A 72,089-nucleotide genomic window follows, 5' to 3' on the forward strand; every position below is an offset into this window, starting at 1 on the left:
ACAATTTTGTGGTGACCATCTATGCTGAAGCGCATTCAGTCTTAGCTCCACAAGGCCATCTGGAAACAGTGAGGAACCAGCCCCTGCCACGTTGGCCCTACCCCCTGGGTGCATGCTGGGGAGGTGTCATCCTTTATGAGGAATGAAGAAATGCACCATCGCCTGGAAGTGGCCAGCAAATGGTCCTCGCCTACTTCACATATCTGGCTTGATGGGCTCTGGGGGAGGGGTTTTAGCAGCAGCGGGACACTATCCTCACAGCACCGAGAGGCTGAGCCTGGCAGCGCAAATCCAAAAAGAAACAGAAGGCCACCCAGCTCCCAGCCTGCCCAGTTTCAGCAGGCAGCAGGGCGCTCTCCTCACAGCGCCAAGAGCTGAGCTGGGTGGCGTGAATCTGATGAGAAGTGCAATGCTGTCTAGCCCCCAGCCTGCCCAGTTTCAGCAGGCAGCAAGATGCAAAGTTGGCGAGCTTCACACCGCCCAGCTCAACCTCTCGGCGCTGTGAGGAGAGTGCCCCGCTGCCTGCCAAAACAATGCCCACCCAGTAGGCTACACCCATTCCATCCACACCCACCCAGTAGGCCACACCCACCCTGGCCACACACCCTGCTCCCCCCTGAGGGCAACCGCAATGCTGATGTGGCCTTCAGTGAAATTGAGTTTGACACCCCTGTACTATGGGGTTTAAAGAAAAAGAAGAAACAGAATACTATCAGACTTGGGACTTGTTTTATCAATGGCTGGAGAAAAGAATAAAGGATTAGGAATTAAATTTGTATTAATGAATGATAAACTCAGACAACATGTTGTTAAATAAGCACTATTGAATTATATGGAAAAAAATAATAAAAAATTTACAAAAAAAAAGAAAATAATCCAACCAGTGTCTTAAACTTTAAAAGAGCTGATTTTAATAAACTCAGAGAGAGCCTAGGAAAAATTCTATGGATGAAAATTGTAAAGTGGAAAAAAATTCAAGAAGTGTGGGAAACTGACAAATGCGATCATAAAAGCCCAGACCAGCATAGCACCACTGAAAAAAAAACCTGAGAAACCCAAGAAGAAATCGCATGGCTGCACAAAGATCTCTCTGACAAACTGAAAGACAAAAAGGACAAGGAGAAAAAATGGAAAGAGGGACACATAACTAAAGTTGATTATCAGCAGGCAGCCAGAACATGCAAAGATGAAATCAGGAAAGCAAAGGCTCAGAACTTGCAATAGAAATCAAGGATAATAAAAAAAACTTTTTTCAACATATCAATAACAAGAAAAAAATCAAGGAAACTATAGGTCCACTAAAGAGAGAAGATGGCAAGGAAGTAACAGGCAGTAGGGAGAAAGCAGAGCTACTTAACTCATTGTTTGCATCAGTTTTCACACAAAAAGTAATTATAACCAACATATCAAGAAACCTACTCTAAAAGACAAATTAGAAACAAAAATTAAAATAGGCAAGAAAATGGTAAGAGAACACCTATCTGACCTTGATGAATGTAAATCACTGGGACCCGACAGATTACATCCCAGAATTCTGAAGAAGCTGGCAGATATTATCTCAGAACCATTGCACCATATTTTTCAAAAATTCTGGAGCACCAGGGGAGTTCTTGAGGATTGGAAAAGAGCTGATGTGATTCCCATCTTCAAGAAAGGGAGGGGGAACCAGACCCAGGAAACTACAGATCAATCAGCCTAACATCAATACCTGGGAAGATCCTGGAAAAAAATAATCAAAAAACAGATCTGCAAACAACTAGAAGCAAACAAAGTTATAACTAGTAGCCAGTTTGTTTAAAACAGTCAAACTATGTCACCAATCTTATTTCATTCTTTGAGGAAGTGACTAAATTAGTAGACCAGCAAAATGTAGTGGACATAGTATACTTAGATTTCAGTAAAGCATTTGACAAAGTAGACCACAACTTACTGCTTGGTAAGCTAGAATAAAGTGGAATAGACAACATCAACACCAGATGGATCTGTACCTGGCTGACAAACCATACTCAGGGAGTAGTCCTCAATGGCACTACATCCACATGGAGAGAAGTAAGCAGTGGGGTACCACAAGGCTCCATCTTAGGCCCAGTACTCTTCAATATCTTCATTGTTGACTTAGATGAGGGAATAGAAGGGGAACTCATCAAATTTGCAGATGACACTAAACTGGCAGGAATAGCCAACACCCCAGAAGACAAGCTCAGGATCCAAAAAGATTTTGACAAACTTGAACAATGGGCCCTGTCCAACAAAACGAGTTTTAATGTGGAGAAAAGCAAAGTTTTACATTTAGGCAGGAAAAATCAAAGGTATAAGTATAGAGTAGGCAAGACCTGGCTCAAAAACAGTAACTGTGACAGCGACCTTGGAGTCCTAGTGAATGATCACTTGAATATGAACCAGCACTGTGCAGCAGCAGCCAAAAAAGCTAATATAATCCTGGGTTGTATAAACAGAGGCATAGAATCAAAATCATGCAAAGTATTAGTACCACTTTATAAAACCCTAGTAAGACCACACCTGGAATACTGCAACCAATTTTGGTCACCATACTATAAAAAAGATGTTGAGACTTTGGAAAAAGTTCAGAGAAAGCAACTAAAGTGATCAAAGGCCTGGAAACTAAAACACATGAAGAAGGGTTGCAGGACTTGGGTTTGGCTAGTCTAAAGAAAAGAAGAAATAGGGGTGATATGATAGCAGTATTCCAGTATTTGAGGGGCTGCCATAAAGAAGAGTGGGTCAAATTATTCTCCAAAGCACCAGAGGGAAGGACAAGAAACAATTATTGGAAACTGATCAAAGAGAAAAGCAACCTGGAATTAAGGAGAAACTTCCTAACACTGAGGACAATTACAGCTTACCTTCAGAAATCATGGGCATTCCATCCCTGGTGGTTTTTAAGAAGAGACAAAACAGTCACTTGTCTGAAATGGTATTTATTTATTTATGAGACTTATATACCGCTTTAAGTGCAAGCACTCTCTAAGCGGTGTACATCAGTAAGCAATGTATATATATATTTACATTGCCCCCAACAATCTGGGTCCTCATTTTACCTACCCCGGAAGGATGGAAGGCTGAGTCAACCTTGAGCCGGTGAGATTTGAACCGCTGACCTGCTGAACACAGTCAGCTAAAGTGGCCTGCAGTACTGCACTCTAACTGCTGCGCCACCTCGATATAGATTCTTGAGCAGGGAATTCTATTCTATTCTATTCCTATTCTGTTCTATTCTATTCTATTCTACTGTACTCTACTCTACTCTACTCTACTCTAAACAATTTTATATTTGCTCCCTCCCCCCTTCCCATATGTTAAGTTACATTACTGAAAAATCTATGTCCTATACATGCAATAGTTAAAGATGAAAAACCATCTATCATTCATTATATCTAATCATTCTTTCTAGTTTTTTCATTATTTATTAAACCCTGCAGTCCTTCACAGTGAAGACAAATTAGAAATAAAGCTGATTTCTGAAGAGCTCCACAAACTATAGGATTGTGAAACATTCTTACAGGCTGTTAATTCCCTCTAATATGTTAATGTAGGCTTTAAATGATTCAAATGATTTGTGTTTTCTGCTTGATTTAAAAGATCATCTGAAGATTCTGATTCAGGTTCTGTTCAAGAAGTGCTTTACTTTAATCAAACCATAGACAAAACACCCTTTAATCTAGTTTTTCAAAAGACAGTTGTGCCCAATTTTAGGAAAATCAAAACAGCTGTTATGCTGGCTTTTCATGGCATTTTCATCAAAGTAAGGCAGAGCAAAGTGGCTGACCTTGATTCTTTTGATTGGAGGCACCAAGGCATCAATCAAAGCACTTTTCTATGCTTCATTATCATTTACCAACAAAAACAAGAACCAGTGGTGGGATTCAAATATGTGAACAACCAGTTCTCTGTGTGGATGCTGCTTCTAGAAGTCCATTCTGGGCTTGAGCAACAAAAAATTAGCTACCAGTTCTGCTGAAGTGGTGCAAACCGGCTAAATCCCACCACTGACAAGAACACTTTCTTTATAAGTTAAGGGTTGTGTGCAAATTGGTATAAATTTGTTTAAAAAATAATAAAATACCCTACCTCATTTTGATTTGAATTTTTTTAATTATTGGGATTTTGACTTGCCTTTTTTGCTTAGTCTTACACTTTTGCAGAAATACTTCTTGCAGCAAAACAGACAACCCTTCAGTGAGATAAACAGAAAAAGGAATGTTGCAGCCGAAAGGACGGCAATGACATCAATGGAATAGTACTGGATCCAGTTGAGGTCATGAGCTGCTGGACGCAAATGGGGAGCTCCGTTGTGCTTCATGACAAACTCCACCCAATGAACTGCCAGATCAAGAGGTTCAATAGGTCTGTCTAAATGAAGAGCTGAAAGACGCTGAATGTTCTCTTTATACCTAAAAGCATTGGTAAACAGTAAGATTTTAATTAAAATCCTCTTGAATAAAAAGATACCTAGGAAAATATAATACAAAAAATCATGGTTGATTGCTAAGTCTTCTTTATATAGAAGATAGGGGATATGGAAGGAGAAATTCTGTACCATAGTTTTTTATGCTAGGTAAGGCCTAGACCAGTAATGGCGAATCTTTTAGAGAGTGAGTGCCCCAAAACTGGCCCCGCTCCTGCCCTGCCCTGCCCACCCCCACTCCACCCCCACTCTGCCACCGCCCCACCCACCCACCACCTCCATGGCCTACCGCAGATCGCCCAGGCAGCCCAATAGCGTCATGGCAGCCACGCCCTCCGTCCGCACCCCACAGCCTCATCTGCATGCGATGGGGCATGAGGGCGGGATCATGTCCCCACTGCCTGGCCGCCATGTCCTTGACTGCACTGCTCTGTGCTGGCCACACTTGGGGGAGAATCTCCTCTGGGGGGGCTGCTGGTGAGGAGGGGGCCATGGGGGGAGGTGGGGCTGGGGCAATGGCACATGTACCCATAGAGAGGGCTCTGAGTGCCACCTCTGGCACGCATGCCATAGGTTCACCACCACTGGCCTAGACAAATCAAACCAGGCCTCATGGACCGATAGTGAAGTTTGTGCTATAGCCAGTTTCACAATTCAAAAGAAATATTTGTAATCTAAACTGTAACTGTGCCTTGCTCAAAAGAATTTTGCAAAGTTGCCTGTTTTATATGTATATTTAGAACATAATGGTTGGAACGCTGGGAAATAAGGAACTGAAACTAGCAGATGGATGCGAGTTTCATATGTACACATGTAAGAACAGTTATGTGGAAAATTGTGGTCAGAAGAAAGTACAAGGAACTGATTCCTTGTTATTGCGAGTCCAAGTGGCCATCTGTATGTGGTTTAGGGGACAATTAAGGTATGAAAGATTGATGGTGGACCTCGTTCAAGGCCACTTGGCCACTAACTGTCACTGCTATGACTGCTAGTCCAAAACTGGTCCTCATTGTAATGGGTTGTTGAATGTAAGAATTTAATGTGTGTTCTAAATTTCAATAAAGTAAACTTCTGAATTCTAAAGTGAGATGCTTTTGATGTGTTGTCTCTTTTCTTCATTGGATTTTCCCCCAACAGTTTGGTGCGCTGGCTGGGAAGAGAGAGAAGCTGAAACAGACCTAATGTCCAGTTGGGGCTTCTGACCATCCCCAGGTTTGGACCATAGGCAATCAGCCCACTCTTTCTCCATGTACCCACATTTCCATTTTGGATCAGAGGTAAGGAGGTGCCCCTTTTTGGGACCCCTGTTTGTCTCATCCCATTTTGGTGACACGAGAAGGGTCACAACCAGATGTGCTGTGGGGTTGATGTAAGCGTGTGATAGTTGTGCCCTGGACGCAAAATTGTCAGGATCATCAAGTCTCTGGCAGGGACCCGAAGACGAACTGATGTTCCTGGGGGCTGATCCCCCCCTTGTATTGGTTGGGGTCATACCCCAGGTGAGTGTCATGCCCTCGTGTTGTGTCTTGTGGCCTCATTTTTGATGGTGTGATTCACCCTCTGTAACGATACTCAACAAGGAAGGTAGTTATGCTATTTCATGAGGTTGTTCTGTTAACATTGATAGTTGATAGATAATTCTGTTGTGAAGTTGCTATGTTCTTGATACTGTTTTTTTGAATTTTGTATGTTGCTATTGGTTGCCTTTTTGCTTTGAACTAATGTTCTTCACCCTTTCATCGACAAATGGTAAGATATTATTTAAATTGTCTTTTTGTTATTAAAGGTTATTGTCTTTGCCTTTTCCTACCCACCATAGTATGTGTCTTCTTTGTGGCTGTGTTTTCATGGTTGTTGTTGCTGTTGTCATTGCATATATTGTACTATTGTTTGCAGAAGATGTGTTTGCCTTAATGGATCTTGTGCAGTATATTTTGATTCACTTCTAATGCTGATTTTGCTTGGAGAGTTTTAAGCATTGCTATTATCCTGAATTTTTGTATTTAGAAGTGCTGGCCATGCTTGAACCTACTCTGTGCATTTACCATTTACACTTCCCTTCCTCAGTCTAATCCTTTTTACCTCTTCCTCCAGAATTTGGGGGGAGAATTGAATACTGAGTATTCCCTGCTACAACCATTTGAGCTGGGACTGCTTGTTGTTTGCCTTGCCCCTTGACCATATCTGTTTGATAAGCCATATGTGTAAGTTTTGTGATTGCAAATGTTGGGTTGTTGCTATCATTGCATTAATTGTCATATAGACCATGCTGAATGTGCTTATTTTAATTGGTCTTGTGATAAAACTTCTTATTATGATTCTGAATTTGTTGCATTAGCTGATGCTGTACTTGCCTCGATTCTTTCTCCTGATGAGGGCTATGAGTCTCAGTGATGAGACTATATGAGCATTTCAGAGTCTCTTTTTCTGGCATTAATAGTTTATAGCAAGCGGCTTCCAGTTCCGGTGCCAGCGGACAGACGGGGACAGTCTCATCTCCACCATCCGGTTTTCCCTCGTTGAAAGACCCTGGAAAGGGTTGAAAGTCACCCTAGAGGGGCAACCACTGCTGAGGAGGACCCCTGCTTGAGCATGGAAGGGTGGCAGCCCTCCCACTCAGGCTGAGGCAGCTCCTTTGGATCGACGAGGAAAAGACCAGCCCTCAACATGGCCGATCATTTAGCTGCACCAGCCAAAAGCCAAAAGCACTATTAAGCACAACGAAGCACCGTGGAAGATCTGGGTGAGACCCTTCCTTTCCTCTCTTCTACCTTCACTACCTTCCTGTAAAAGCCTCTGAAATTTTTTCCCCACTCTTAATACAGCAGCTTTTATACACCTTGGGAATTTAAGCATGGAAACTAAAAAAAAAGAATGACTACTTTTTTTAACCAAATAAGTGTATTTTTACTTTTTGGATGCTTTGGGGTCCTAAATGTTTTTATTATAGAGACTGAGCATTTTATCTATCTTAACTCTGAAAAATACCCTCTTTTTTTTTTAACTGTATAAAAGCATAATTGCTGTTTTGGAAAAAACTTTATAGCCTACTGGGGACATCTTGTGGTGAAACTTGGCACAGCAACAGAATTTATCTGATTGTTAAGCTTGTTGGCTTTCTTGATTTGTCCTTCATACTATCAAAAAAGATAAGAATTGGAAACAGCTGGGCAGTGAGAACAACTTCTAGAAACTGCGGAGGCAGAAATTGACTGATTTTTTCTAAACATAGCTTCCACTGGATTGGACTGGCTGGAGCAGCAGCAGCAGGCAAGTAGGCTCTCTGCTTTTAACCTAGATTAAACCAACTTACTGTTTTAATTTTCTTAATTTTAAATCTCTTACATTTTTGAAACTTTATGCAGTGTGGCCACTAATCCACTTAATCCACACTCAGCTATATTTCAGCTACAGGTTAGCTATATTTTAGCTGTATTTTTGATATCCCAAGCTGGGCCTCAGCTATGGGAATGCCTTGCTGCTGCTTTTTGTTGTTGCTATATAGGTTTTTCTGCTTTGTCAGGAAACCTAGTATTCTCTAGTTTTGAGTGATTTTTATTTGATCTATTTATTTACCTACTACTTTTCACCATTTTTCTTTTTACTATTTTCTTTTTATTATTTTACTATTTTGTGATTTTTATTCACTCCCTACTCCCTGCTTTGGCAGAGGGTAGGATTCTTGCCTTACTTGTGAGGAGCCTTGTTATTGTTTGCATCGGGACTTGCTTTTTCTTGACTCTTGGCCCTTGGCTTCTTTTTTTTTGGGATCCAGGACTTGTCTTGGGGATTAGTCTCTTGTTATATTACACTGCTCCTCCTTTATTGTGTTATTTAACACAATGAAGTCAAAGAAAAGGTGCAGATCCCTTACTGACCTGGTTCCTCAACCTTCTTTGAAGCAATCCAAGACGGAAGACTTTGTTTTGGCTCGGCCTCTTTGTTTGAAAACCCCAGCTCTGTCAGAATCCAATTATATTTCATCTCTAGTTATCGACTATGGAAAACCCCATTTCTGCCCTCTCTGGATTCTGTCATACAATGAAGGGGAAGGGGGGTGAACAAAGGGGTTTTATGGCCCTCACTTCCTTCGATTGAATGTGGATACCACCAAAAGGACTAAATCATAACAATGGGGCCATCAGCTTTCATCTACTCTCTGAAGTCTCCCTTCCATCGGAAGTGAGGAAAAAGGGGGTGGAAATGTAACGCCTAGGATTGTTGCTGGAAAGATGGTGGGGTGGGGTGGGGCTGCTGGGGACCCCTTAAAACCTTGAACCATAGGGCTTGGGCCCCAGGTCCTGTCTAGAACGCCTGCAACCATTTTCTCTTAATAAAGGATGCCTGTTGGAAGAAATATTCCAAGAGTTCTGTCTTCTTAAGATGCAAAGTGGGGTGGGTCCTTACAAGCTCCTTTTTTCTGGCTCCTGCCAGTCATGGCGATCCTTCGATGGCTGAGGGTGTCACCCCTTGAGTTGAGAACAAAGGCTCCTCTAAAGCTACGGTCCCCAATTGATCTTTAAACGAGCTCACTCTTACAGAACTTCTGGCTCAGCAATGTTTCCTGGTTGCAGAAACAACAGCAAGCATACAGCTCCAGCTTGATAATATAATAAGTACCCTAAATTATTTAGTTTCTTGGGTTGCCAGTGGTAGTGCTGGGCCAGCCACTCGGAATCCTGATGCGGTAGCAGGGCTTCCCTTGTCAAGCCTCAGCAAAAGATCTGCTCAATGTAACCCTATCAACAGTTCGAACTCCATTTCCCTAGATGCAAACAGTCACCTGGTTTTACAGCCAAAACAGGTGGCCCTAAATATCAATCCTATTAACAGCTACTTGCTGTGCTGGAGCTCAATATGGCTGGCAAGAGGTCATATACTACAACTATTGGGGTTGGAAGCTGATGATTTGAAGAAGGTTGAATTTTTACCCTCCTCTATATACTGCACTCGAGTGTTACTTAGTTTTGACAATTCTAACACCCCCAAACCATTCTTCAGGAGAAAATCTCTACTAAGGTCTTTTGGCATTTTGCCAAGAAGAGTCTTCAAAGATATGTCCACTAAGCCTCTTTTAAGTAATCGACCACCTGTGAGTGTAAGGACATTTACTGCCTCTAAAAGATCTTCAGTAGCACATGTTAATGTGCCAATCTTGAACATCATCTCTGATGTTAGTCCATCTACTAAATATACATCTATGCTTGTAAAATCTCCTGATGGTGCCCTCTCTGATGGGGTTTTGATTGATCTTCCTACTGTCAATCAAACCAACCCCCCTCAGTGAGTAACATCTCATCAGGATTCTTGCCTTGACTTGATCAGCTGGGAAGAAATGGCCTCAAAGGAAGCGACATCAGCCCAGGGTATTCAAGGCTTCTTAGCGAATAAGCCCCAGGCCAGTGACTCTGAGATTCCATCTATTCATATGACTGACTTATCTCAAGAACCAGGAGGAGATACAGCTCTTCGACTCCTTTTGTGCGCTCCCACATTCAGAAAGGGCCCAAATTATTAAGCGTCTGGCTGCAGTTAAAGCCAAGCTTTGGAGTCTCTCACTACCTGATAAGGATTTCCCTGGATTTCAGGGAGCCCATACTGATTCATCAGTGGAAGTTCCCCTGGCCCTTTTTCCAGAATGTCTAACTCGTCAATATGAAGATCTTGGACTCCCTCAGACCTTGTCTGCTGATGCCACTGAATGCTTGCCAGCCAAGATCCAACTAATGCTACAAGTACAAACTGGAGTGTGTTTAGAGTTCTACAGCCCCATGAACAAGGTTCACCTCCCTTCCCCCCTTCCCTGCCTTTATCTCCCATGAGGGTGACACTGCCTTTTTAATAACGGGTGTATCTTCTTGGACCAGAAGGGCTCCCTTGAAAAAATTAATTATACAGAACATAGCAGGTTGGGGGACAAGGTGTGGTACTATAGAATTTACCAACTATATTCAGGCATTTGAGTGGTTCTGCTTCAGGAGACTTGGGCATGTAATAAGATATCCCTTACAGGGTTTACAGCCATTTCCTTGGCCGCCATCAAACAATCGGCGATGGGAAGACCCAAGGGTGGCTTGGCTTGTTTGGTCTCTACCTCTTTAAAGGTGGAGATAGTGGAGCTATCCCCCTGTGGCTCTTTAGCTATGGCATTCCTAATTAAGAGAGGATGCAGCAAATTGCTAGTGTTTAACATCTATCTTCCTCCGACGGTGAGGCAAGCCAACATTAAGGCTCAATGGGATGAACTGGAGAACTATATTACTTGTATTGAAACTAAATTTCCAGGGCTATACACCCTTATAGGGGGCGACTTTAATGCCCAACTGGGAGTCCAAGTTCCTCCATCAATTGAGGCACTTTACTCCCAAGAAATCCTTCAGGCAATAGGTCATCAGATTTCAGCTAGACATTCTAAGGATGAACTAACAAATTTTGCTGGTATTCAGTTAGCACTTTTAGCATCCCAACATGACAAGATAATCCTTAACAGGAGTACCCCAGGCGATCTAGTCGGTGAGTTTACTTTTAGTTCCTCACATGGGAGTAGCATTATTGATTTTGTGCTGGTTTCTCAGTCATTAAGAAAGGCAGTCCATGCTTTCTATGTGGACTGCCGCAAGGAGAGCAATCATTACCCCCTGGTTACAATTATTGGGCTTTCCTCAAATATACACTTATCTAAAGGCCCCCAGATATTGGATCCCCATGCAGCCTTCTATATAAAGAGGATCAAATGGTCTTCTAATACCGAAAGAAAGTTCCACTCCTTTTTATCATCTCCAGAATGTCTCAGCCTCTATAATCAGATTCTAACAAGTAGTGACTCAGAGACAATCTTGGCCTTTGAATCACTAATTAATAGTGTTCAAAGGGAGCTAGAAGCTGATTGTAGGCCAAGGGGTCCATATCACTTAAGAAGCAATTCCTGGTTTGATAAAGAATGTCTGATGCTTAGGAACCAGATTAACCGGGTTTACTTGCTTTACCGTAACCGAGGGGACAAATGCCCACCTTTATACTCCCACCTGAAGTGGGAGTATAAAGGGCTAATTTGTTGGAATATTCATGAGCAGGAAGAGTCATGTGGTAAATCAGTCAGCCAATGTGAAGAAAGTGCTACTGAGTCTGTACAAAAAGGTACTGAGTTAGAAGCTGAATTTTCAGTCTTAAGTTTGTCTCAGTATCTCTCTGTAAGAAGTCTTCAATTGAGCTATGTTGCTGTAAAGAAGAATGTATGGTATTGTAAATATTTTGATATGAATATAAAGAAGTTATTTTGAATCAGCTAAATGCAGTCAACTGTGAGAGCTTCTGATTTATTTTTCACCAACAGAGAAATTAAAATTCTCTAACAGGTTATGGGCCCAGAGCTTACTAAGGACTGCATTGCAATTTAAAGCTGGAAGAAATTGCCTGTGTTTAGAAAGTATAAGAACAAGGCAGAATTAGCAGAATGGCTACAATGGAATTTAAGCAAAGCTCTGTGCCTCATTTAGGCCAGAAGAATTACATTATATGGGCTGCTAAAATGGAATATTTGCTCAAGGCTAAAGAGCTGTGGTATATCATAGAAAATCCACCACAAGTGTTTGCAGGTGCTGATCAGAAAAATCATGATCAAGCAATGGCTTATCTCATCTTGAATTTAGATGATGAACAATTTCTAAATGTTGCAAATTTAAAGACTGCAAAGGAGATTTGGTTGAAGTTGAGAGCTGTGCACATGAATGTTTCTGCATGCAATATAGTACAATTGTCAATAAAACTTTACAGGGTCTGTTTGCAACAAGGTGAATCTGTGGAACAGCATTTGAATAAAATGCAAAGTTTATTTTTGGACTTAGAACAATGTGGGATTAAATTCCCTGAGTCCCAGAAGGTTTTATTGGTGTTGAACAGTTTAGATAAAACCTGGGACACAGTTTCTGTGATATTTGGATGTAAAGAAGAGCAAGACTTAAATTTTGAGGCTTGTTTGCTAAATGGAGAAGAAAAGCAACATATTAGAAGCAGCCATGAGGAGGTGAAATTCCTGAGGAGGGGGTCCAGACTGCAAGTCTCCGAAGAAGAAACATTTTGCAAGCAGAGGGCTCAACAAGAAAAGAATTGCTACCTTTGTGGAGCAAAGACAAATCTGAAAAGGAACTGTTTGCAGAGGAACAATTTGCAGTGAAGGACATTTGTACAAGCAAAAAGGACTGATTTGCAAAAGGAACATTTTGGTGTTGCAAAAATTTGCTATAGCAACAACAGAGACAAGTGACTAATAGATAGTGGGGCAAGTCAAACAATTGTTAATGACTCTGAATTATTTTGCAGGTTTGTTCCAGTAGCACAAGAAGCTATGGCTTTGGCAAATGGCCAGAAAGCAAAAGTCATCGGAAGAGGTGATGTAAAAATTCCATATTTGGAATCAAAGTTTACCAATGTGCTTTGTGTACCTGAGATGGAACATAATTTGTTAAGTGTGTCTAATTTAGACAAACAAGGTTTTGAGATTATTTTTGTAAATGGGAAGTGTCTCATCAAAAGGAATGGGAATATTTGTGCCGAAGGCATAAAGGAAGATAATCTGTATGTATTGCAGGGACAAAAGGTACAATGTTCCCATATATTTAAGAATGTTGCAGAGCATGATTCATGTGTTCATCTTCCATAGAAGACTTGGCCATGCAAGCTTTAAAGTTTTGCAGCAAATGCAAGATTTTGCAGAAGGGCTAAATTTGAAAGGATGCAAAACATATTTGGACTGTGCAGTATGCAAAGCATCGAAGTCAAAGGCATTCCCAGTTAGTAAATGTAGCACAAGACAAACAAAAAGAGCTCTAGAGCTGGTCCATGCAGATCTGGTGGGACTTATGCAAGCCAGTTTGGGAGAAGCAAAATATGCACTGGTAATTGTTGATGATTATAGCAGGTATTCGTTTTGCTATTTGCTTAGAGGAAAGACAGAGGTGCTACAACAATTCAAACAGTGGGTAGGTTTTGTAGAGAGAAGGTACAGGCAACAAGTGTGTCAGTTGCAAACTGACAGAGGTACTGAATTTATGTCAACTAAATTCCAACAATGGTTGGGGCAGTTGGGGATAAGACACAGATGTACAAATCCTTACACAGCAGCAGAAAACGGTGTAGCTGAAGGAAGGAATGGTGTTTTGCAAACAATGAAAGATTCATTATTAGAGGATTCTGGTATGAGCAGGTCATATTGGGGAGAAGCCATATTGACTGCCAATTATATAGTTAACAGGCTGTGGAGTTCCTCCATTAATAATACTCCATATGCCATTCTATATGGGAGAAAGCCATCACTGGCACATTTGAGAATTTTTGGAAGTACTGCATGGGTACATATTCTGAAAGCAATCAGAAGAAAGAGACAGCAAAAGGCAAGAAAGCTCAGGTTTGTGGGCTACGAGCCAGGGTCAAAAGGATATCGCTTTAGCAATGGAAGTAAAAGAATTGTAATTTCAAGGTCTGCTAATTTTGCAGAACAAAATTGGAACAGAATTAATGCAAATTCTGGGTATGTCTCACTTAATGATGGTGATCTATTTAATGACAATAACTCATCTAATGATGGAAAAATGATTATTGAAGATATCAATGTTCAGGGAGGAGAGGCTGAACAAGACATGAAACCAGAAAGAATTGAGACACAGGAGCAGTTAATACCATGTAGGTCAGAGCGATGTAACAAAGGAATTCCGCCTGACAGGTATTCTGCCAGCAAGGTAAAGGTTTGCAATGTGTGGTATGAGCCAAGAAGTTATAAAGAGGTGTTGGCATGACCAAAAGCTGAACAAGAAAGATGGAAGGAGGCCATGGATAAAGAGATGAAATCCATGGGAGACCATGACGTATTTAAATCAGTGACTTTGCCACAGGGAACCAAAGCTGTGGGTTGTAAGTGGTATATAAGAAAAAGGTATTGCCAAATAAGTATGTACAGTTGTTGCAAGATTTAAATATTAATGTAAAAGATTCTGTAAAGGTATTTGAAGACAATGCTGCCTGTATAAAAATGGCAACTGGTGACAGGGTGAAGAACAGAAGTAGACATGTAGACATTAAGTATTGTAATGTCAGGGAAGCTGTAAAAGGAAAATTGATTAGTTTGCATCATTGTTCTTCTGAGGATAATTTGGCAGACATGATGACTAAACCATTGGGTAGTGTTCACTATGGAGAATGTATTAAGTCAATAGGTCTGATGTCTCTTCCTGTCATGAAGGGAGGAGTGTTGGAATATTCATGAGCAGGAAGAGTCATGTGGTAACTCAGTCAGCCAATGTGAAGAAAGTGCTACTGAGTCTGTGCAAAAAGGTATTGAGTTAGAAGCTGAATTTTCAGTCTCAGGTTTGTCTCTGTATCTCTCTGTAAGAAGTCTTCAATTGATCTATGTTGCTGTAAAGAAGAATTTATGGTATTGTAAATATTTTGATATGAATATAAAGAAGCTATTTTGAATCAGCTAAATGCAGTCGACTGTGAGAGCTTCTGATTTATTTTTCACCAACAGAGAAATTAAAATTCTCTAACATAATTGTTAAGAAAAATAGTGCTAAAGTGAGAGAGAAGTGGGAGTTACTTCTCTTTTCTATCCAGCTCTCTGTTGCCAGCTCTCTCCCTGGTTATCAAGAACTCCCTCTCCGCTGTATTTCTAACAGAGATTGGGAAAATCATTTTTTGTCAATTTTTCAGGCTTCAATAATTTTGACCGAGCTTGGATCACAACTGCCTCTTGCAATTCCTATATGGCAACCCATGACTCATGCTGAAATGGCTGAGCTTATGTCAGAACTTAAGTCAGGCAAAGCCCCTGGCCCCGATGCTATACCCCCCATTTTGCTAAAATCTAATCCCGAGTGGTGGATTCCTCTTTTGGCTACACTTTTCACCCATATTAATTCCTCTGGTACGATTCCTATCTCTTGGAGTCTAGCAATTATTATTCCAGTTTTTAAACGAGGAAACAGGAACAACCCTGCCTATTATTGCCCTATAAACCTGCTTTCCATCATTGGGAAATTGTATGCTAAATATCTTCAACATAGACTCCTCATTTGGGTTGAGGAGTCTAACATTATTGGTTCAGAGCAGATTGGGTTTAAAGCAGGCTGTGCCACATTGGGCCACTGTTTTGTCTTAGCACACCTGGTTGACAAATACGCTATTACACCAGGTGGCAAACTCTTTACTGCTTTTATCGATTTAAAGGCAGCGTTTGACTCAGTCCCTAGGGAACTGTTGTGGTCAAAATTGCATAAAAGTTCTATTGACAGACATCTTTTGTTCTTAATCAGATCTTTGTATAATCAGACCTCTAGCCAGGTTAGGTGCGGCTTGCAGGGAGAACTTTCAAATCCTATCCCGATTGAGAGCGGAGTTAGGCAGGGTTGTGTCCTGGCCCCTCTTCTGTTTAATTTATTCTTATCCGACCTGGCCTTTTATATTGTACGCATTGAGTCTCATGCCCCAAAGTTGTTAAATACGAAGATTCCGCTTCTTCTTTATGCTGACGATGCGGTCCTTCTATCACAATCAAGGCTCAGTCTAAAAAGATTACTTTCTGCATTTGGGTCCTACTGTGCTGAGAACCATTTGTCTGTTAATTATGACAAATCCAAAGTATTGGTGTTCTCTAGAGACCAGAAATCATACAACTGGGCTATCAATGGTAATGTTGTTAGGCAGGTTTTCCATTTTAAGTATTTAGGTATTCAATTTCAGAATACTGGTGCTTGGACTAAACATCGAACCCAGGTGCTGAATTTGGCCTCCTGTAGCCATCAGCAGATTAGAAAATTATTTTTTTACCCAAAGAGGCCAGTTTATTCCTTCTGCTCTGCATATATATCAAGCCAAATCCCTGGCCCAAACTCTTTGTGGAATTCCCATATGGATACGAGGCTTCAATGATTGTATTGAAAGAACCCAGGCTGTTTTTCTTTGGAAACTTCTGGGTCTTCCTCCCTGTGTTGGATTTGCTTTGATGTACCTGGAACTGGGCTGTCAGAATCCAATTATATTTCATCTCTAGTTATCAACTATGGAAAACCCTATTTCTGCCCTCTCTGGATTCTGTCATACCATAAAGGCGAAGGGGGGTGAACAAAGGGAGAACCTTGCCGGGGGACTTTGCAAAAATTACCATGTCAGATGGCAGAGCAAGGAAGGGAGGAAACTCCCCGGAAAGGGAGCCGCTGCCCCAACTGAAATCCTGCCAGATGTCGGGATCTGAGAGGTCAGATTCCTCAGGAGAAGAGGTGGTGAAGACACGGGGCCACAAACCTCGGTGGTCAATTGACGTTGAAAAGAAAGGTGAATGGGAAAAGAAATCAAGAAAGGTGACCCTGAGACGGGGGGCCAAGCAACCAGAATGGAAGCAGGAGATGGAGAAATCCCTGCACGCAAGTGAAGAGGAAGGGAGCTGGGCACCGTACTCGGGATGGATCCTAGAGAAAGCTATCGACCTGATGAAGAGAACTCTCAGTTCCCTAGGAGAGGAGAATTCTGAGCCCTACGGCTGCCCCAGCTCCTGGAGCCGCAAAGGGAGAGACACCAAGGGGGAAATGGAACCTGCAGCCCTGGGGACATCTGCTGATCCAGTAGTCCCCACTCCCCACTCACCCATAGATGGCGATCTGGATGGAAGACACTACCACTGACAAAGAAGGCACCGGTCCATTCAACGACCCCGGCCGCTGGATATGAAATTCAAGGGGGAGCCAACACGCTTGGGGTTTTTCCTAACCCAAGTCCTCAGCTACATGGAGGAATACGGGCGGGACATCCCCAGCGACAAAGCCCGTATCCGGATCGTGCAATCTGCCCTGGACAGGCCAGCCGCAGATTGGAGAGTGAACTTGCACGACTCCAATGCCCCAGAGCTCAACGACTTCAATCTTTTCATGTCCTCTCTGCGAAGGCGATTTGAGGACCCCCTGGCTGATCGCAAAGCCCATAAAAGGATAAAAATGATGAGGCAAGGCAAACACCCGGTAGCTGAATATACGCAGGAATTTTGGGCCATTGCCAGCAAACTGAACTGGCTGGAAGACATCCTCCTTAGCCATTTCAAAGACAGACTAAATTATGACCTATATGATGCTTGCCTGCCCTGAGGGGACCCACACCAACTTGAGGAATGGTACATCTTGGCAGAGGAAGCAGAGATCGACATATTGAAGAGGCACCGCTGAGGAAAACAATGGAGCTGCTCACCGCCTGAGTTGACACACGAACCAGTGAAACCATCGGCTATGGCCAAGAAGCAAATGGGGTGTTTCAAGCCAAGAAGCAAATGGGGTGTTTCAAGCCAAGAAGCAAATGGGGTGTTTCAAGTGTGGGAGAGAAGGGCATCGGGCTGTAGAATGCTGCTCAAAAGGCCCCCAGCACAACCCAGAGAGATCACCGTCCAGCAAATCTGGAAAGTCTCTGGCTAAGCCAAAAGAACCTGCCATGAGAATGATGGAGACTGTGGAATCCCTCACCTCTGCTCATCAGGGGGAAAGAACTCCAGCCTACACCGCAGGGCCAGTGGATGCCTCAGACGACAGCTCAGAGGGCAAACCCCTGGTAAGTGGACGCATCGCACCCATCCTCAACACAGTGACTATATTAATTCCCCCCATGCCCAAAGCCGTGAAGGTGAAAGCCTTAATAGACTCTGGCTGCACCCGCTGCCTCATTAGCCCGACGCTAGTGGGAATCTGGGCATTCCATCGAGGAGATTGGAATAACCAATCTCATTTGGTCAGTTAGATGGGTCTATAGCGGGAGGGGGGGTGCCAGCTACCCTAGCCACTTTACCAATACACCTCTCCCTGGGCAAACATGAGGAAGACATAACGTTTGTGGTGACTCCAGGCATGGAATGCCCAATGATCCTAGGGATGGAATGGTTAAAAAAATGGAACCAATGGGTGAATTGGAGGATGGCAGAAATCAAATTCCCGAAGGGGGACCCTATGGACTTAAAATCCCAAGGGGGGGGCTACTAGAATCAAGAACAGAAAAAGCACCCATGGGAGAGGAAAAGGGACTACCAGAAAAACCAGAGGAGTACAGAGATCTTGCTGAGGTTTTCAGTGAGGAGAGGGCGGATGAGCTCCCCCCCACCGACCCACAGATTGTACCATTGAATTCAAGCCTGGGGCAAAACTCCCAAAGCCCAGATTATACTCCATGAGCCCAAAGGAGAAGGAGGAAATGGAAAGATTCATAAAGAAAAACCTAGAAAGGGGGTTCATTGAGCCAGCCAAGCCTAAAGTGGCTGCCCCGGTCCTCTTTAGAGAAAAGAAGGATGGCTCTTTACACTTATGCGTGGATTATAGGGCCCTGAATACAATCAGTGAAAGCAACGTATACCCTCTGCCCCTCATGAAGGACATGTTGTCACACCTCTCGAAAGGGAAATTTTTTTCTAAACTAGACCTAAGGGAAGCTTACTATCGCATGAGAATTAAGGAAGGGGATGAATGGAAGACCAAATTTAACTGCCTCATGGGGTGCTACCAATTCAAAGTCTTGCCATTTGGATTGCAAGGGGCCCCCACAGTATTTATGCAATTAATCAATGACGTTCTAAGGGAGCACCTATTTAAGGGGGTCCTGGTTTACTTAGATGACATTCTTATCTTCACCGAATCAAAAGAGGAACATGTCAAATTAGTTAGAGTGGTTTTAAAGAAACTGCGAGCCATCCATCTATATGCCACTCTCAAAATCGAATTCCACCAGGAAAGGATAGACCCAGAGAAGGTCAGAGCAGTATTAGAATGGGCACCACCCTGCACAAGAAAGCAACTGCAAAGTTTCCTGGGCTTTGCAAACTTTTACTGCCAATTCATCCCCTCATTTGCCCAGATAGCACTGTCCCTCACGAACTTACTAAAAATGAAGGGAGCATACTCAGTAAAACCTAGCCAGCCACTAACATGGACAATGGAGTGCCAAGTGGCATTTGAGAGATTAAAGAGACTTTTTTCTGCCGAACCAGTACTGAGCCAGCCAAACATGGATAAGCCCTTCGTAATACAGGCAGATGCAAATATGTAGCAGTGGGGGCTGTACTATTACAAGAAAACAATGAAGGGGTATTGTAACCCTTTGCATATACATCCAAGAAACTCATGGAAACGGAACAGTGCTGGCCCGTATGGGAGAAAGAGGCATACGGGATACGTTGGTCATTACTCACGTGGCGCCAGATACTTGAAGGCAACAAACTCCCCTTCCAGGTGTGGACTGACCACAAAAATTTGGAAGCCCTAAAAACACCCAGGAAGCTCAATCCCAAGCAAGCCCGCTGGTCCTAGCATTTTCACCAGTTCCAATTTACACTCAAGCATTTGCCGAGGGGAAAGAACTTTCTGGCAGATGCATGCCCCAATATAACAGCATGCAACCCACCGATTCCAAACCGATGATGGTAGAATCACTATTGGCAGCGCCAGTAACCACCAGAGTACAAGCTAAATTAAAACCACAGCTGGGCAGCCAAACCGGAATTGAATTCCGGAAAAGTTTGGAAACAGATGAATGGTTCAAGAAAAATAAACACTTGTGCACAATGACAGATGGGCTACCTTGGGTGGGGGAAAAGTTATATATACCAACAACACAAAGAGTCACATTCATGCAGCTTTGCCACGACACAAAATCAGCAGGGCATTTTGGATTTTTAAAAACATTACACTTAATTAAACAGCAATTTTGATGGCCATCCATAAAAAAGGACATAGAAAGTTACGTGGCCAGCTGCCCAAAGTGTGCAACTGCAAAGAGTTTGCAAGGGAAATCTCCCGGACTGTTACAAACAGTGGCAAATCCCTCAGCCCCCTGGAGGGAAATAGCCATGTATTTTATAGTGGAATTACCAGAAAGCAATAGAAATACTGTTGTCTAGACAGTCACGGACTTGTTTTCCAAACAGGTCCACTTTATCCCAACACATCATCTCTGATAGGGGAGTGCAATTTACGTCTGCATTTTGGAAGGAATTTTTATCCCTCTTAGGGACCACTCAGGGACTGACATCTAGCCATCATCCACAAGGAGATGGACAAACAGAATTGATTCACTCATTACTTGAGCAATATTTAAGATGCTTTATTGATTTCCAACAGTCCAATTGGACGGACCTACTCCCTTTTTCAGAAGTCGCCTACAATAATGCAGTCCACTCCAGCACAGGTTACACTCCTTTTCAAATAGCCACCGGTCAAAGTTTCAACCCCATGCCTGAACTAACCCCAAACGAACCAGCAATCCCATCACTGAAAGAATGGATGGAACAATTACAAAACACCTGGCCAATAGTCAGAAAAGCACTAGATGAAGCTAGGCAGGCATACAAAGCACAAGGCGATAAAAAAAGGGTGGAGCCTACACCATTCATTATAGGAGAAATGGTATATTTATCTACAAAATACCTAAAGTTCCTACAACCCTGTAAAAAACTTGGACCAAAATATATAGGGCCTTTTCCAATTAAAAGAATCATAAACTCAGTAACAGTAGAATTAGAATTACCCAAAACTCTCAGGCAAATACACCCAATTTTTCAGTGCAGCTTGCTGAAAAGAGAGCATCAGTCATCGTTACGGCCAAAAATCCCCCCATCACCACCTCCAATCATGGTGGAGGGCGAACAACACTTCGAGATAAAGAAAATCCTAGATTCTAGGAGATATCATGGAGTAACTCAGTACCTAGTAGCATGAATACACCTCCCTGCCTCAAAAATGAGTGGGTCCAAAAACGTCATGTCAGAGCCCCAAAGCTATTAAAGAAGTTTCACACAGAGTATCCTAAAAGCCAGACTAACTTTTATACCTGTTTTGTTTTCTTTTCAGGTGGATCTATCTTATTTTTAAGGGGGCAGGATGTCAGAATCCAATTATATTTCATCTCTAGTTATCAACTATGGAAAACCCCATTTCTGCCCTCTCTGGATTCTGTCATACTATGAAGGGGAAGGGAGATGAGCAAAGGGGTTTTATGGCTCTCACTTCCTTCGTTATAACTTCAAAGGGACTGAATGTGGATATCACCAAAAGGACTAACCATAACAATAGGGCCCATCACCTTTCATGTACTCCTCTCTGAAGTCTCCCTTCCACCAGCTGTGAGGAAAAAAGGGGTGGAAATGTAATGCCTGGGAAGGACTATGGGCTGGGGGGACTGCTTGGGAACACTTAAAACCTTGAATGGGAAGGCTTGGGCCCCAGGTCTTGTCTAGAATGCCTGCAACCATTTTCTCTTAATAAAGATGCCTGTTGGAAGAAATATTCCAAGAGTTCTATCTTCTTAAGATGCAAAGTGGGATGGGTCCTTACAGTTTCATTAGTTGGAACTATGACACAAAGATGTTATCCCCAAACCACAAAGTGATCTTCAGACTCCAACTGACCAACTTCTAACCCAAAAAACAATAAAAGAGGAACAACCCATCATTAAAGAGGACTTTGTGCAGCAACATATACAACCTATTGAGAACCCTGATGACCAAATACTGATTCTAACTAAAGCACCTGCAATTCTCAAAGCAACAGGATCTGAACAACAACTACAATATACTGAGAACTTTGACAATCTAGATAAGCAAACAACAATGACAACACTGGATATGACTTTTCACTTTACTCAGAGTAAACTGGAAGAAGGAGAAGAACAAGAAGACCAGACTGAACTCAACACAAACACTTTAAACCAAATATGGAGATTTGACATAATAATAATAATAATAATAATAATAATAATAATAATAATAATAATAATAATAATAATAATAAACCCCCAGTGAGGCACTACCTTGACGTGGTTGTGGGGCTTGTGTACTCTGAGGAAGATGAGAGCTATGCCAGAGGTTCAACCATACTGGACAGGTCTCATCAGAGGAGTCAGACAAAGAGTGTCTCTCCCATAAAAAATATGGTGAGACGTAAATTTCAGAATGCCATACCGGCTCGGACGTCGCCCGGGTTAACAAGGTCCGCACTAGATATTGGAGTTCCTGGATATCTGGTGAAAAATGGGTTACAGGACTCAGGACTGTTGGCTGAGCAACCAGGGCCAGCAGCTGCAGAACTACTGGAAGAAAAGGTGTTTACCCGTCGCAGATACACAGTGATGGAAAACAAAGAAATAATGATCTGTTACTATAGATCAAGTCCAACAAGAAGAGGATATCTAAAACGAATGCACCAGTTCTGGAAAGAACAACATCCAGAATCAGAAATAACAGAACAGAGACTAGCAGATCAACGCCGATTTATAACACGAAATAAAATATTCACAGAAACAGAATTGGACGAACTGCAAAGGTTTACCCAGGGCAAAGAAATCAAAGCCTTACCAGAAGTAATTCAGAATGTAGAGGCAAACCAGGGGGAGTTGGAAGTGAAGGAATCTAGCAGAGATATACAACTGTTCTCATTTGGAAACCAGGCACCTCTACCTCAGGAAGAACAAAACCCTCTAACTAAAGAAATAAAAGAATTGAAACAAAGAATAACTGAGCATCTAGAACAGCACAAAAACAACAGAATAAGGCTACCTGCATTGAAGCTTGTTCCAAAGAAACAGCTAGCACAAGCATTAAAAGATGCAAATACTGCAATATCAAGTATAAGCACCAATTCACTGCAAGAAACAAACCAACTAATGTACAGCACAGCTGCAGTTATAACAGAATACCTGGGATGCAAAATCAACAAAGAAGAAAAACAAACAAACAGTGCACCACAAAAATGGAAGGTTAGACTAGAAAATAAGATCAGCAAGTTAAGATCACATGCAAGCAAGCTAGAACAGATGAAAGAAAAGAAGCTGAAGAACAAGAAGACCAAAGAATACCTAATCAAGAAATACCACTTAGAAACAAGGAAGATCAAGGAAGCACTGGAAATAATAAAGCAACAAATAACAGCTATAGCCAGGAAAATCAGTAGATATGAAGCTCGAATTGCAAACTATAGGCAGAACCTCCAATTTCAATCCAATCAGAAATGTTTCTACCAATCCATCAATGGAGAAACTGCAAGGAATCAGTCAGTACCTGACAAGGAAGAAACAGTGCAGTTCTGGAAGCAGATATGGGATAACCCAAAGAAATACAACAAGGATGCGGCTTGGTTAAAAGAGGTGGATGCAAATAAAACAGAAGTTGAAATGAAAGAACTAGTAATAACAACAAAAATGGTAGAAAAAAGAGCAAAGAAAATCAAAAATTGGTCAGCACCAGGTGAAGATGAACTGCATGGGTTTTGGTTGAAACATCTAACTGTTATACACCCACTCATTGCCAAGCAGTTCAACAATATACTACAAGGAGGAGAAATTGAAAAGTGGCTAACAACTGGGAAAACCTACCTAATAATGAAAAATCCAGCAAAAGGGGCAACACCAGGTAACTACAGGCCAATTACCTGCTTACCAACAACTTTCAAATTACTAACTGGTGTAGTAGCTGATGCAGTGCAACAGCATCTAGTTGAAAACAATCTCTTTCCACCTGAGCAGAAAGGAAACCGCCCCAATAGCAGAGGAACAAAAGATCAACTCCTAATAGACAAAATGATCTTGGAAAACTGCAAGAGAAGGAAGACCAACCTGAATGTGGCATGGATTGACTACAAAAAGGCATTTGACTCTCTGCCACATGATTGGATAATAAAGTGCCTAGAAATAACAGGAGTCAGTAGAAACATCAGAAAATTTGTGCAAAGATCGATGGCACAATGGAAGACACAGTTGCAGATCAATGGTGAGAGGCTGGGAGAGGTTAATATCAAGAGAGGAATATTTCAAGGAGATTCATTATCACCATTACTATTTGTTATTGCACTGTTTCCTCTGTCAACAATACTGAATAACTCAGGACATGGCTATCAAACATCAAAAACATCTGCCAGACTATCCCACCTCCTTTATATGGATGATCTGAAGCTGTATGGAAAAACATCATCTGAAATAGAATCGCTGCTCAACACTGTCCGTATATATAGCCAAGATATTGTAATGGAGTTTGGCTTGGACAAATGTGCCACACTTACTATCAAACAAGGAAAAATAATGAAAACTGAAGGAATCAAGATGCCCCACGAAAATAACATTAAGAGTCTGGATGAGGAAGAGTACTACAAATACTTGGGTATCCTTCAAGCTGACAACATCAAGCACACTGAAGTCAAGAAAAAGATTAGAGGTGAATACATCAAGAGAGTGAAGAAGATCTTAAAGTCCAAACTCAATGGAGGAAATACCATAAAGGCAATCAACACCTGGGCAATCCCAGTCATTAGGTACACAGCTGGAATAGTGGACTGGACTCAAGCAGAACTAAAAGCAATGGATAGGCAGACCAGAAAAATAATGACAATGAATCATGCCCTTCATCCACGCAGTGACATTGATAGACTTTATCTACCAAGGCAAATAGGTGGGCGTGGAATGCTACAAGTACATCAGATGGTTGAAGAAGAAAAAATGGCTTTGGAAGAATATCTGAAGAACAATGATGAAGATGCACTGAAATTAGTATATCAGGAAGGCTTACTAACTACTGGAGAGACCAAACTGGCCTACAAGAAAGACCAAATGAAGAACAGAATAGAGGCATGGGAAGACAAAGCACTACATGGCCAATACATGAAAAAAATAGCTGGGAAAGCAGATAATAATAAAACCTGGCAATGGCTAAGAGCAGGAAAATTGAAGAAAGAGACCGAGGGACTAATTCTGGCTGCACAAGACCAAGCCTTAAGGACAAATGCATATAAAGTCAAAATTGAGAAGACAGCAACAGACAGTAAGTGCCGCCTATGCAAAGAAGCTGAAGAAACAGTGGACCACTTGGTAAGCTGTTGCAAGAAGATTGCACAGACTGATTACAAGCAGCGGCATGACAAAGTAGCAACAATGGTGCATTGGAAGATCTGCAAAAAATATCATTTGCCTGTAAGCAAAAACTGGTGGGATCATAAAATAGAGAAAGTCATAGAAAATGATAAAATTAAACTGCTCTGGGACTTCAGAATTCAAACAGACAAGCACCTGCAACATAACACCCCAGACTTAACAATTGTCGATAAGAAAGACAAAAAAGTCTGGATAGTGGACGTGGCAGTGCCTGGAGATAGCAGAATAGAAGAGAAAGAACTGGAGAAGATAACAAAATACAAAGACCTACAAATAGAAATAGAAAGACTGTGGCAAAAGCAAGCAAGGGTAGTACCAATAGTCATAGGCTCCTTGGGTGCAATCCCAAAACAACTGGAGCACCACTTGAACACCATTGGCATTGACAAATTCGCTATTAGTCAATTGCAAAAGGCGGCCTTACTAGGAACTGCTTCCATCCTGCGACGATATCTGTAATACCATCAAACATCCACATCTGCCTATCCCAGGTCCTGGGTAAGGACTCGATAGGTAGACAAAATGCCAAATCCAGTCTGAACATCTGGCTGACTGTGCGATGATCAATAATAATAATAATAATAATAATAATAATAATAATAATAATAATAATAATAATAATAATATAATGTTGGAAGGGACCTTGGAGGTCATCAAGTCCAACCCCCTGCTCAGGCAGGAAACCCTACACCATTTCGGACAAATGGCTGTCCAGTCTCTTCTTAAAAACTTCCAGTGTTGGAGCATTCACCGCTTCTGGAGGCAGGTTGTTCCACTGGTTAATTGTTCTAACTGTCAGGAAGTTTCTCCTTAGTTCTAGGTTGCTTCTCTCCTTGATTAGTTTCCATCCGTTGCTTCTTGTCCTGCCCTCAGGTGCTTTGGAGAATAGCTTGACTCCCTCTTCTTTGGGGCAGACCCTGAGATATTGGAACACTGCTATCATGTCCCCCCTAGCCCTTCTCTTCATTAAACTAGACATACCCAATTCCAGCAACCGTCCCTCATATGTTTTAGCTTCCAGTCCCCTAATCACCTTTGTTGCTCTTCTCTGTACTCTTTCTAGAGTCTCAGCATCTTTTTTACATTGTGGTGACCAAAACTGGATGCAGTATTCCAAGTGTTATTGTAGTTATTAGGGCAGCAACCTAATAACTACAAAAGGGCCAGTTCCTTTGAAAAATTGATAACTGGATGTTCTCCCTTGATTCAAACAGCTTGTGTGGGAATGAAGGGAGACACATCGGAGGATTCAGAGGCACTGGTATGGAAGTCTTCCTGGCACAAAAAGAAAGCCAGAGTTAGTTTTAAAAATGGGTTTTGAAATCTCATCTAATGGGTTAAGAACGTTTTTAGATATTCTGGCTGATTTAATATTTAGTATTTAGATTTATAATGGAAATGAAAATTAACTTTTAGTTTATAGTGTTGAACTGTTATATGGAGATGGGTTTGTGATAATGAAAGATATGTTATTAGTAAATGAGAAGCTATTAGGATGTGAAATAGAAGTTATTAGTGAAATAAGATAAGAATTTAAATTTTGGAATAATATGTATACTTTAGCTGTGATAATCACTCTGTAATGAAATGAGGGTTACCCAAAGTTTAAACATTATGGTTATTAAAGCCTAAATTTGAATATGGTAATTGAATTAAGTAAAATTCAAAATCAGGACTTGGATATCTGTAACTAAAATTGTGTTCATATAACACAATAGCTTTATTTAATAGCTTTATTAAGAAATGTATTAAATTGAATATGATATAATAATTAAGGGAAATAGAGAAGGAACTTCTCATGATCTAATTTTTTATTTACATGAATGACTCTGTTACTGGATTATGGATTACCCTATCTCCACGATGTTTCCTAATCACCTGGCTGTAAAAATTGAAAAATTAATAAAACTTGAATAAAAAAGTAGTTTATAGCAGGCATATCAAACTCGCGACATCATGTGATGTTGCACGATGTATCAGGACTTTCCCCCCATTGCCAGCAAAAGGGTGGGCATGGTTTTGGCGTGAAGCATCCGGCCTGTGGGCCGGCAATTTGACATGCCTGGTTTACAGATTGACTAATGAGCTAACTGTACTGCTCTTCCTGTTTTGGGCACTGGATTCTCCATATGCACTTTTGACCCTTTTCTCTTACTAGAAATATCAATCTCTTTGTATACAATTGCTTGCTTTTGTACACTTTGTTTAATCTGTTTCATTGGGCTATTTTTTGGTTTATCACCTTCACTTGGCTTTTTCCTCCATAAAGTTGTGTTTTACCTGTGTTTTGCCTTTGGGATAATTTGCGATACTGTTACTATTATGCTTTTCCTTTACCTTTATTGTGTTTGCCTATTTTTCTTCTCTGCCTTGGTCTGCATCTGTGCAATCACTCTGGCCCTGTAACCTTCTTTCACACTGTGCCCTTTGTCCATAAAAAAATCACACAAATGCTGCAGGGAAGGAGTGGGCCTCTTCCATACACAAGGACTGCCTGTGTTGGCAGGGTTCAAAATCCTTCTATTTTCCCCTAGATGTTTGGCTCCCTAGGCTGTCTTAGAAGTAGAAAACAAACAGGAAAAAAGAGATAGGGAAAAACATCTACCTATACTGCATAGGCTTGTGCTTTGTATGCCTGCCTAGCTTCATCTAGTGCTTTTCTAACTATTGGCCAGGTGTTTTGTAGTTTTTCCATCCATTCTTTCAGTGATGGGATCGTTGGTTCGTTTGGGGTTAAAAGTTTCAAAGTTTGAGGTTAAAAGTTTCTAAGTTTCATGGGGTTGAAACTTTGACCGGTGGCTATTTGAAAAGGAGTGTAACCTGTGCTGGAGTGGACTGCATTATTGTAGGCAACTTCTGCAAAAGGGAGTAAGTGCACCCACTCGGTCTGCTGGAAACTAAGAAAACATCTTAAATATTGCTTAAGTACGGAGTTCATTTTTTTCAGCCCCCCCATTCAATTGTGGATGATGGCTAGATGTCAGTCCCTGAGTGGTTCCTAAGAGGGATAAAAATTCCTTCCAAAATGCAGACGTAAATTGCACCCCCCTGTCAGTGATGATGCATTGGGGTGCCCCATGCAATCTGTAAATGTGCTGGATGAAAAGTTTTGCTAAGGCTTTTGGGGTGGGAATCTTTTGGCAAGGGATAAAGTGCACCTGTTTGGAAAACAAGTCTGTGACCGTCCAGACAACAGTATTCTCATTGCTTTCTGGCAATTCCACTATAAAATCCATGGCTATTTCTCTCCAGGGGGCTGAGGGATTTGCCACTGTTTGTAATAGTCCTGGCGATTTCCCTTGCAACCTCTTTGCAGTCGCACATTTTGGGCAACTGGCTACATAACTTTCTATGTCCTTTTTTATTGATGGCCACCAAAATTGCCGTTTAATTAAATGTAAAGTTTTTACAAATCTAAAATGCCCTGCTGATTTTGTGTCATGGCAAAGCTGCATGAAAGTGACTCTTTGGGGTTTTGGTATATATAACTTTTCCCCCACCCAAGGCAACCCGTCTCTCATTGTGCACACATTTTTGTTTTTCTGGAACCATTCATCTGTTTCCAAACTTTTTCTGAATTCAATTCCAGTTTGGCTGTCCAGTTGTGGTTTTAATTTGGCTTGGGTTCTTGTGGTTACTGGTGCTGCCAGTTGTGACTCTGCCATTATTAGTTTAGAGTCTGTGGTTCGTGCGCTGTTATATTGAGGCATGCAAGAAGTTCTTTCTCCCTGGTAAATGTTTGAGCTTAAATTGGAACTGGTGAAAATGCTGGGACCAGCGGGCTTGTTTGGGATTGAGTTTCCTGGAAGTTTTCAGGGCTTCCAAATTTTTGTGATCAGTCCACACCTGGAAGGGGATTTTGTTGCCTTCCAGGAACTGTCGCCACATGAGTAATGCCCAACGTATCCCATAAGCCTCCTTCTCCCATACGGGCCAGCGCTGGTCTGTTTCCGTGAGTTTCTTGGATGTATATGCACAGGGTTGCAATACTCCATCATCATTTTCTTGTAATAGAACAGCCCCCACTGCCACATCACTTGCATCTGCCTGTATTACGAAGGGCTTGTCCGTGTCTGGGTGCCTTAGCACTGGTTCGGCAGAAAAAAGTCTCTTTAGTCTCTCAAATGCTGCTTGGCATTCCATTGTCCATGTTAGTGGCTGGCTAGGTTTTACTGAGGATGCTCCCTTCGTTTTTAGTAAGTTAGTGAGGGGCAAGACTATCTGCGCAAATGAGGGGATGAAGTGGCGGTAAAAGTTTGCAAGCCCAGGAAACTTTGTAGTTGCTTTCTTGTGCGGGGTGGTGCCCAATCTAATACTGCTTTGACCTTCTCTGGGTCCATTTCAATGCCCTGTGGGGATATGCGATAACCTAGGTAGTCTATCCTTTCCTGGTGGAATTCGCATTTTGAGAGTTTGGGATATAGGTGGGCGGCTTGCAGCTTCTTTAAAACCACTCTGACGGACTTCTGGTGGATCTGCGTGGGCGATGGCGGCTACTTTGTAGCCGTCCTCCTGGGTAAGTGTAATGAATCGCTATGAACAGCGGACATCAGCTGTTCAGCGGTTCAAAATCCCCCTCCCGGGCAAAGGGGGGGGAAGAGGGTTGTCTGAATAGTGGTAGAGCCTCTTATGCACCCCCAATTTTTTGGGTGGGGGTGAGAGAATGCTCCCACGGAGTTCAGGCTGTCTCTGCTTCCCAGCTGCTTTTGTCCCTAGGGACAAAACAAGCCGTTGCAACCACCTCCGCGTTTAAAGGATCTGGTGAGTTTTTTAGAAGCGGACAGAGTTGACTAGAGGATTTAGCTTTTGCTTTCTTTGACTTTATATGGATTTTAAGTTTAAAGACTTATTTTTACGTTTATATTCCCTCTTTTTACTTTTTACTTTTTGCTGAAAGGGAAAGTAAAATGGCGATCGGCAGACTTTCCAGCGTTTTTTTTTTTTTTCCTTTTGGGAAGCTAGAATGGCGATCGGTAGGTTTTCTGGTGTTTTTCTTTCCCTTTCTCTTTTCTTTTCTTTTTAATGATTGGAATGGTTGTTTTATTCTTTTTTTTGTTGAAAGGGAAAATAAAATGGCGATCGGCTTTTTTGGATTTTAGAAGCATTATTATTTTTGTTTAACTTTTTCGTTTTGTATTTTGTATTTTTAAAAGGCAGGCTTTCTGGTGTTTAAGCATTGTTGTTTTTGTTTGACTTTCTCGCTTTGTCTTTTGTACTTTTAAAAGGCAGGCTTTTTGGTGTTTTTCCTTCCCTTTCTCTTTCTTTTTCTTTTTAATGATTGGAATGGATGTTTTATTTTTATTTTTTTGCTGAAAGGGAAAATAAGATGGCGATCGGTTTTTTTGGATTCTAGAGGCACTATTATTTTTGTTTAACTTTTTTGTATTCTTAAAAAATGGAATGGATTCCTTTTTATTTAATTCCTTTTTTCTTCTTTCCTTTTTTTTAACTCCCTTTTTTATTATAATGATCTCCCTTTGAAGGAGTTAATCTCTCTTTTTCTTTTGTTTAATTTCTGTAAGTGTTTAGTATTTTTTTTTGCTATGATGACCTCCTTTTGAAGGATTTTTTGAATTTTTTTGGGATTTAATCTTTTTTTCCTTTTGTCTAATTTTTATAATTCTCAAGAAGGAGTAAAGATTTTTTTTAAGATGGCTCCAAAGCGTCCAGGGATTCCTACAGTTCCTAAATCAATAGCCTCACCCTCTTCTTTGGTCCAGCCAATAATTGTGAAGGATCTGCAAGATATGATGGGAAATGTTATATCTCAAATTAGGGCAGAAATGAAAGAGATTTTAGAGGAAAATAATAAGATTTTGAGGCAAGATATAGTTTTGGCTTTAAAAGGAGTTGCCTCTGTTCTTGAAAAGCTGAATTCCCGTGTGGACGAGGTAGCAGAAAAAGTGGAATTGATGGAGGGAAAATTTGAAAGCATGGAAAAAGAAATGGAAAATGAGATTCTTATGCTTCAATATGGACAAATGGAATACGCCTTAAGAATTAGAGGCTTGGGAGAGTCTTTGCAAGGAGATCTGAAAGAGATGGTTGCAAAGGACTTTGCTGTGATTTTGAATAAAGAAAAAGAGGAAATACTTAGTGAAATTGAAAAATTATTTAGAGTTAATTCTGTGGTGGCAGTGCAAAAGAATTTGCCAAGAGATGTGGTAATTTACTTTGGGAAAAGATCCCTGCGCAATGAAATTATACAAGCTTTTTATAAGAAGAGATTTCAAATTGCTTTACAAGACGTTATAATTCTAAAGGAGATCCCATCTAAAATTTTAAGAAGAAGAAAGGAGTTTGCTTTTTTAGCAGATGAACTTAAAAAGAGACGAATCTCGTTCAGATGGGATGTTCCGATTGGAATGGTGGTGAATTACCTGGGGATATGTTATAGACTTAATACTGTTTCTCAAGCAAAAGATTTTTATACTTTGGTCCTGGGGGTATGTTCATCGCCATCTATTAAGTTTAAAGCCTTGGAAGAAAAGAAGGTAGAATTACAGTCTGAAGAGCCTACACTTATGAAAATTGGGGAACCTCAGCTTGAGGGGCCTCAACAAGTTCAGATCGAGGAGCAGAAGATAACTTGTGCAACATATAACTGTAAAGAAAAGCAGCAACAGAAGAAAGTTAAGGAAGCCTCACATCTGTTGGTTTCTGAACCTGCGGGAGAAGTAAGACTTATAAAGTTTTTGGAGCAACCTTCAAGGGTAGAATTGCTGTCTGAAGAAATGGAAAATGGGAAATCTCAGTTTGAGGGGCTTCAACAAGCTGAGAGGAAGGGGCAGAGGACAACTCGTGCAACATATAACTGTAAAGAAAAAGACCAACAGAAGAAGGAGTTTAAGGAATCCTCACATGTATTGGCTTCTGAGTCGGCGGGAGAGTCAGGATTTATAATTTCGGAGCAACCTTTAAGGGCAGATCTCAAAGCATTTCTCTCGAGCTTGATGGATAAGAGAGACTGATAAGGATGGAGATCGAATGAAAATTTCATATGGACAATTGAGACTGATAAGGACTGTGTTTCTTATGGTTGTGTTCATTGTGGATGGAATTTGTTATTGGTAAAGATTTAAATGTGTATAAGGGAATTTTAATGTTTTAAGTTTTAAGTAATGTTTAAATTTGTGTTTTGGAGGGAGTTTATAAAGAATGATGGATAATAATATAAGTATGATATGAAAAGGTTCGGAGTATACTATAATGTGTTTAGTGTTTGGGTTTTTTTTAATTATTATTATTATTTTTAAGAACGAATTTGTTATTGGTAAAGATTTAAATGCGTACAAGGGGATTCTAATGTTTTAAGTTTTAAGTAATGTTTAAATTTGTGTTTTGGAGGGAGTATAACTTGTTTAATTAAATGTATTCAGATTTGTTTATGATTCATATTAGATTTTATATTGTAGGTATAGATGTTCAAAGAAAGTAATGTTTAAATTTGTGTTCTGGAGGGAGTTTATATAGAATGATGGCTAATATTATAAGTATGATTAGAAAATGTTTAGAGTATATTATAATGTGTTTAATGATTGCAATTATTATTTTTAGAGAAGATAATCTATTTAATTTAAGGTATTTAGATTTGTTTAGGATTTATATGTGTTTTAAGTTTCTCTTTTCTTTTTTTTGAAAAATTTTAATTAAGCCTGTACTCAACTCTGGGAAGGTTGGGGGAAGGTTTGGGAGGTTTGGGGAGCTGGGGGAGGGTACGGGAGGGTGGGGGGGTTTGGGGAGGGGATTTGTTTTGTAAAATTTAAAAAACTTTCAATAAAAAAACCACTCTGACAAAGTTGACATGTTCCTCTTTTGTTTCGGTGAAGATAAGAATGTCGTCCAAGTAAACAAGGACCCCCTTAAACAGGTGCTCCCTTAGAACGTCATTGATTAATTGCATAAAGACTGCAGGGCCCCCTTGTAATCCAAATGGCAAGACTTTGAATTGATAGCACCCCATGGGGCAGTTAATTGCAGTCTTCCATTCGTCCCCTTCCTTGATTCTCACGCGATAGTAAGCTTCCCTTAGGTCTAGTTTAGAAAAAATTTTCCCTTTCGATATGTGTGACAGCATGTCTTTCATGAGGGGCAGCGGGTATAGGTTGCTTTCACTGATTGTATTCAGGGCCCTATAATCCACGCATAAACGTAAAGAGCCATCCTTCTTCTCTCTAAAAAGGACCAGGGCAGCCACTTTAGGCTTGGCTGGCTCAATGAAACCTCTCTCTAGGTTTTTTTTAATAAATCTTTCCATGTCCTCCTTCTCCTTTGGGCTCATGGAGTATAATCTGGGCTTCGGGAGTTTTGCCCCAGGCTTGAATTCAATGGTACAGTCTGTGGGTCGGTGGGGGGGAAGCTCATTCGCCCTCTCCTCACTGAAGACTTCAGCAAGGTCCTTATATTTCTCTGGTATTTCTGTTAATCTTTTTTCTTCTCCTATGGATGCTTTTTCTATTCTTGATTCTGGTAGCCTCCCTTGGGGTTTTAAGTCCATAGGGTCCCCCTTCGGGAATTTGATTTCTGTCGTCCTCCAATTTACCCAGGGTTTCCATTTTTTCAACCATTCCATCCCTAGAATCATTGGGCATTCCATGCCTGGGGTCACCACAAACGTTATGTCCTCTTCATGTTTGCCCAGGGAGAGGTGTATTGGTAGAGTGGCTAGGGTAGCTGGCACCCCCCTGCTATGGATCCATCTAACTGGCCAAATGAGATTGGTTGTTCCAGTCTCCTCAATGGGATGCCCAGATTCCCCACTAGTGTTGGGCTAATGAGGCAGCGGGTGCAGCCAGAGTCTATTAAGGCTTTCACCTTCACAGCTTCGGGCATGGGGGGGATTAATATAGTCACTGTTTTGAGGATGGGTGTGATGCAACCACTTACCAGGGGTTCGCCCTCCGAGCTGTCATCTGAGGCATCCACTGGCCCTGTGGTGTAGGCTGGAGTTCTTTCCCCTTGGTGAGCAGAAGTGGGGGGTTCTGCAATTTCCATCATTCTCATGGCCGTTTCTTTTGGCTTAGCTGAAGACTTTCCGGGTTTGTTGATTGGGGATCTGTCTGGGTTGTGCTGGGGGTCCTTTGAGCGGCATTCTACAGCTCGATGCCCTTCTCTTCCGCACTTGAAACACCCCATTTGCTTCTTGGCTGTATCCGATGATTTCACCAGTTGGTGTGTCAGCTCAGGCGGGGGGCGGCTCCACTGTTTTCTTCGGCGGTGCCTCTTCAATATGTCGATCTCTGCTTCCTCTGCCAAGACGTACCATTCCTCAAGTCGATGTGGGTCCCCTCGGGGCAGGCAAGCATCATATAGATCATAGTTTAGTCCGTCTTTGAACTGGCCAAGGAGGATGTCTTCTGGCCAATTCAGTTTGCTGGCAATGGCCCGGAATTCTTGTGTGTACTCAGCCACTGGGCGTTTGCCTTGCCTCATCGTTTTTATCCTTTCACGGGCTTTGTGATCAGCCAGGGGGTCTTCAAATCGTCTTCTCAAAGAGGACATGAAACGGTTGAAGTTACTGAGTTCTGGGGCATTGGAGTCATGCAAGTTCACCACCCAATCTGCAGCTGGTCCATCCAGGGCAGATTGCACGATCCGGATGCGGACTTTGTCGCTGGGAATGTCCTGCCCATATTCCTCCATGTAGCTGAGGACTTGGGTTAGGAAAAACCCGAAGCGTGTTGGCTCCCCTTTGAATTTCACTTCCAACGGTGGACGTCTTGGAATGGATCGGTGCCTCTGTTGTGGGTGGTAGTGCCTTCCGTCCAGATTGCTATCTGTGGTCCGGTAGGGGGTGGGGGCTCCTGGATCAGTAGATGTCCCTGGGGTTGCAGGTTCCACGTCCCCCTCGGTGTCTCTCCCTTTGTGGCTCCAGGAGCTGGGGCGGCCGTAGGGCTCAGTATTCTCCTCTCCTAGGGAGCTGAGAGTTCTCTTCATCAGGTCAAAAGCTTTCTCTAGGATCCAGTCTGAGTACGGTGCCCAGCTTCCTCCCTCTTCACTTGCGTGCAGGGATTTCTCCATCTCCTGCTTCCATTCTGGTTGCTTGGTCCCCCATCTCAGGGTCACCTTTCTTGATTCCTTTCCCCACTCACTTTTCTTTCCAACGCCCATTGACCAGCGAGGCTTGTGGTCCTGTGTCTTCACCACTTCTTCTCCCGAGGAATCTGACCTCTCGGATCCCAACATCTGGCAAGGTTCCAACTGGGTCAGCGGCTCTCTTTCCAGGGAGTTTTCCCCCTCTCTTGCTCCATTGTCTGACATGGTAAATTTTTGCAAAATCCCCCGGCAAGTCCTGTCTAATGTAAGGACCCACCCCACTTTGCATCTTAAGAAGACAGAACTCTTGGAATAATTCTTCCAACAGGAATCCTTTATTAAGAAGAAGTGGTTGCAGGCATGCTAGACAGGACTTGGGGTCCAATCTCTCCCATTCAAGGTTTTAAGGGGTTCCCCAGCAGTCCCACCCAATCACCCCCCTTCCAGTGATAGTTTCAGGCATCACAGTTCCACCCCTTGCTCCTTTCTTCTGTCTGTATGGAGACTTCAGATAACTACATGAAAGGTAATTAGTTCTCTTTGTCATGGTAAAGTTCTTTGATGCTAGTTATATTCAAAGTCTTCCTTTGAAGTTGCAATAAACACATTCAACTTCTTAGGAGTATACTGAAGGAAGTGAGGGCCATAAAGCCCCTTTGTTCTCCCCCTTCTCTCCCTCTTATGGCAGAATCCAGAGAAGGCAGAATTGGGGTTTTCTATAATTGATGATTAAAGATGAAATATAATTGGATTCTGACATTTTGACTCTATATGCATTTGTCCTTAAGGCTTGTTCTTTTGTAGCCAGAATTAGTCCCTTGGTCTCTTTCTTCAATTTTCCTGCTTTTAGCCATTGCCAGGTCTTGTTATTATCTGCTTTCCCAGCTATTTTTTTAATGTATTGGCCATGTAGTGCTTTGTCTTCCCATGCCTCTATTCTGTTCTTCATTTGGTCTTTCTTGTAGGCCAGTTTGGTCTCTCCATTATTCAGTAAGCCTTCCTGATATACTAATTTCAGTGCATCTTCATCATTGTTCTTCAGATATTCTTCCAAAGCCATTTTTTCTTCTTCAACCATCTGATGTACTTGTAGCATTCCAGGCCCACCTATTTGCCTTGGTAGATAAAGTCTATCAATGTCACTGCGTGGATGAAGGGCATGATTCATTGTCATTATTTTTCTGGTCTTCCTATCCATTGCTTTTAGTTCTGCTTGAGTCCAATCCACTATTCCAGCTGTGTACCTAATGACTGGGATTTCCCAGGTGTTGATTGCCTTTATGGTATTTCCTCCATTGAGTTTGGACTTTAAGATCTTCTTCACTCTCTTGATGTATTCACCTCTAATCTTTTTCTTGACTTCAGTGTGCTTGATGTTGTCAGCTTGAAGGATACCCAAGTATTTGTAGTACTCTTCCTCATCCAGACTCTTAATGTTATTTTCGTGGGGCATCTTGATTCCTTCAGTTTTCACTACTTTTCCTTGTTTGATAGTAAGTGTGGCACATTTGTCCAAGCCAAACTCCATAACAATATCTTGGCTATATATACGGACAGTGTTGAGCAGTGATTCTATTTCAGATGATGTTTTCCCATACAGCTTCAGATCATCCATGTAAAGGAGATGGGATAGTCTGGCAGATGTTTTTTATGTTTGATAGCCATGTCCTGAGTTATTCAGTATTGTTGACAGAGGAAACAGGGCAATAACAAATAATAATGGTGACAATGAATCTCCTTGAAATATTCCTCTCTTGATATTCACCTCTCCCAGTCTCTCACCATTGATCTGCAACTGTGTCTTCCATTGTGCCATCGATCTTTGCACAAATTTTCTGATGTTTCTACTGACTCCTGTTATTTCTAGGCACTTGATTATCCAATCATGTGGCAGAGAGTCAAATGCCTTTTTGTAGTCAATCCATGCCACATTCAGGTTGGTCTTCCTTCTCTTGCAGTTTTCCAAGATCATTTTGTCTATTAGGAGTTGATCTTTTGTTCCTCTGCTATTGGGGCGGTTTCCTTTCTGCTCAGGTGGAAAGAGATTGTTTTCAACTAGATGCTGTTGTACTGCATCAGCTACCACACCAGTTAGTAATTTGAAAGTTGTTGGTAAGCAGGTAATTGGCCTGTAGTTACCTGGTGTTGCCCCTTTTGCTGGATTTTTCATTATTAGGTAGGTTTTCCCAGTTGTTAGCCACTTTTCAATTTCTCCTCCTTGTAGTATATTGTTGAACTGCTTGGCAATGAGTGGGTGTATAACAGTTAGATGTTTCAACCAAAACCCATGCAGTTCATCTTCACCTGGTGCTGACCAATTTTTGATTTTCCTTGCTCTTTTTTCTACCATTTTTGTTGTTATTACTAGTTCTTTCATTTCAACTTCTGTTTTATTTGCATCCACCTCTTTTAACCAAGCCGCATCCTTGTTGTATTTCTTTGGGTTATCCCATATCTGCTTCCAGAACTGCACTGTTTCTTCCTTGTCAGGTACTGACTGATTCATTGCAGTTTCTCCATTGATGGATTGGTAGAAACGTTTCTGATTGGATTGAAATTGGAGGTTCTGCCTATAGTTTGCAATTCGAGCTTCATATCTACTGATTTTCCTGGCTATAGCTGTTATTTGTTGCTTTATTATTTCCAGTGCTTCCTTGATCTTCCTTGTTTCTAAGTGGTATTTCTTGATTAGGTATTCTTTGGTCTTCTTGTTCTTCAGCTTCTTTTCTTTCATCTGTTCTAGCTTGCTTGCATGTGATCTTAACTTGCTGATCTTATTTTCTAGTCTAACCTTCCATTTTTCTGGTGCACTGTTTGTTTGTTTTTCTTCTTTGTTGATTTTGCATCCCAGGTATTCAGTTATAACTTCAGCTGTGCTGTACATTAGTTGGTTTGTTTCTTGCAGTGAATTGGTGCTTATACTTGATATTGCAGTATTTGCAACTTTTAATGCTTATGCTAGCTGTTTCTTTGGAACAAGCTTCAATGCAGGCAGCCTTATTCTGTTGTTTTTGTGCTGTTCTAGATGCTCAGTTATTCTTTGTTTCAATTCTTTTATTTCTTTAGTTAGAATGTTTTGTTCTTCCTGAGGTAGAGGTGCCTGGTTTCCAAATGAGAACAGTTGTATATCTCTGCTGGATTCCTTCATGCCAACTCCCCCTGGTTTGCCTCTACATTCTGAATTACTTCTGGTAAGGCTTTGATTTCTTTGCCCTGGATAAACCTTTGCAGTTCGTCCAATTCTGTTTCTGTGAATACTTTATTTCGTATTATAAATCTGCGTTGATCTGCTAGTCTCTGTTCTGTTATTTCTGATTCTGGATGTTGTTCTTTCCAGAACTGGTGCATTCGTTTTAGATATCCTCTTCTTGTTGGACTTGATCTGTAGTAACAGATCATTATTTCTTTGTTTTCAATCACTGTGTATCTGTGACGGGTAAACACCTTTTCTTCCAGTAGTTCTGCAGCTTGTGGCCCTGGTTGCTCAGCCAACAGTCCTGAGTCCTGTAACCCATTTTTCACCAGATATCCAGGAACTCCAACATCTAGCGTGGACCTTGTTAACCTGGGTGACATCCGAGCCGGTATGGCATTCTGAATTTTACGTCTCACCATATTTTTTTATGGGAGACACACTCTTTGTCTGACTCCTCTGATGAGACCTGTCCAGTATGGTTGAACCTCTGGCATAGCTCTCATCTTCCTCAGAGTACACAAGCCCCACAACCACGTCAAGGTAGTGCCTCACTGGGGGATTATTATTATTATTATTATTACTATTATTATTATTATTATTTTCTCCACCAAAGCAACCCTGTGAGGTGGGCTGCACTGAGAGAAAAAAGGGACTGGCCCAAAGTCATCCAGCTGGCTTTCAGGTCTAAGGAGGGACTAGAACTCACCGTCTCCTGGTGATAGGCCCAAAGTCACCTAGACAGTTCTCCTGCCTAAGGTGGGATTAGAACTCACCATCTCCTGGTGATAGGCCAAGTATCACCCAGATGGCTTTCAGGCCTAAGGCAGGACTAGAACTCACCATCTCCTGATTTCTAGGCCAGCACCTTAACAACTACACCACAATAATCCCTCCGTATGACCACGCTCAGGGGCGACTCTCTTTTGGGGGGTGCTGGAGAGGAGGGAGTTGCAGGGGGAGGCAAAGCTGGGGCAATGTCACGTGTGCCCACAGAGAGGGCTCTGAGTGCTGCCTTTAGCACCCGTGCCATAGATTCGCCACCACTGACCTAAGGTGATTGTAAATAGATGTACAAGTTTATAGATTGTGGACCTGCTTCACAAAGGGGAGAAACTAACATTGTTGCAATATATTTATCAGTAATCAACTGGGGGGATAATTGTGTGTGTGTGTGTGTGTGTGTGTGTATCTATATCTTATCTGTTGGGTGAGGCACCTGGTTTATCAAATATAAATCAGTCTGTTCTGTGTTTCGCTCCAATCTTAGAGCATGTTTTGCAGGCAGACCTCACATACTGTGAACACTATAAATTCAAAATTTTGTGGCTGACAAAGAGTTAGTGGGATACTAGTATAGCTATTTCAGGCTCATTTGTCCTCATCAGCTAGTCACACCCTTCAGGGATTCGAACCTGGGTAGCTTGCATGTTAGGCAATTTTATTACCCTTTTGAGCCACAGGTTCCCCCTTACTCCTCTCAGCAGAAACCAGGGAGAATATATATCTTATCTGTTGGGTGAGGCACCCGGTCTACCAAATATAAATCAGTCTGTTCTGCGTTTTGAATATATATGTATGTATGTATGTATTATATTTCTATTTACACTTATTAATCTTTGTAGACTATCATCATTTATATTAACATATTTCATCGTACTCTTTCAAATTCTTTAACCTTAAAGAGGAAGTGTTTTTAATATCCATTTTGAAACTCTAAATTCTAATGCAGCAGTTCTCAACCTATGGGTCGCGACCCCATTTGGGGTCGATCGACCATTTTTCGCGGGTCGCCAAAGAAGGCGATCCGCCATTTTCTCCCCTCAGGGGGCACCGCCGCTCATGTGCGCCGCGCATGGGGGGCGCCACCGCGCATGTGCGCCACACATGTGCGGTCCCACCCCCATGCGCGCGGCGCCGCGCATGCGCAGAACGTTTGTGTGACTGGGGTCGCTGTCACACAAACGTTGAGAACCACTGTTCTAATGTCAATAATTTCTAATACATTTTTAATTTTTTTAACATGCATACTTTTAAATTCACTTTCAATAATATTTTATTAACTTTACGAATTATTGAAGCACTATAAGAAAAAGAGAAAAAAAATCAAACCCACTTTATAAACATAAAACCATACACTGAAACTTTCTTTCGATTATATAAATAGACTGATATCCATCCTAACTCCAATTAATTATTGTAAGCCATCTAGAGTTACCCTGTGGTAAGATAGAAAATCAATAAATTTAATAAATAAATAAACTCATTAAGTTTAAATCACTCCCTCCAGCTTGTCCTCATAGAATAAAATCTTTTTATCTCTGGAATGCCTCAGGAGATTCTCAATCTTGTTAGTATCCATAAAGAAAACGTCCCAAATTTGTTTTCTTGAGGATTCTAAATTTATTTGGAACTCTTCTTGCCATTGCGCTGGATAGCTTATATTTAAAATATCATCATAATAGGCATTATTAAAAATTATTGAAACTGAAAGTATATATGTCAAAAGGAAGTTTTAAAAGATGCATTGGAATTGATTTTAGTTATAAAGATGAATTTTTAAAGAAATGTTTAGAGTTTTAAAATTTATATAAAAGAGTTTCCATTTAAGATTAAAGAATTTGAAAGAGTATACTAATTTTTGTTAATACAGATGATGATATTTTAGAAAGATTAATAACTGTATATAAAATGTAGAAAAGGGAAATATATTTGATTAAGATGGTGATGTTTTAAACAAAGACATTTTATTTGGTCTTGCTTCTACTGGGATTGTCAGAATCCAGTTATATTTCATTTCTATCTATCTTCTCTGATATAAAACCAATTTTACTCTCTCCCGGATCCTGTCATACTACTAAGGGGAGGGGGGTATGCATGGGGGTATGTCATGCTACTAAGGGGGAGGGGGTATGCATTTCTTTCACTTCCTCTATTCACTACAAAGTAACCTTTTGTTGATTCGTTTTGGATCTGCTAACCATAAAAATGTAGCCATTTGCCTTTCTATGCCCCTCTGAACTTCTCCTCCTTACCGGCCAGCGAGAGAAGGGGGGGAGATGCAGCATCTGGGATCTGTGTGAGAAGATGTTGAATGATCGTGCTAATGGAGCTGGATCGATGTTATCTCTCCTGGAGTTAACACTTAGAAATCTGCCAGTTTGAATCACCCGGAAGAACTGCAGGGTGGGGGGCTGCTTAGCGACAATTTAAAACATTACATTGTAAGGGAATCCCTCAGATCTTGTCTATCATGCCCGCTATCAGTTTCTTTTAATAAAAGTTCCTGTTGGAAGAGTTCTGGTTTCTTAAGATGTGGATTGAAGTGGGTCCTTACATTAGACAAGATCTGCAGTAATAGTCAACTTGGAAGGGAGAACCTTGCTGGAGGACTTTGCAAAAAATACAATGTCAGACAATGAGGCAGGGAAGGGAGAAACCCCCACAGAGAGGGAGCCTTTCCCCCGACAGAAAACCTGCCAGCTGTCGGGATCTGAAATGTCATACTCCTCAGGAGAAGAGGTGGTGGAGACGTGTAACCACAAACCTCAGTGGTCAACGGGTGTTGGAAAAAAAGGCAAGTGGGAAAAGAGATCAAGAAAGGTGACCCTGAGATGGAGGGGGCAACCAACCAGAATGGAAGCAGGAGATAGAGAAATCCCCGCACGTGAGTGAAGAGGAAGGAAGTTGGGCACAGCACGCAAACTGGATCCTAGAAAAAGCTATTGGCCTGATGAAAAGAACCCTCAGCTTGCTAGGGAAGGAGAATTCTGAGCCCCGCAGCCGCACCAGCATCTGGAGCTGCAGCCGGAGGGACACCAAGTGGGAATTGGAATCTGCAGTCCCGGGGATGTCCGCTGATTCAGTAGCGACCACTTCATCAGCCCCCACTCCCCACCGACCCGCAGATGGTGATCCAGATGGAAGATAATACCACCAACGGCGAAGCCATTGCTCCATTCAAAGACTCCCACCGCTGGACGCAAAATTCAAGGGGGAGCCAACACGCTTGGGGTTTTTCCTAACCCAAGTCCTCAGCTACATGAAGGAATATGGGCAGCACATCTCTAGCAACAAAGCCCATATCTGGATCATGCAATCCGCCCTGGACGGACCGGCTGCAGATTGGGTGGTGAATTTGCACAATTCTGATGCCCCAGAGCTCAACGACTTCAACCGTTTCATGTCTTCTCTGAGAAGGTGATTTGAGGACCCCCTGGCTGATCACAAAGCCCACAAAAGAATCAAAACAGTGAGGCAAGGCAGACGCCTGGTAGCTGAATATACGCAAGAATTCTGGGCCATTGCCAGCAAGCTGAATTGGCTGGAAGACATCCTCCTTAACCATTTCAAAGATGGCCTAAATTACGACCTGTATGACGCTTGCCTGCCCTGGGGGACCCACACCAACTTGATGAGTGGTACGACACGCGAGCCAACGAAGCCACCGGCTATGACCAAGAAGCCAATGGGCTGTTTCAAATGTGGGAGAGAGGGGCATCAGGCTACAGAATGCTGCTCGAAAGACCCCCAGCACAACCCAGACAGATCACCATCCAGTAAATCCAGGAAGTCCCCAGCTAAGCCAAAAGAACCTGCCATGAGAGCGATAGAGGCTGTAGAATCCCCAACCTCTTCCCAATGTGGGGAAGAAACTCCAGCCTATACCGCACGGCCAGTGGACACCTCAGACGACAGCTCAGAGGGCGAACCCCTGGTAAGTGGACACATCACACCCATCCTCAAGACAGTGACTATATTAATTCCCTCCATGCCCAAAGCTGTCAAGATGAAAGCCTTAATAGACTCTGGCTGCACCCACTACCTCATTAGCCCGACACTAGTGGGGAATCTGGGCATTCCGGTGAGGAGGCTAGAACAACCAATCTCATTTGGCCAGTTAGATGGGTCCATAACAGAGGGGTGCCAGCTATCCTAGCCACGTTACCATGAAACCATGAGGAAGACATAACGTTTGTAGTGATCCCAGGCATTGAATGCCCAATGATCCTAGGGCTGGAATGGTTAAAAAAATGGAACCCCTGGGTAAATTGGAGGATGACAGAAATCAATTTCCTGAACGGGGACTCTACGGACTTTAAGCCCCAAGGGGATCTACCAAAATTAAGAATGGAAAAAGCATCCATGGGAGAAGAAAAGGGGCTGCCCAAAATACCATAGGAACTCTTCTGTGAGGAGAGGGAGGATGTGCCACGGACTGTGCCATAGAATTCAAGCCCAGACTATACTCCATGAGCCCAAAGGAGAAGGAAAGGAAATGGAAAGATTCATAAAGAAAAACCTAGAAAGGGGGTTCATCGAACCTGCCAAGCCTAAAGTGGCCGCCCCAGTCCTCTTTAGAGAGAAGAAGGATGGCTCTTTATACATGCGTAGACTATCGCCTATTGAATACAAATCAGTGAAAGCAACCTATATCCCCTACCCCTCATGAAGGACATGTTATCACAGTTATTGAAAGGAAGAATTTTTACTAAACTAGGTCTAAACCAAGTGTATTACCATGTTAGAATTAAGGAAGGGGGTGAATGGAAAACTGCATTTAATTGCCCAATGGGGTGCTATCAATTCAAAGTTTTGCCATTTGGATTACAAGGGGTCCCACAGTATTTATGCAATTAATCAACGAGGTACTAAGGGAGCACCTATTTAAAAGGGTCTTGGTTTATTTAGATATCCTTATCTTCACTGAATCCAAAGACGAACATGTCAACCTAATCAGAGTGGTTTTAAAGAAACTGCGAGCTGCCCACCTATATGCCAAATTATCGAAATGCGAATTCCACCGCGAAAGAATAGACTACCTGGGTTATCGCATATCCCCACATGGCATTGAAATGGACCCAGAGAAGGTCAGAGCAGTATTAGAATGGGTACCACCTCGCACAAGAAAGTAGCTGCAAAGTTTTCTAGGCTTCGCAAACTTTTACCGCCAATTCATTCCCTCATTTGCCCAGATAGCCCTGCCCCTCACGGATTTACTAAAAATGAAGGGAGAATCCTCAGTGAAACCTAGCCAGCCACTAAAATGGACAATGGAATGCCAAGCGGCATTTGAGAGATTAAAGAGACTCTTTTCTGCCAAACCAGTACTGAAGAATCCAGACATGAATAAGCCCTTCGTAATACAGGCAGATGCAAGTGATGTGGCAGTGTGGGCTGTACTGTTACACGAAAACAATGAAGTGTACGTCCAAGAAACTCACCAAAATGGAACAGTGCTGGCCCGTGTGGGAGAAAGAGGCATATGGGTATGTTGGTCATTACTCATGTGGTTCCAATTCCTGGAAGGGAATAAGATCCCTTTTCAGGTGTGGACAGACCACAAAAACCTGGAAGCCTTGAAAACAACCAGGAAGCTCAATCCTAAGCAAGCCTGCTGGTCCAAACATTTTCACCAATTCCACTTTACTCTCAAGCACTTGCCGGGGGGGGGGGAGAAGAACTTCCTGGCAGATGCACTATCTTGCATGCCCCAAAATAACAGCACACGAGCCACCGATTCTAAACCACTTAATGGCAGAATCACAACTGGCAGCACCAGTAACTACCAGAGCCCAAGCTAAATTAAAACCGCAGCTGGGTAGCCAAACTGGAATTGAATTCCAGAAAACTTTTGAAACAGATGAATGGTTCCAGAAAAATAGACACGTGTGCACAATTAAGGACGGACTGCTTTAGGTGGGGGGAAAGTTATATATACCAACCACCCAAAGATTCACATTCATGCAGCTTTGCCATGACACAAAATCAGCTGGGCCTTTTGGATTTGTAAAAACATTACACTTAATTAAAAGGCAATTTTGGTGGCCATCCATGAAAAAGGACATAGAAAGTTATGTGGCCAGCTGCCCAATGTGCGCAACTGCCAAGAGGTTGCAAGGGAAATTGCCCAGACTGTTACAAACAGTGGCAAATCCCTCAGCCCCCTGGAGGGAAATAATCATGGATTTTATAGTGGAATTACCAGAAAGCAATGGGAATACTGTCATCTGGATGGTCACGGACTTGTTTTCCAAACAGGTGCACTTTATCCCTTGCCAAAAGATTCCCACCGCAAAAACCGTAGCAAAACTTTTTGTGCAGCATATTTACAGATTGCATGGGGCACCCCAACACATCATATCTGATAGGGGAGTGCAATTTACATCTGCATTTTGGAAGGAATTTTTATCCCTTTTAGGGACCACTCAGGGACTGACATCTAGTCATCATCCTCAGGGAACGGTCAATCAGAAAAATCTAACTAAGTACTTGAGCAATATTTAAGATGCTTTATTAATTTTCAGCAGTCAAATTGGATAGACCTACTCACTTTCACAGGAGTTGCCTACAATAATACAGTCCACTCCAGCACATGTTACACTCCTTTTCAAATAGATACAGGTCAAAGTTTCAACCCCATGCCAGAACTAATCCCAAACGAACTGGCAATCCCATCACTGAAAGATTGGATAGAACAATTACAAAACACCTGGCCAACTACCTCATAGTTCCCTACGTCCGGTTAGATCCCACAGGCTGGGCCTCCTTCGGGCCCCGTTGGCCAAGCAGTGCCATTTGGCGGGGCCACGGAGGAGGGCCTTCTCTGTGATGGCGCCCACGCTTTGGAATCAGCTCCCCCCGGAGATTAGGACCGCTCCCACCCTGTTGGTCTTCCATAAGCTACTTAAGACCTGGCTTTTCCGGCAGGCCTGGGGTTTATAAAACCTTACCCCTGGATGATTGTTTTTGTATTGTTGTTTGTTATGTTTTATGTGTTTTTTATTGTTAGCCGCCCAGAGTCCTTCGGGAGTGGGGCAGCTTATAAATTTTAAAAATAATAAAATAATAATAGTTAGAAAAGCCCTAGATGAAGGTAGGCAAGCATACAAAGCACAAGCACATAAAAAAAGAGCTGAACCCACACCATTCATTATAGGAGAAATGGTATATTTGTCTACAAAATACCTAAAATCACAACAACCATGTAAAAAACTTGGACCAAAATATATAGGACCTTTTCCAATTAAAAGAATCATAAACCCAGTAACAGTAGAATTAGAATTACCCAAAAATCTCAGGCAAATACACCCAAGTTTTCACTGCAGCTTGCTGAAAAGAGATCAACAGTCACCCTTACGACCAAAAATCCCCCCACCACCTCCAATCATGGTGGAAGGAGAACAACACTTCGAGATAAAGAAAATCCTAGACTCTAGGAGATATCATGGGACAACTCAATACCTAGTAGCATGGAAACACCTCCCCTTCTCACAAAACGAGTGGATCCATAAACGTCATGTCAGAGCCCCAAAGCTATTAAAGAAGTTTCATACAGAGTATCCTAACAAGCCAGACTAACTTTTATACCTGTTTTGTTTTCTTTACAGGTGGATCTCTCTTATTTTTAAGGGGGGCAGGATGTCAGAATCCAGTTATATTTGATTTCTATGTCAACTGCTAACATCGGATGTTCTTGCTTGCCATATATGAAGAAGCAAACATATTTTATTTCACCTGCATATCACTTCTAGAGTTAAAGCAGACACTAGTAGCCTAGCGGATGGGAAAGTGTGCTAGTTAACCATAACAATATTTCAGTACAGCATTGCCAAGGTCAGCTGTAACAGGAGGAGTACAGGAGGGACAGTTCACACTTCAAACTAATTGTAGAACGTGATTGATGACTGTAAAATGAAGGAGTGAGTTATGCTTTGTTACCTTGGGGTGGGAGGATTTAGTTTTTGGCTTCATTATGTATGTGCCGAAGCTATGTAGCAATAAAACGATTCTTTAAGGTAAATAAAGCCTCAAAGTTCTTTGAAAAGCTACTTCTTTTCGGAACCATGACATCCTATCTATCTTCTCTGATATAAAACCAATTTTACTCTCCCCTGGATCCTGTCATACTACTAAGGGGAGGGGGGTATGCATGGAGTTTTTATTAGTTTCACTTCCTCTATTCATTACAAAGTAACCTTTTGTTGATTCGTTTCGGATCTGCTTACCATAACAATGTAGCCATTTGTCTTTCACCCTATGCCCCTCTGAACTCCTCCTTACCGTCCAGCGAGAGAAAGGTGGGGGAAGATGCAGCATCTGGGATCTGTGTGAGGAGATGTTGAATGATCGTGCCAATGGAGCTGGATCAATGTTATCTCTCCTGGAGTTAATTCCTAGAAATCTGCCAGTTTGAATTGCCCGGAAGAACTGCGGGGTGGGGGGTTGCTTAGGGACAATTTAAAACATTGCATTGTAAGGGAATCCCTCAGATCCTGTCTATCATGCCCGCTATCAGTTTCTTTTAATAAAAGTTCCTGTTGGAAGAGACTGTTTCCAAGAGTTCTGCTTTCTTAAGATGTGGATTGAAGTAGGTCCTTACAGGGATATTGCTTCTGCTTTTTATGCTTGAAATAAAAAATATTAATAAGTAGTGTAATTATAGAATTGGCTTGTAATAATTGTTGTTGTTAGTTGCGAAGTCTTGTCTGACCCATCATGACCCCATGGACAACATTCCTCCAGGTCTTCCTGTCCTCTACCATCTTCTGGAGTCCATTTAAGCTCACGCCTACTGCTTCAGTGACTCCATCCAGCCACCTCATTCTCTGTTTTCCCCTTCTATTGCCCTCAATCTTTCCCAGCATTATGCTCTTCTCTAGTGAGTCCTTCCTTCTCATTAGGTGGCTAAAGTACTTGAATTTCAACTTCAGGATCTGGCTTCTAAAGAGCAGTCAGGGCTGATCTCCTCTAGGACTGACTGGATTGATCACCTTGTGGTCCAGGGGGACTCGCAGGAGTCTTCTCCAGCACCATAGTTCAAAGGCCTCAATTCTTTGGCGCTCAGCCTTTCTTATGGTCCAACTTTCACAGCCATACATTGCAACTGGGAAAACCATGGCCTTGACTATACGTACTTTTGTTGGCAGGGTGATGTCTCTGCTTTTTAGTATGCTGTCTAGATTTGCCATAGTTTTATAAAAAGTTGAGGTCATAATTGTATTTGTATTTTACTATGTTGGAAAGAATCTGAAGCCAACTTTTTTTTTTCTCTCCTCTATTTTTCTTATCCCACACTTCCTACCCCCTTTTTAATATTTATCTTTGTCCTTTATGCTACCATAAGCTTTAATAAAACTTTCAGAAAATGCAATCACCAATTAATGAGGGAGAATTCAGTTTTATGAATGTGGAGCTATATCATCAAGCTATATTGTCAAGTATGAAATACGGGAAGGCAGCATTTGATGTTTATTTTCTCATTTGGGCTACTTTGGAATAGAAATTTAAAAAATCTGTTTAATACAAACAAGTTTGTAAGTAAAAGAATTACCAAGTACCTTTGGTTGAGTAAACATTGTTAGGATCTAAATACAAAGGAACTCTAGTATCTCTGGAAACAATTATATCAGTTAGAAAGCTATGGAATGTAAATGCCTAATAAAAACAGATTTGACTCTTTTTTCTATACTAAATTGTTTTTATAGGGAAATCCAGTAAAAGTGATGATATGAAAAAATTGCACCAAAGTGGGGAAAATATCTTTGGACCAATTGATAGATGATGAGAATGATTTTTTTAGCATACACTGCTAAGAGACAAGTACCATCTATCAGATATAACTCAAGGCAATATTTATCATGTTGTTAGCAACAATGTTTGTTAACAGCATTGTTTGGACCAATAGCATTTTCAGCTTCTACCCAAGAGACTAGAGCAATTGGGTAAATCTTTTCAAAATTAAAAACTTAGTAGCTGTTTCTATTGATATTTGATATCAATAAATCAATTTGATATGCAGAAGTTAAGAGATGAGTGGAATATAAAATTAGAGGTTCCTATATTTACCTAGACAATGGGAGAATGTCTTAAGTTCTATAGTAAGAGTGTCAATGGACTTTAGATTGTGACTTATATAACTAAATGCAATATTTAGAATTTATTGAACTCCATTAAGCTTGTATAGAAAAGAATGATAAGGACAGCATTTTGTTGAAGGTCAGTGCTTCTTTAAACATATATTTTTTCAATATCCTATATTTAGTAATTTTGGGGAGAATATAGTTGGCCATATAAATGTGATTGTGTGGCAAAAGTTAATTTTTTCAGTATACCTAGTCCATGGAATTTAATAGTCGGACAATATAAATGGATTCTTTGTGCCATTGCTATAGCTAAAAGACTGATATTGTAACATTGAGTTTAGTGATTAAGGATTGCTAGGAATCAGGAGATGTGAGTTCTAGTCCTGTCTTAGGCATGAAAACTGACTTAATGACCTTCAACCAGTCATTCTCTCTTAGCCCAGCTCACCTCACAGGGTTGTTGTGGAGAAAATAGGAGGAGGAAGAAGGAACATTGATATGTTCACAGTCTTGAGTTATTTATAAAAATTATAAAAGCAGGATTTTAAAAAAATCTTTAAAAATGGAAAAATATACTTGACTTGATTACACTTGTTATTTATGAGCAAATTACCTATCAGCATAGACTTTGTATGGATAAATATAATGAAACATAGGATTCATTTATAGAAAGTCCAGTAAGTTAAAAAAATGACAGTTATATAATTATATTGGAAATGTGTATGTGTACATATAATATTTATGCATACTTTCCCATTATATACATAATTATGACTGTTTACTGTAACAACATATACTTTATATTTTGTTTACTTTTCTGTTGCATTTTTTCACTCGTTTTAAAGCAGCTGTTATGTGATTTTACTGTGTATATATATCTGCATTCATTATCGGCTGGCCACAATAACTTTACAGCAAGCTAGGCATTATAAAATATGATACCATGGATTGATACTGAGTTTAATACCAAATATATAATTGTAGCTCTTGATAAAGTTCAGCACCACTTAGAAAGGATCTCTAGTTTTAGATTCTGAGAGATAGTCTAAGGTATTAGATTAACAATGAGCACTAGAGTGTCTTGTTTTTCTTCATGAATCCACTGTGTAGCTAAGAATGCATTCTAGAACACACATCAAACCCTCCTGCAGTTGCTAATAACAGGGAAAATGTGCTGGAATAAAGAAAACTGTGTTTCTTTAGGGAATGTTGTCTACCATTATGAATTTTCTAATTATTGATATTCAATAGGTTTCTGCTGTATAGATTAATAAAGAACACAGATTAATAATTACCACATTAAGGGATCCAGAATCCAGGTGAATAACTGTTACAATCATTACAGTATAACAAAGCAATCCTTACAGGATACAGTATTTTATTATTTATCTCATTTAAGTAATCTTTATCTGCAAGTGGAAATATCTATGAGAAATCCTACCATATCTCTTCTATTACTTACCTTTTATCATAAATAACAGTCCTCAGTGCACTGGACAAGTCCTTTGATGTCATTTTAACTGCATCCAGCTTTACTCCTGCTCCTCGAGACTCTATCCGCACTGCATTGTCTGCTTGATCTCCAAAAAGTGGTATTAATACCATTGGTACTCCATGACAAATCCCCTCATAGATCCCATGGGAGCCCGCATGTGTGATAAAAGCTCTGGTTTTTGGATGAGCTGTTCAAGAAGATTAAGTGGAAAAAGACAAGCAAGCTTATTCTAGGTAATCATATATGGTGAATTTGCATTGTTATAAATGGAACTGCATAAATCAAAGAGTAATTATTAAACTATTAATATGTGATTAACAATTATTCAATAATTATAAGAGGAAACTTCTTTCCTCTTCATAATCCCCAACATTGGATATTGTGGTACAGCTATAGACTGTCACTTCATATAGGTGTGTCATTTGTCTGGGTGGGATATCTCCAGAGCAGAATATAAAGGCCCTCTGTTTAGCACTATCTCCCAGTTTGTTTATTTCAGATCTCAATTCTCCTCAATCTCTATTTCTTGTATTATGGTATAAAAGGAATAACCCAGTTTGTTTTTGTGTAATTAATTTAGGGATATATGAATGAACAAAAGAGCTTTAACCCTTGGAACTTCTTCAAAAAATCTAGTATAGCCTATCCAAATCTATGCATTTTAAATGATTTTTTAATAAACACTAAAAATAAAAGAAAAAAAATAATGAAATGCCAAACTTCTTAAACTACAGAAACCACCTACCCATTCATCCATTATTTTTTCCTGAAAAGGCATTGAGAAGAAATGCTAATTATTTTACCTAGGAACAGGCATTTTTACACTTAGGTGGAAGGCAAGCTCCACAAATCATCTGAGGAAAGCAGTGTTCATAGGAAAAATGGGTCATTTGATCAGTTTTTGCTCTATGTGTATTTCCTTGCAGGAGCAACATGATAAAACAGCCAGATTAGGTCTGATTCAATGCTTTACTTAGGTTTTAAAGGATAATATTGGTACAATGTTCCATGAGGAATGATTTCGCTTCCCCCCCCCCTCCAAAAAAAGATTTTGGGAATAGGTCCATCCAAGTTTGTATTTCTTCATAGTATTTGGTATTAGTTGATGTTGGGTAATACATATAAAGCTACTCATATTTAGCACCATAACAGACTGGAAGCAGAATCAAAACTGAATAAAAAACAAGCCCCCTTAATTTCCGACCCAAACATACCAAGTAGATCGTTCTGTGGAAGCCAATTAAACAGCTTTGTATTATTGGCAAGATTGATTGGAGCTTCACCAGTATATCTCCACAACACCTTCATAAATTAAAATATACAGCAAGTGATGAAAATATATATTTATTGATAATTCATATTTGTATAAATCTATATGCTTGTCAACTGAAGTCATTATGAGTGTTTCAGTTGACAACGTCTATTAAAATGGTACTTGTTTTATCAGGAATGTCATTCTTGTAGATTAAAATGTTAATAAATTAGCTAGTTCAGATTTATACAAATATGAACTAGCCAATTTATTAACATTTTAATCTACAAGAAAGACACTCCTGATAAGACAAGTACCATTTTAATAGATGTTGTCAACTAAAACACTCATAATGACTTTGGTTGACAAGAACTGCAGAATGTATATAAAGGGTTTTATACGAATCCAATCTACCCTGTACTTCAGGCTTGTGTCAACTCTACAACAACCTGGCCGTAGCCATCTTGCTCATTCTAGGTTGCCACATGAATGGGTGTGTGTGTGTGTGTGTGCAGAGGATTTTTGCTAATCTAAACAATTCTGTGTCCCACAGGAACCAAGGTCATTCTTTCAGTTACGTTAGGAAAGCCTGCCAAACTATTCTATTGGGAAATGTAGCTGATTGCACAGCACTGGGGTGGGAAGTTTGATTTTGTAATAGTGTAATTCTTTGGAGGAAATTTTATTGATCATACCAATATGTTATATCCAATAAACATGTTCTTTGAGGAAGTCTCTAGCCTCAGAGTTCTGATTTATTTGGCTATCTATTGGAACTTTGACAGCTTGCACAACTCTTTTAGAAGAAAGAGCCACAGTGAAAAATTAAAAACCCTTGTAGACAAGAAAGAAATATTGGAAATGTCAAACAGTTGTTCCATTGCTTGTAGAGTGGCAGAAGCACTTCCCTAAAGTTACAATTTTTAAAAAAATGTTGGGCAGCACCTTCTAAGGAATAAATGGTGAATTGAAGGTGGTTCTGCCAAAACAGAGCTGATAACCACAGCAGAATGAAGAGTCAATGAATACTGACTTTTTATAATTGCTCTCTGGACAATGAAAGAATTTGAAATTTCTTGCTCCAGACAATTGCTCCTTGCAAGGAGACCACAAGAAAGCAATCTCTGGCAGGTTTAGAATTCCAGGAAATGAAGTATTGGTTATCGTAGTCTAACTATGGTCAGTGCCATAGAAAGGACACTAGGTTTCTTTTCTAATCGCTTTCAGAAATTAGTTGTTAATTGCTTTTCAGCTATTAAGAACCTTTGGATCAACAAGTTATAGCATCGGGCGAATTTCCTTCAATTTCTATTTAAGAAGTTTTAAATATAAGTTCAAGAACTTAATGTTTTTTTAATAAACAGCAGAAGGATTATTAGAATTTTGACTTTGGAAAATTACAAATGGACTTGAAATGGATTTGAAATAGGATTTTGAAATCAATTATAAAAATACTTCCTGTGGTAAAATGTTTTTGAATTCTTTCTAAAAAAATCATGAATAGCATGTGACTTTGAAGGCTGGACACTAGAGAAGAACTAAAGATTACAATTAAAAGAGAGGAACACTTACATTTTGCTTACTAATACAGAATAAAATGAAATATTTTAACTTTGGGCATACTGAAGGATATTTGGAATAATGGACCCAGAAATTAATTTTGAGAATGTCAGCTCTATAGATAGACTGTGTTTGATGTTATGGGAGAGGAGCAAGTTTTGCCAGCAAGATGTAGACTGATCTGAAAGTGGATTTAAAAATAATAGGTTACAAGAATGATGTGGAAAAAATACTATGCTGGACAAAGAAAAGAAACCAGCTGATGCTTTATAAATGAAAAGGGATAAACAAAGAACAAATCAAGAGAGTGATCAGAATAATTTTCCTATATTGGATTTACAAAAGAAGCTTGTTAAAGCTTTGAGGAATTCTTTGAGAAGGTATAAAGAAAATATGAAAAGAAATCAAGTTTTAGAACATTATTTGAAGAGGACTAAATATTAAGATTGCTAAAAGTAAAAAGAAGGCATGTGAAATTTATTTGATCAATGTTAAAAAAAATACATTATCTCTGGTAACCCTTAATGGACTTTTGCTGATCAAGACTGAAATGACAAGGCACTGTTTGTAAGTGACAAATAGGACATGGAAAGAAGAGACGGTTGTATTTTAAACGTGATGTTAATTTACGCTTTTTGTGATGAAGGGGGAAATAATTTCTGTCAAGAAATTTCTGCCCATTAATATTCATCCTGATTTTCTTTTCCTTTAATTTCATCCCATTATCCTTGTTTCTCATTTGGTTTAACAGAAGATATATCTTCATATACACAATAGATTTTAGGTTCATTTTTCTTACTGTCTGTGTTATCGTTCCCAATCCTCCAGCAATTTCCATGGCTTTTTCCATTTTAATTTCAGAAAGCATTGATCCCATGGAAAACACCACAATTCCATCTTCACCAGATTTCTCTAATATGTTTTCAAATTCCTATCAAAATAAAATTTAAAAAATAAGTTATTTGAAATAGTTTGAACAGAATCTCCCACCTTAATAGGTGACTAAAAAAGAAAATAATTGACATGCAAATAATTTAGCGAAGAATTAAACACTATAATTCAATTCAAAGATAAGAATTTAAAAAATTAAAATAACTTATTTGGAATATAAATCACAACACACAAAGCTATAATTCATAGAAGCCAAATTATGTTTCAGTCTAGTCAATGCTCAAGTGCCAAAATGTCATCTTTAATTCATTAAAATATATTATTCATTTTATATACCAACTTCAGAATTTAATATGATAAAAGTCTAATATTTAAAATTTATGGTTGACATTTTTAATAATCCATCAGGTGACTTAACTACATGTTACAGTTCAGAAACATACTGTATATTTCTGGATATTTTTATCTGAACTTCACAATTACTAGAAAGAGCCTTTTTCAGAATTCTTAAGCAGCTAATCATTAGTTATCTAGTCCTTAATTCCCCAAACATTACACAAGTCTTATCTATTTTTGTCTTCCATTCATTTATTTCTTTTTTCTTTTTGCTTCTGAACAAAGCTGCATAAATTAAAGTATTTATTAGAATAATATTGCTTTTGTTCATAAAACATGTTTAACCAGGCCAGTTTATATAATTATCACACTCTTTCATACTCTGGCAAATAGCACTTGATAGTTTGGTATTGACTGTCCCAATTTTGTCAAAATATTTCAATCCTAATTTGACACTTTGAAAAATATATGACTAAAAAAACCCCAACCTGTGTTAATGGATTCTCCTTTGCACAGTTTATACCCCCAATGAAAACCATATTTGGCATGATAGGCCTTGGATATTCAAATATGAAGTCATAGCGAAGAAGCCAAATTGAAGCTTGGCTATATAGCTCTAATACCGTCATATCTCGATGCAGGAATTCCTTGATCAAAACTTCAAATGGTGAATAAACTAAGTAACACACCATGAATTGAAATGAACCAAATAAAAAATTATTTACTCGTTGATTAAATGTCATATGATCAGTACTGCCTGTATAGAATTTGGGGATATAGGAATGTGGGTTTGGACACTTAGTTGCCTCAGAATCTAAACCACATGGAAGTCCACGTAAGTAGAAAAGAGAAGGGATGGATAAATACTCAGCCACAATTTGACCACATGGAGACACTGGATCCATAACTACAACATTGAATTTGCTATCTTGAAGGTAAGTAATCAAATCTTTGTTGTACAAAAGCTGCTTGCAGTTATTTAAGTAAAACATTGTAATATTCCTTATTCTTGCAAATGTCTCAGTAATTCTTGCCAGAAAAGACTGATGTACAAAAATCTTATGACCCAATTTCTGAAATTCCATTTTCAAGTATTCCATTGAATAGGGTACAGCAAATGTTTTCACTATGTAATGATCAGATGGTTTCATCAGCAAATTAACATCAGGAACCACAGCTACTACTTGATGTCCTCTGTGCTGAAGGCGTTCCATAACTGGTTGAATACTGAGCCAGTGACTGCCATCCATAGGTATTACCAACACCTTCCCTCCATCTGAAAGTCTCCAGAAAAAAAAAAAAAGTAAAAACCATGTAGCTGGTTGGCAAATATACTGAAACATAGAACTCTTCTTTTTCATTATGCTGAATTTTAATCCAAAGGTGAATGAATGTAAACAACCCTTTGTTCTTTACATGAACATATCAAACAGAACTTACTTGAGCCTTCAAGCTTTTTCTTTTCTGTAAATATTTAATTTCTTCTGCAATGAGAAGTGTAATGGAACTTTAAAACTTGGTCAAAGGTTGGCTGATTCAGTAAACAAACCTTAAGAGATTCACAGAATAACTGACTTGCTGCAAATGCAGCAAAACATTTTGAAATTAAAAAAGACAGAATCAGCCTTTTGTGATGCCCAGGGAAAAAATAACCTTGCAACATTTACATAATTTTTTACAATAATGAGATGAAATGATTAACTATAAGGTTAGAATTGGTCCAGAGAGGTTTGATGAATAACAGGGCTACTTATTTGTCAAAATTCTTCATTATATCAAACCAGCCAATCATTTATTTAAGAATTCACAGGTTCATCGTGTGCACAAGCTGTGCCCTTTCATCAGTAGGCTCTTCAGATCATCCCTCATTCCCTGGTTGCCTTACAATTCAACTATTACAATGTGCTTTACATGGAGCTCCCTTTGAAAAAAATCTGGAAGCTACAGCTAGTACAAAATAATAGAATAACAGAGTTGAAGGGATCTTGGAGATCTTTTAGTCCAACCTCCTGCACAAGCAGAAGACTTTATACCAGGGGTGTCATACTGCTGGCCCATGGGCTGGATGCGTCATGGCGAAACTGCGCACACCCCATTGCCAGCAATGGAAAAAAGTTGCGATACATTACAACACGTTACATGACGTTGCGAGTTTGACATCCCTACTCTATATCATTTCAGACAAAGGTTAACAAGCCTGTTTTTAAAAGCCTCCAGTGATGGTGTGCACTGACAACTTATGAAGGTAACTATTTCATTGATTTATTGTTCAGGTTCTACTGTCCGGAAATTTCTCCTTAGTTCTAGGTTGCTTCTCTCCTTGATCAGTTTCCATCCATTGTTTGATTAATTTCAATCCTTGTCTTGCCTCCTGGTGCTTTGGGAACAATAAACCAATGGAATGGCTTGCTTTCACAAGTTGTGGGTGCTCCATCACTGGAAGCTTTTAAGAAGAGATTGGACCTTTGTTGACCCCCTCTTCTTTGTGGCAGGCCCTCAAAGACTGGAACACTGCTATCATGTTGCCCCTAGTCTTTCTTTTCACTAGACTAAACATACCCAATTCCTGCAACTGTTCATGTTTTAGCCTCCAGTACTCTAATCATTTTGTTGCTGTTCTCTGAACTCTTTCCAGAGTCTCAACATCTTTTTTATATTGTGGTGACCAAAACAAGATGCTGTGTTTCAAGTGTGGTCTTACCAAGGCCTTATAAAGTGATACTAACACTTCATGTGATCTTAACTCTATCCCTCTGTTAATGCAGCCTAGGATTGCATTGGCTTTTTGGGTAACTGCAGCACTCTGCTGGATCATATTTAAGGGATTATACATTAGAACTCCAAGATCGCTCTCACAGTTATTGCTTTTAAGCCAGGTTTCACCTCATCTGTACTTGTACATTTGGTTTTTACTGCCTAAATGTAAAACTTTACTTTTCTCTATGTTAAATTTCATTTTATTGGAGAGGGTCCAGTGTTCAAGTCTGTCAAGAGCCATTTGGATCTGGGCTTCTGGTTCCGGTTTGCGGTGGTGCGGTTGGGCGAAGGGAGTCGTCCCTTTGCTGATCGAGTTTCCCCTGCTGGTAGACCCCTTAGAGGGTCGAAAAGATGCTCTGGAGGAACGTCTACCATCGAGGAGGCTTCTCAGATGTTGCAGAGGAGCGGCGGCGTCCTCTGTGAACCAAGTTTCTCCTTTGGGCCGACAGGGTAAAGATCAGCCAGTAAAATGGCCGATCATTTAGCTGCGCCAACCGCAAGCCACAAGATCAGCTAAGCAAACGGACCCTCCGTGGACTACTCGGTGAGACTTTTCTTTTTACCTCTATTTTCTTTATGCCTGTGAAAAGTTTTTTTTTTTCTTGGAATTATTCCCTTTTCCGGTGAAGTGGCTTTTTAAATGGGGGAAGAGAAGCACAAAGGATTAATTTTATTTTTGTTTTAATGATTGATTTTATTTTTGGATATTGGGAGCCTCAAGAAAGTTTTTTATAATACTTGGAGAATATTGTTTGTTTTTATCTTTATGGTGTCTGGAAGGATTGAACATTTGATTACTTTCTGAGGGACACTCTCTGACAAATTTATTCATTGTACTTGCTATCTTTTCTTCACTGGAAAGACTTTCATTTTGTACAAAGGAAAAAGGCGAGGAAACTGGGAGGAGACGGATATTGTGATTGTTTTTTAAATATAGTCTCCTTTAAAAGGGTAAGGATTTGAAAGATAATAAAGATGGAGGAAACTGGTGTAGATCTTATTATAAGTATATTTTGGGAAAAAAATTGGAAAACACGGAGAAGATAATTGCTTGTTCAAAGGAGATCTCTTTGTTTCGATAAGGCAAAAGGCAAGGACTAAGTGAAACATCAGTTTATACACGCTTGTACCCTGTTTGCTGAGGTGGAAGAAGTAAACCCACAGTTGGACAATCAATTAATTTTGGAAAAAAGACTTGATATCAACAAAGGACTTATGATAAGGAACTGGACGATCTCGCTTCAGAAGGACAAGTTGGACTGCAGATCTCATTTAAATTTGAGACAGAAAAAAACATGGGAAGAAGAGAAACTTGTGATCAAAGAGGACAATATAAAAGAAAGGATTTTAAGTGAAATTTATTCAGTGTTAAAGGGGAAATGATGTTCTGCTATGAGCCATTCAGACTAATTATAACTTTTATACTAATTTTACAAAATGTACAACGGGAGCTTTCTTTTTGGAGTGTATAGTGTGACAGGCAGAGGCCCGATTATGGAAACCTGTTTGGATTAGAAAGAAACCCAGAATAAGATACAAATATTAAATTTGGTTATAGTAATGTGGTAAAGGCCTTACAGTGATTTGGATTGATTTGGTGTTGGACTTTGTTAAAAGGGCTTTACATGTTTTTAACATTAGAGATGGTATAATGAGAAAAGAACTGAAATATAGGAAATGATAGAATTAATTATTGGAGATTTGGAGAAACAGTGAAAAATAATAGAAGATTGGTGAGAAAGAGAAGAATTTACTTTTGGAATTAATAATACTTAAATAAAAAAACACTTGGGGCACCTGAATAGTAAATGAATATGTTAGTTTAAGATTAAATATATTTAAGACAACATGATACAGGATCTTTGGGATGGATAATGAGGTTATAAACTTTTATTGATTAATGAAATTTATAAAGTGATACATTTAATGGAAATTTGTTTTAGAAATGTTTTAAAGAGCCTATAATAATATAAATAGAGAATTTTAGTTGATTTTTAATCAGCTTGGATGAAATGTTATATTACTGAATGAATTGGTTTTAGAAAGATATCAACTTGATTATAATGTTTTAAATAAATGGAGTTTATGAAGCTTAAGTTTAAATGGGTGAAGAAATATAGGTCTCTATAGATTAATTTTTTTATTGATTAATGCAATTGATGGTTAGACATAGTAATGAATGAATTTATTTGAAAATGTATTAATTTGATTATAATTCTATACAGAGAGGGAAATTTTAAAGAAATAATGGGTATATATTTATTATATTATTGTTTGTTTTTTAAAAAATGGATCACCGGGTTTCCACGTGAGTTCTTAAGCTGTGTTGGTGTAAAATGGAAAATTAATAAAAATTGTTTTGGAAAAAAACAATTTGGATCCTGGGATGTTGGCTATTCTAGTCAGATTAATGTCATCTACAAATTTGAGGAATTTCCCCTTCTATTCCCTCATCTAAGTCATTTATGAAAATATTGAAGAGTACTAGGCCTAAGACGGAACATTGTGGTACTCTATTGCTTACATCCCTCCATATAGATATAGTACCATTAAGGACTAGTCATTGAGTGCAGTATCAGCCATTACAAACCCATCTAGTGGTGATGCTGTCTATCCCATATTTTTCTAGCTTACCAAAAAGTAGGTTGTGGTCTACTTTGTTGAATGCCTTACTGAAATCCAAGTATGGTATGTCCACAGTGTTTTGCTGATCCACTAATTTAGTCACTTTGTCAAAGAATAAAATAAGATTTGTTTGGCATGATCTATTTTTGACAAACCTGTGTTGGCTTCTGATTATAACTTTGTTTGTTTCTGTAAGGACCCTCTCCACTTTGCATCTTAAGAAAACAGAACTCTTGGAATATTTCTTCCAACAGGCATCTTTATTAAGAGAAGATGGTTGCAGGCGTTCTAGACAGGACCTGAGGTCCTACCTCTTACCATTCAAGGTTTTAAGTGTTCCCAAGCAGCCCCCCATCACACTGTCCTTCCAGCGACAATTCCAGGTGTTACATTTCCACCCCCTTTTCCTCACGGCCGGCGGGAGACTTCAGAGAGTAGTACATGAAAGGTGATGGCCATATTGTTATGGTCAGTCCTCTTGGTGAGATCCACATTCAGTCCCTTTGAAGTTTTAATGAAGAAAGTGAGAGCCATAAACCCTTTTGCTCATCCCCCTTCTTCTTCGTAGTATGACAGAATCCAGAGAGGGCAGAAATGGGGTTTTCCATAGTCGATAACTAGAGATGAAATATAATTGGATTCTGACAGTTTCTAGGTGTTGGCAGAACTCTTTTTTAATTATTTTTTTCCAGGATCTTCCCAGATAGTGATGCTATCAGGCTGACTGGTAATCTGATCAGAATGTATCATTTTGGTTAGGAAAGCCAGTTATTCTCTTAGTAAGGACAGCTGTCAAGATGTCCAGAGTTCTTTTGTGATCTGGTTATAGGAGGGAACATCAAGCATTACAATAATCAAGAAAATATAAGTTTAGATGAAAGTCAATTTTCCTTACTGCTCTGAAATTTATTCAAATTATTTTCCCTTATTCATTTGCTACAGCTTTATCCCACTTTTCATATTACTCTTTCCCATAGCAGCTTATTATCAGTTAAAGAAAAATAAGAATGTTGCTGTTCCCAATCTTATAAATTAAAAGCAAGACACAACAAAAAGGAGAAAATAAAAATAGATCAGGTAGATAAGTTTTATTATTCCATTTTTAGCCTGCCCTTATTTTTTATTATGTAACTCAACGCAGCAAACACACCTAATACTCCTTCCTCCTCATATTTTCCCCACTACAACAACTCTGTGAGGAGAGTTGGTCAGAGTGATTGATTCAAAGTCACCCAGCCGGCTTTCATGCCAAAGGTAGGACTAGAACTCAGTCTCCTGATTTCTAGGTCAGTACAATGCCTTAACCACTAGACCAGATAGGTCTTATGGGCATTGTGACCCATAAAGTTAGCATTAAAAGCTGTGACGTTTCATTCTTTTAAATTAATTGAACATATTTGATTAATGAACAAAAATGCCACAATAAATACTTTAGGAAATTTTAAATATTAGAAATAGTAATCTTAATTCAAATAATTATAAAAGCAGCAGTTGGAATAGGTACATAGAAAATACCTCTGTGCAAAGATAGTTGTTTTATCTGATACAACTTAGTGATACAAATTTGATTGATAGCCGTTTCTTAATATCTACTTATATTTTCTCACAACTGAAACTGCGAAGTTCCAGATCGAAAATAAAAAAGTAGAAAAGTTACAAGCATCAGCGGTTTGTTTGACAAGTTCTTCTCCTTTGCTATTAACACCTGAAACAAGCACTTAATGTAAATTTGAAGTTCACAAGCAAAAGGTCACGCCTCTGCATCCATCCCCACCTATAGTTAGATCATATTTTAATTTCGCTCCTTGGTGCACAAATATTCGGCGGCTTATGTCATCGCCTCCGCTCGTTCGGCCCAATAGGAAGAAAGGAAGGAGGAGGAGGCGGATACTGCTTGCGCGTTGCTATGGTCGCAAAACTGAGTAGTAAGGGAGGTGGAGGCGGAGTGCGCATGAGTGGTCTGCGCAGTACCGGGAGTTTATCTGGGCCTGGTGGAGACGAATCTTACTGAAGGCTGCCATGCAGGGCTCCGTGGTCCGGCGTACGCAGGAGTTGCTAGGGCGCGTGATTCGAAAACCGCCTCTTACAGAGCGCCTTCTCAGCAAGCCTCCTTTCCGTTACCTGCACGACGTAATCGGGGAGGTCAGGCGAAACGAAAGTGGCGGGAAAGAGGGGGAGGAGAGGAAGCGATCGGTCGTGTTTCCAGTTGCCTGGCAACTCGAGGAGGAAGCCGCAAAAGAGACGCGTGTATCTTTGAAGGGTTGTGTAAAGAGATTCCCCAAGACATTAGACAGGGTTAGAGAGTCGGATGGCTTATTTTCTCCATCCCGTTTGGTCCAAGGGTTGTATGTTGTTCAGTCAATCCCTCAAATGGCTGTTATAGATTGTAGTAATCACTCCTTTGTCATTGAAGGGTGCAAAGAAATGGCCACTTACTACGCAGCCTTTTATTGTTTTTATAGAGTTTTTCAAATAGCAATAGATACAGCATGGCAACAGCATTTCATTGGCTAAAATCCTTTACCAATCCTCAAGAGTAAAAAGTTAGAGGCCATAAACAGGAAAACTTGTTGTTCACCAATTTAGCCTTATCAACTTGGCAAGGTCACAGAGACCTGCATCAAGTAAGATGCATAACAAAGGCAGTTTTCTGCTCGCAACTTTCGCCTGTCTCTTATCCCTACAATAGATAGAGAAACATGCCTTGGATTGGACCGCAGCCCATTACGTGAACATAAAAAAAAGAAAAGTTGCCGCAGTCTTTGTTGGTTAATAACAGTAATTGCATGTACAAAGACGGGCAAATTTAGCTATCTTTGGCTCATATTTTAAATAGATTTCAGATTTCAAGAATAGAACTATGGCTTTGTAGCTAAGGAAGCTCAGCATTAATATGAGTGATGCTTTGTTTTTCATCTTTTCATGTGTTGAACAAGTTTGGCTTGTTTTTGCTACATAGGCCTAACTAGGAGAAAGGGAGAACTATGTTCTGTATTGTACTAGAGGTGATGTGAGAATTTAATTCTATCTATAAAGGTAAACTATAATATTGTAAGAATGAATATTATGTAACATTTTGTATCCTATTATATCAAATGTATCATTTTCTATTATATTTAGGCAAGGGGAGAGAAATTAACATTTCGGCAAATATGAAATGCAAAATATATCTGGTTTTGTTCTATGAAAAACTGGATGGGTTAGTGGCTGGGTTAGAAACCCAATCACATACCATAACCTTAATTGCTCTACTCTGCCTAGATTTTTTCTTTCTTTTATTGAGTTTTATAACGGTAATAAGGGGATAGGGTCAAAAGGGGTAAGACAACGGGAAACATACAAAAAGGTTAGACCAGGGAAAAGGGATAACACAAAAGTGGGATTAATTCCACAAAATAACATTGCTTCAGCAAGTCTACCAGTCCGGGTTTACATATTAAATCTTAATAATTACTCTATTATTAAACAACTTTCCATATAATCACGTGAATAACAAATTAGTCAATAAATTTCATTCATTTCACTACTTAATAATGCTTAATATTAATTAATTATAATCACTTTAAAATAGTAATATACTACATATTAATTATAGTTTACCATATTATTTAAGATCACAAATATACAAAGAGGAGGAAGAAGAAGAAATAAGAACGTTCATACAAATAATCATGGAATATAAATACAAATGATCAATTATCTCTTTAAATTTCATAACCTTTTCTCACTCTAGCGTATTTCTAACCAATAATAAAAAAATTCCCCCTGACAGCCTTGAGAACGGCACCTTACCGGTTCTTTCCCACAATAACTTAGCACTTATGGATTGGCTCAGTTCAAACCAGCCAGATGGACAGTTAGGGTGGGGTTTGAAAGAGCTCTTTTAATGTAATATTTCATGTGTGAAATCCTCAGATCCTGCCTTACTATCTTGCTATCAATACCTTCCAATAAAAGTTCCTGTTGAAATAATGCAAGTTTCAAAAGTTCTGCTTTCTTGGGAGGTTTAACTGAGGCAAGTCCTTACACATTCCCTGAATAGAATTGTGCTAGAGGGGCAGTTTATTTTAGTTCCTTTGAAACTTCCAATAATTCAGCAGGGAATTGGACTGGAAGACCTGTGAAATCCTTTCTAGCCCCATGATTCTGTATTCTATGTTCTGAAGTAGATTTGGGAAACATTTCCCCTTGAAATGGGAGAAAGTTGCTAGTGGGAATCTTCCACTAGCTTCAATCTATGCTTATATAGATTGAAATTTGTGTTGATTGGTTTTCCCATCTGCTGGCAAGTTTACTTTTTTTTTTTACAGAACCTGGTAGACCTATGTAGTATGAGACAACACAAGCATAACAAATGATCCCCAATATTACTATAACCAATGGGTGATCCCTGCTCTAATTTTGGCTACAGGTAGTCCTCCCCTTATAACCATAATTGAGCCCAACGTTCCCGTTGTTAAGCAAAACACTTAAAAGACTTTTCCCCATTTTACAACCTTTCCTGCCACAGTTGTTAAGTGAATCACTGCAGTTGTCAATAACATGGCTATTAATGAATCTGGCCTTCCCCATTGACTGCTCGTCAGAAGGTTGTAAAAGGTGATCACATGACTGCAACCATCATAAATACATACCAGTTGCTAACTGGGCAAATTTTGATCATGTGGCTATGAGGATGCTGCAACAGTTGTAAGTGTGTAAAACAGTCATAAGTCAATGGCTGCAAGTTGAGGACTACCTGTGATCATGGCTACCTGTGATCATACCCATCATGGCTCTAATGTATTGCTCTGAATTCATCCATTTTTAATGCAAGTTGAATGTATTGAAGAGAACTGTCTCCTAACCAGTTAGTATTCCAACATTAGCATGGTTTTAGAAGTTTTATGTTGGAATATTCATGAACAGGAAGAGTCATGTGGTAACTCAGTCAGCCAATGTGAAGAAAGTGCTACTGAGTCTGTGCAAAAAGAGTATTGAGTTAGGAGCTGGATTTCCAGTCTCAAGGTATTGTCTCTGGTCTGTCTCTAAGAAGTCTTCGTTAAGCTATGTTGCTGTAAAGAAGAATGGTATTGTAAATATTTTTATATAAATATAAAGTTGTTTGAATCAGCTAAATGCAGTCAACTGTGAGAGCTTCTGATTTATTTTTCACCAATAGAGAAATTAAAATTCTCTAACAGGTTATGGGCCCAGAGCTTACTAAGGACTGCATTGTAATTTAAAGCTGGAAGAAATTGCTTGTGTTTAGAAAGTATAAGAACAAGGCAGAATTAGCAGAATGGCTGCAATGGAATTTGAGGAAAACTCTGGCTCGTTTGGGCCAGAAGAATTACATTGTGTGGGCTGCAAAAATGGAATGTTTGCTGAAAGCAAAAGAGCTGTGGTATATTGTAGAAAATCCACCACAAGTATTTGCAGCTGCAGATCAGAAAAGCCATGATCAAGCAATAGCTTATCTCACCTTGAATTTAGGTGATGAACAATTTCTAAATGTTGCAAATTTGAAGACTGCAAAGGAGATTTGGTTGAAGTTGAGAGCTGTGCACGTGAATGTTTCTGCATGCAATGTAGTGCAATTGTCAAGAAAACTTTACAGGGCCTGTTTGCAACCAGGTGAATCTGTGGAACAGCATTTAAATAAAATACAAAGTTTATTTTTGGACTTAGAACAACGTGGGATTAAATTCCCTGAGTCCCAGAAGGTTTTATTGGTGTTGAACAGTTTAGATAAAACCTGGGACACAGTTTCTGCAATATTTGAGTGCAAAGAAGAACAAGATTTAAATTTTGAGGCTTTAAAAGCATGTTTGCTTAATGAAGAAGAAAAACGCCATTTTAGAAGCAGCCACGAGGAGGAGAAATTCCTGAGGAGGGGGTCCAGACTGCAAGTCTCCAGAGGAGAAGAAACAAGCAGATCGGACCCGGACCAAATTGCAACAAAGGAGAGATTTTGCAAGCAGAGAGCTTTGCAAGGAAAGAGTTGCTACATTTGTGGAGCAAAGACACATTTGCAAAGAAACTGTTTGCAGAGGAACAATTTGCAGAAAAAGACATTTGTGCAAAGAAAAAGGACTGCTTTGCAAAAGGAACATTTTGGTGTTGCAAAAGTTTGCAATAGCAACAACAGAGACAAGTGGCTAATAGATAGTGGGGCAAGTCAAACAATTGTTAATGACTCTAAATTATTTTGTAGGTTTGTTCCAGTAGCACAAGAAGCTGTGGCTTTGGCAAATGGCCAGAAAGCAAAAGTCATTGGAAAAGGCGATGTAAAAATTCCATATTTGGAATCAAAGTTTACCAACGTGCTTTGTGTACTTGAGATGGAACATAATTTGTTAAGTGTGTCTAATTTAGACAGACAAGGTTTTGAGATCATTTTTGTAAATGGGAAATGTCTCATCAAAAGGAATGGGAATATTTTGTGCAGAAGGCATAAAGGAAGATAATCTATACATATTGCAGGGACAAAAGGTTCAATGTTCCCATATATTTAAGAATGTTGCAGAGCATGATTCATGTGTTCATCTTCTGCATAGAAGACTTGTCCGTGCAAGCTTTGAAGTTTTGCAGCAAATGCAAGATTTTGCAGAAGGGCTAAATTTGAAAGGATGCAAAATATATTTGGACTGTGCAGTATGCAAAGCATCGAAGTCAAAGGCATTCCTAGTTAGTAAATGTAGCACAAGACAAACAAAAAGAGTTCTAGAGCTGGTTCATGCAGATCTGGTGGGACCTATGCAAGCCAGTTTGGGAGGAGCAAAATATGCACTGGTAATTCTTGATGATTATAGCAGGTATTCATTTTGCTATTTGCTTAGAGCAAAGATAGAGGTGCTACAACAATTCAAACAGTGGGTAAGTTTTGTAGAGAGAAGGTACAGACAACAAGTGTGTCAGTTACAAACTGACAGAGGTACTGAATTTATGTCAACTAAATTCCAACAATGGTTGGGGCAGTTGGGAATAAGACACAGACGTACAAATCCCTACACAGCAGCAGAGAATGGTGTAGCTGAAAGAAGGAATGGTGTTTTGCAAACAATGAAAGATTCATTATTGGAGGATTCTGGTATGAGCAGGTCATATTGGGGAGAAGCCATATTGACTGCAAATTACATAGTTAACAGGCTGTGGAGTTCCTCCATTAATAATACTCCATATGCCATTCTATATGGGAGAAAGCCATCACTTGCACATTTGAGAATTTTTGGAAGTACTGCATGGGTACATATTCCTAAGACAATCAGAAGAAAGGGACAGCAAAAGGCACGAAAGCTCAGGTTTGTAGGCTATGAGCCAGGGTCAAAAGGATATCGCTTTAGCGATGGAAGTAAAAGAATTGTTATTTCAAGGTCTGCCAATTTTGCAGAACAAAATTGGGACAGAATTAATGCAAATTCTGGGTATGTCTCACTTAATGACGGTGATCTGTTTAGTGACAATAGCTCATCTAATGATGAAAAAATAATTGAAGATGTCCATGTTCAGGGAGGAGAAGCTGAACAAGACATGAAACCAGAAAGAATTGAGACACAGAAGCAGTTAATACCACGTAGGTCAGAGCGATGTAATAAAGGAATTCCGCCTGACAGGTATTCTGTCAGCAAGGTAAACGTTTGCAATGTGTGGTATGAGCCAAGAAGTTATAAAGAGGTGTTGGCAGTACCAAAAGCTGAACAAGAAAGATGGAAGGAGGCCATGGATAAAGAGATGAAATCCATGGGAGACCATGAAGTATTTAAATCAGTGACTTTGCCACAGGGAACCAAAGCTGTAGGTTGTAAGTGGGTATATAAGAAAAAGGTATTGCCAAATAATGATATACAGTATAAGGCCAGGTTAGTGGCATAAGGTTTTTCACAATTAAAGAATGTGCACTATGATGAAGTATTTGCGCCAACTGTGAAAAGTGAGAGTATAAGATTAGCACTGGCGTTGGCAGTGGCATATAAACATAAAATCTGGCACTTTGATATCACAACTGCATTCCTCAATGCTGAGTTAGAGGAAGAAATTTATATGATCCCAAGCACCAGGATATGAAATTGCAAAACCTAACATGGTATATAAATTAAACAAGGCTATTTATGGGCTGAAGCAGTCAGCCAGAAACTGGAATATCTGTTTAGATACTGCTTTAAAGGATCTTGGATTTAAAAGTTGCAAAGCTGATAATTGTATATATACTGGACAGTTACAAGGAGGGAATTGTCTACTGTTATCATTTGTGGATGATCTTTGCTTCATCGCAAAGGATGCATCATAAGTCAAAGAATTTGCTGATAAATTAGGAAAGAAATTTGAATTAAAAAATTTGGGAGAAATAAAAAATTATCTTGGTGTAGAGATACAGAAAAATGAAAAAGGTGGTTATATTCTCAGTCAAAGGAGAAAAATTGAGCAGTTATTGGAGAATGTGTTAAGTCAATAGGTCTGATGTCTCTTCCTGTCATGAAGGGAGGAGTGTTGGAATATTCATGAACAGGAAGAGTCATGTGTTAACTCAGTCAGCCAATGTGAAGAAAGTGCTACTGAGTCTGTGCAGAAAGAGTATTGAGTTAGGAGCTGGATTTCCAGTCTCAAGGTTTTGTCTCTGGTCTGTCTCTGTAAGAAATCTTCGTTAAGCTATGTTGCTGTAAAGAAGAATGGTATTGTAAATATTTTTATATAAATATAAAGTTGTTTGCATCAGCTAAATGCAATCAACTGTGAGAGCTTCTGATTTATTTTTCACCAATAGAGAAATTAAAATTCTCTAACATTTTATATACTAAAAATAAAATTTATAAATCTTCCCAATTCTATGGAAACTTACATTACCAATCTTATTATCCCACGTATACTCCTGGAGAACACCTGGTTTCAATATTATAAGAACTTTATTAAACGATGGATGGAAATTACAACCTAGATGTAGTATGAGAATGCTAGAGAAAGTATTTATTGTGGATTAATATGTTTATCTCTACAATTATTTGAACCTGTGCAAGTTATTTTTTATACTTTAGAAAGATCCCATTATATAAAGTTGCACTGTGTAGCACTTACTGAAATATACAGAATTATTTCAGAAAAACAGAATATCATAATCAAAGTTGTCTGCAAAAATGAGCACAATTATTTCATTGTTTTAAGATTCAAATGCTTTGTATTTGCATTTTATATTGTTAAGTTGTACAAAAAATATATGCATTTGAGAGCTAGTATCGTAATAACATTAATATTATTGTTTTAAAGGTAATTAGATCAACTGGTTTCATGAAAGGATTGTATACAGAAGCAGAGATGAAATCTGATAATGTTAAGGTATGTATGCACTCCTAATTTTTTATTTATAAAATATTTTATAGATGCAATTCCATTAAGTATCATTTAATACAGTGGTTCTCAACCTTTCTAATGCCGCAACCCCATAATATAGTTCCCCATGTTGTGGTGACCCCCCAACCACTTATACATCACTGGGTGCCAGGGGTGTGGCCAAACAAAAGGGAAAAATGGCGGACAGCCTTGTTTGGCGACCCCCGTGAAATGGTCGTTCGACCCCAAATGGGGTCCCGACCCACAGGTTGAAAACCACTGATTTAATATAATGTCAGAATTGTACCAAAATGCTATTTTATAAATTAAAAATTTATACATTAAAAATCTAGTATCACAATTTATATTGAAAACTGTAGAGTTTTTTTAACACTATATTGTTTTATTCAGGATAAAGATGCAAAAATCATCTTTCTTCAGAAAGCAATTGATGTGGTCATCATGGTGACAGGAGAGTATTTGGCAGTGAAACCTGCACGTGTTGTTGCAGGACATGAACCTGAAAGAACAAATGAATTTCTCCAAGCAATTGCTAAATGCTGTCTCAATAAGGTAAGATGTTAGTAATTTGTGAAATATTATCTTAACTGAATTTTAAATACAATTTCAAAGACCAGCTGAAGGAGAGGTGGTTTCGGGAAAGATTGGACTCAGGATAAAAGCTGAAATGACTGTTGTGGGGGAGAATTAAGCTTCTCTCTCTTTATCCGATGTTAATATAATGCACATATATATAATACAATATTATATTTTATATTAATTATAATTATATATAATTATAATAATATAACACAATATGTATGTGCATGTATGAGTATGGAGATATATGTATGTATGTATCTATGTATGTATATGTGTGTGTGTGTGTATACATGACCATCTTAGTAACAACTGGGCACGAGGGGGAGGCGTTAGGGAAGAAAGGGAAAGCACTCGTAGAGAGAATAGCTGCATGGATGTGGATTGGAAAAAGAGGAAAGGGAAATGCAAACCACTACACAAACCTGAGGGAGAGAATGGATCAAAGGAGGGGAGCAACCAGGGAGATAGGGAGGTTGCCCCACCCACCCTAGAATCCAAGGAAAAGAAGGCAAATGAGGACATACACGTAGATAAGGGGTGCAGGAAGAAACGGATCACCGGAGTACAATCTATCCAATTAGGTCCGATAACAAGATCAAGGAGCCGGGCGCAGATTCGGGCTTGCTTATAAGAGACTCTCCCACTCTCTGGCGTTTTAAGCCCTGATAATGCCGGCAGGTGACGGCGAAAGCTTGGCGTTTTTAAATTAAACTTTTATAGTTTTAACTACCTTGGTGCTTATTTTATTTTATTTATATTTATATATATATACATTTTTATATATATATATATATATATATATATATATATATATATATATATATATATATATATATATAGTCAATCAGATAAAAATAAACAGCTCTGGGATGTAAGATAAAAGCCTTTTTTATTAATTACTGAGTTTTTGTTAACAACCTGTTAACATCATCAGAGCAAAGGGCTAAATGAGAAGGGGGGAGTATGCGCATAAATTTACATAACAGTTAAACAACGGTTGCAGTGAGGCATGTGCACATAGCGTGCTTAAGAAACTCTTAAAGGCATAAAGCAGTCAGTCTCAAGACCATTTTCAACAGTCGCACTTGTCAGCTGTTTGGCGTGTAGAGCCAGTGCGTCTATCAGCTGTTCCGCACGAGGTTCTTAGGGCTTCGTGCTCAGTCTTGTGCCAGCTGGATTCGTTCCATGAGGTGCAGCTTGGGGGTTCGTTTCACTCTATCATGTGCAGGAGCTGCGGGATTGGATCTGTAGGGAGAGAAAGCAGATGCCCTCGTGGGGCATGTGAATGATTTGCCTGCCCTCACTCCCCCTTTTTAGGAAGTTGTGAAATCGTCTCTGTTAAAGAAGCCAGCCTCTTGGATTGTATAGTTTTTTTGGGTGTAGGGTTGCTGTGTGTGTGTGTGTGTGTGTGTGTTTCGTTGGGTACGGTCGTTTGGAATGTTTGTGTGTGGTCGTTTGATATGCTTATTAGTTGTGAGTGGTTTTGTGGTGTTTGGGAATTGGGAATTGGGCTGTAATATTTTGTTCCATTGAATGTGATAAGTCATATTTCATTGCAGGGGGGAGTTTTGGACTTGGTCTTAATATTCTGTTGTTACTTAGGTGTTGTGTGTGTATGTTTTGTTGTGTGTGAGTGTCTTGTGAGGTTGCAGGATTTGTGTTTTGGATGTTTGTGTCCTGGATGTTGTGGTCAGGGGGGGGGTTGTTGTTTCTGTGTGTGAGAATATCAGAACGTGGTGTGTTGGTTGTGTGAGTTGTCATGGTTGTGTTAGAGTTATATTCTTAGGTTTGATGAAAAGGTTTGTGTTATAGAAAGGATA

General features: G+C 39.8%; 2 protein-coding genes across 2 annotated transcripts in view; one reads left to right on the forward strand and one right to left on the reverse strand.

Annotated features, from left to right (window-relative positions):
• Positions 1 to 3,243: 3,243 nt before the first annotated feature.
• LOC120319248 (UDP-glucuronosyltransferase 1A1-like) lies at positions 3,244 to 57,020 on the reverse strand. Its single transcript, XM_039367899.1, has 5 exons — positions 55,470 to 57,020; positions 54,554 to 54,685; positions 52,157 to 52,244; positions 50,910 to 51,129; positions 3,244 to 4,412 (listed from the first exon to the last, which is right to left on the reverse strand). Exons 1-5 carry the CDS (start codon positions 56,340 to 56,342, stop codon positions 4,115 to 4,117), a joined length of 1,611 nt encoding a protein of 536 aa, XP_039223833.1. The 5' UTR covers positions 56,343 to 57,020; the 3' UTR covers positions 3,244 to 4,114.
• Positions 57,021 to 62,308: 5,288 nt separating this feature from the next.
• The window catches only part of TRAF3IP1 (TRAF3 interacting protein 1), a 62,369-nt gene continuing 52,588 nt past the window's right edge, over positions 62,309 to 72,089 (forward strand). Inside the window, exons 1-3 of the mRNA XM_039367898.1 lie at positions 62,309 to 62,505; positions 69,604 to 69,672; positions 70,078 to 70,239. Coding sequence (XP_039223832.1) covers positions 62,383 to 62,505; positions 69,604 to 69,672; positions 70,078 to 70,239 — 354 coding nt within the window. The 5' untranslated portion in view covers positions 62,309 to 62,382. The remainder of the gene's footprint in view (positions 62,506 to 69,603; positions 69,673 to 70,077; positions 70,240 to 72,089) is intronic.

This window comes from Crotalus tigris, unplaced genomic scaffold (genome assembly GCF_016545835.1).
Source record: "Crotalus tigris isolate CLP2741 ecotype Arizona unplaced genomic scaffold, ASM1654583v1 scf7180000020590.144138, whole genome shotgun sequence".
NCBI lineage: Eukaryota > Metazoa > Chordata > Lepidosauria > Squamata > Viperidae > Crotalus > Crotalus tigris.

Bases quoted from the DNA above. Each gene is read 5' to 3' on its own strand.
- LOC120319248 (XM_039367899.1), bottom strand. From the start codon at position 56,342: ATGAAAAAGAAGAGTTCTATGTTTCAGTATATTTGCCAACCAGCTACA. The intron at 54,686-55,469 runs GTTGGGGTTTTT...TTATTTTGATAG, and splicing joins AGGAGAATCCATTAACACAG to GAATTTGAAAACATATTAGA. The intron at 4,413-50,909 runs GTAAGTAATAGA...CAATGCTTTTAG, and splicing joins ACTGTTATTTATGATAAAAG to GTATAAAGAGAACATTCAGC.